The sequence below is a fragment of the Leucopleurus acutus genome (genome assembly GCF_964270905.1).
Source record: "Leucopleurus acutus genome assembly, chromosome: 7".
Lineage (NCBI taxonomy): Eukaryota > Metazoa > Chordata > Mammalia > Artiodactyla > Delphinidae > Leucopleurus > Leucopleurus acutus.
The window spans coordinates 37334667-37386769 of record NC_139150.1 but is presented as its reverse complement, the minus strand read 5'-3'; the positions used below and the strand labels follow the sequence as shown (position 1 = coordinate 37386769).

The following is a 52103-nucleotide window of genomic DNA, read 5'->3' as shown; positions in this document are numbered from 1 at the left end:
GAGAGGCTGTCTCCTGGGCTACAGTCTTCAGCTTGGCTCAAATAAAACTCTCCTCTATTCTATTCTTGTTATAGATTGGTTATTGATCATTTATGGCAAAAAAAGAAATAATGTTTTAACATAGCATATACTATGTACTACTCTAAGCATATAAATGTTTTCATTTAACCCTCAAAACAACCCTATGTGGTAAGTAATAATATTATCCCCATTTTACAGATGAGATAACTGAGGCACTGAAAGATAAAGTAGTTTGAGATTTCACAGGTAGGAAGTGGCAGAGCTAGGATTTGAATAAGGTAGTTTGATGCTAGAATCCATGTCCTCAACCACAATGCCTGAAGATAATTCTGACCTTGTTAATCAAGACAAAAGGGGATCACTAAGCTTTCACTGAATAAAGTATGAGTTGTCTGGTGGGAGCAATTTTGGGGCTCTAAATTCACAGAGACTGCTGTTAGGTATGTGGGGGATGGGAGTTCTTTGTTCTGTGATGCAGTGATGACCTCAGGGTAAACTGCCACTAGGCTGAGGAAAAATGGAATGGCTGCCAGAGGGCCTGCTTGGGGCTGAGGGGGACATGGGGCTTCTCTGGGGCCAGTTGACCCATGCCCTGGCCTGCAGACAGTGTGGCAGCAGCTGCCTTCTGAGTCCAGGGAACCTGGTAACACTATTCTTGTTCGTGGTTTGGCAGATCCAGAGGTGGTGGCAGCTTGGGAGATGGCGACAGCTTCAGCCCTGGTACTCTGGGGACAAGATGCAAGGCAAGGTGGGTGACATAGGTGTGCAGCTGGGTAAATGACTCACCACATGAGTTCAGGTAAGGAATCATTGACATCAATGTGGGCTCAAAAGAGTGACTATAAGCCTTAAATGTGAGGCTGGGTGAGTGACAATTAACACTAGATTTCAAGCCAGCTGAATGATCATTGACCCTAGATGTGGGTGGGGTTATGTAAGGGAATGCCGATCTCCAAATGTAGTTGGGTAATGGCCATTAACACCAGATGGGTAAGTGACTATTGTCCACAGATGTGGGCCCCAGTGAGTAACTGTTCACTCACTATAGAACAAAGACTGAGGGCTTAACGGTACATCTTGTGTCTCTGAAAAAGCCTTCATGCCTGATTGTATCTTTCTCCACTCCCCAGAAAGATTGTATCTTTCTCCATTCCCCAGGGCCTACCACTTCTGTACCGCGTGGCTTTCCTTGATCGCCTGTGGAAGCAGAAGTCAGGGGAGGAAGAAGAAGAGGAGGTATCTCTGGATCCACTGAAGCCATGTTCTCTTCCCAAAGAAGCTCCTATTGGAGAACAAGCCACCACAGCCCCATCCCAGCCATCCTGTGATTCTGAGGGCCTCCACAAGTCCATAGGGACACTAGAGCAAGTACTCACGCAGACCCCAAACCCTTCCAGATCCTTCCCCACCTTTCAGATCTTGACCAACCTGCCTGTGAGGCACAAGACAGCATCAGGGAGCCACCTACAGCAGAGAGAAAGCCAGCTCTTCTGGGGTCTCCCCTCTCTGCACAGTGAGTCCTTGGAGGCCATCTTCCTGAGCTCAGGTGGCCTCTCTCCCCTGAAGTTGTCTGTCAGTCCTTCTGTCTTCTTTAACAAGTTTGCCTTCCTGCCTAGAACCCCAGTATTGCTGCTTCCCCAGTATTGCTCCCCAACCCCACTTCCTACACATGAAGTCCATACTACAGAAGATCTGGAAGGAACGGCCTCTGACCCTCAGCAACTTCCCTCCCCATCTTCCCCTCCTGTCCCATCACTTCCCCTCCAACTTAAATTCTTTCCCATGGACCATAAGAGAGTCCTATCTGACACTGAGGCAAACACACAGTGGCTTACACAGCAGAGAGAGGTCCCTTGGGTCTCTGAGGATCAAGCCCTGCACCCACAGCCTAACCTCCAAAGAACCAGGCCCTCCAAACTCTTCCATTCATCTGAGGTCTGGTGGAAGGTGCCATGGGATCCTGGCCTCCAACAACACATTCCAGACTCACTCTGTGCCTCCCTAGCAGAAAATCCTGCTAGCCTTCTGGGAGCCCTAACTAGGTCTGAGGCCCCATGGAGGACCACGGGGCAAAATGAGGACCCTAAAACCCCTGAGCCAGCAGTGCCAACTCCCAGCCTAACCCCAACTTCTCTGCCAGAATGCCAAGGAGCCAGCCCTATAGGAGGCCTCTCTGGACCTGAAGCCCTCTGGGAAACCACAAGGCGAAGAGAGAATCCTCAGATCTCTGAGCCTCCGACTTCAGTCCCTTGCCAATCTGTAGCCCCCATGACAGAGCCCCAAGGAACCAGCACCCTGGAAGTTCCACCTGTATATGAGACTCAGTGGGGAACCACAGGACATAAAGAGAGTACTCAAGCCTTTCAGCCCCCAACGCCAGCCCCCTGCCCTCCCCCACATCCCCTGCCAGAACTCCAGGGAGGCAGTCCCCTGGGAGATCCATCTGGATATGAGCCCCAGTGGAGATGCAGAGAAAATTCAACAAACCTTTGGGCCTTTGAGCCCTCAGCCTTGGACGTCGACCCAGGACTCCATGGAACCATGCCTGCATGTGTCCCATCAGGATCTGAGACTCCGTGGAAGGGCACGCAGAGTAGAGAAAATCTTTGGGTCTCTGCAGACCCAGTTTCATCTCCCAGCCTTCCCTCAGCCTCTCTGCTGGAGTCCCTAGGAACGGGTGCCCAGGCAGTCTTGTCTGAGTCCAAAGCTTTGTGGGAGGCCATGAGGCAGACAGACAACCTCTGGACCTCAGAATCTCCAGGCCCTGGCCACAGCCCATCTCTAGCTCCTATTCTAGAACCCCACAGAATCAATCCTGTGGGAGGGCTCACTGGGTCAGAAACTGCATGGAAGGACACTGATCATTCCCAGAATTCCTGGGCTTTTGAATCGCTATCTCTGGCCTTCAGCCCACCCACAGTTCTTGTACTGGATTCCCTCAGAGTTAGCCCTACGGGGGTCCTGTTTGATTCTGAAGCTACATGTGGGGACATAGAAAGGAGAAAGAACTCCTGGGCCTCTGAGCTCCTGGCTTGCAGCTTACCCCAAGACCCACGTGGAGCCAACCCCTTGGGAGTCCAATCTGACTCTGAGCCTACTGCGGGGGACATGGAGCAGAAAGAAACCTGTTGTGTTCCTGTGTCCCCATTGTGGGGTCCCAGCCCATGCCCAAACTCTATGTCAAAGTCTCACACAAGTGAGCCTATTGGAGACCAATGCAACTGTAAACCTGAGGGGGAAACAGTGGAGCAGAGAGGGAACTGCTGCACCACTGAACTCCCAGCCCCAACCCCCAGGTCACTTTCTGCTCCTCTACCAGATCCACACATTGACCTTGAGTTTGTGTGGAGGAATGTGCAACAAAGAGGGATCCCCCAGGACCCCAGCCTTCCAGCAGTGGATCCCCTACAGCCAATACCCTGGCCTCCCACCCAAGCTGAACCTCTGAAGATTGAGTCCAACCAGCCTGGCCTACCCAAGGGAGAGCTGTTCCCAGGGGCTAAGGCAGAGACTCCATCCTCCCAGGGTGAGGCTGTCCCAAAGATGCCCACCCACTCTGGGATCCAGGCCTGGCACTGGAGTAAAGAGTTGGAACTCAGGCTGAAGAAACTACAGCAGAGCCCTGCTTCCAGATCTCTTGGCCCAAGTCAATCATTTGGCAGCTCCCCCGCCCTGAGCTCCACAACTCAAGCCACCCGGAGACTCTCTTCTTGCCCACCACAGCAGATTCATCCCCTCAGTCTGTGCCCCAACTCTTCAAGCTGTCATCCCCCTAAACCTCAGAGCACAGTAACTCAGCCTATCCAGGTCCCCCACTGTTATCACTCCCACTCCTCTATCCAACCTCAGCTATGGAAGTCTGGCAGGGCAGAACAAGAGCCTCAGAAAGAGCAAAGAATGAATGTGAAGATGTCATCCCAGGGGTCATGTGTTCACTGCCCGGGCCTGGAAGAGCCCTCATACCCTGAGGTTCCAGCCTCAGGCAAGAGACAGGACAAGGCTTCAGCCCTGTCTTCAGCCAAAAAGAGAGAGCACCCCAGGAAACCCAAAGGAGACCACGGAGAAGGGGATGCAAAATTGGGCTCAACCACAGTTACAGGGAAAAGCCACCTAGCCCAGGCCAGACTAGCAGAGGTCCCTGTAAGCAGACTTTTGCAAAGATCTCAGCACAGGGACCAGAGCTCTCGACACACTGCTCCCTCCCTGCAGCCTCACTCCAAGGCTTCAGGTTCCCAAGGTCAGAGAGGGGCAAGGCTGGGAGCTGGTGACATCCTGGCCCCTCGGCACTGTAAGCACTGCCCTTGGGCCCAGAAGCATCTTTCCTCCCCCACACCTCAGGCTCCCCTTACCAGGGGTCTCCAAAGGATGTTAGCCAAATTTCTGGGTACCCATGGACCCCTGCCCACCAAATCCAGTCAGCAGAGAAAAGGCTGGTAGTACTGGCACCCAATATAAGTACCCCAAGACCTGAAGCCAAACCAGTTGGGGGGTGGAGACACAAAGGAAATCCTAATAAACTAGCTGAACTAGACAAACCCCACTCATGTCTTTTTTGGAGTCTGGGGTACTGGAAATGACGGTTCCCTATTCTGCTACAGCTGTATCTCCTCAGGATCAGGTCCCAGAAGTAGAGAGCTCAGGATTCTATAGGCTTAACTTTCTTTTCAAGCTGTTCACAGATGATCAACCTGGAGTCTACAACCCGGAGTCCTCACTCTACAGGGTGAAGCTGTTAAGGCCAGGGGAGCACAGACCAATGCTGCCCTTGAGAAAAACTTCACAGCAAGTCAACAGAAGAAAAATATATCCATTCACACGAGCACAATTGGTCTGGGTCTAGGCAGCTGCTCTTGGTCCTGGGTATGGTCCCCTTCTTCACATACTTGATACACAAGTTCCCCACATATATTTCTAGCCAATTCTTGTCAGCCCTCTGCTCTTTTCTCTCTCTAGTTTAGCTCATGCATCTCCAAGGCCACAAAAACAAGTCCCTTTTTATATGTTTAGCGATCGCTGAATTTCTTCTATAATTGCCTGTTCATATCGTATAACCATTTTTCTACTGCACTGTTTGCTGGGTATTTTATTACTTTTCTACTGCTGCCATAACAAATTATCACAAAACAACATAAATTAATTTTATTAGAAGTCTCACAGGGCTAAAATCAAGAGGTTGGCAGGGCCGCATTCCTTTCTGTAGGCACTGGGTAGGATTCGTTCCTGGTCTTTCCCAGCTTCTAGAAGCTGCCCACATTCCTTGGCTATTGGCCCTCCTCCTCCATCTTCAAAGCTAGCAAAGGCAAGTCAAGTTCTTCTCACATCACTTTTTCCTCCCTCTCCCACTTTTCAGGACACTTTTAATTACATTGGACCCACCTCAATAATCCAAGATACTCTTCCTATCTTAAAGTAAGTTAGCTAGCAACCTTACTTCCATCTGCAACTTTAATTCCCTTTTGCCATGTAGCACAATATATTCACAGGTGCCAAGGATTAGGACGTGGGCATTGGTCAGGGGGTTTGGGAATGGCATTATCCTGTCTGTCACAGATATTAACTCAACCTGTTAATATGCTGCAAATAGTTTCTCCCAATCTGTAGCTTATTTTCTAATTTTAAAGCGATTTTACCATGCCGAAGTTTAAATCTACCAACATGTTCCCTTATGGATTCTAAGACACTTTCTTCTAGCACCCTCATGGACATTCGTTTATTTATTTTTGGCCATGCCGTGCAGCATGTGGGATTTTAGTTCCCCAACCAGGGACTGAACCCGTGTCCCCTGCAGTGGAAGGGCAGAGCACTAACCACTGGACCACCAGGGAATTCCCATAGATGTTATGTTTAGATTGTTAATCTAATTTTTGAGTACAGTATGAGGAGAGAATCTAACTCCCCCAACCCCCAAAAAAGATATCCAATTTTACCAATACCATTAAAAACATAGTGTCTTGAACCCATTCCATTAAGTGCGATATTTCAAAACATGGGTCATTTTTTAACCATCTCTAGGCTTCAGGATCCACCTATCTTACCACCTACTAGTATTGTCTCATATACAACCTGTCTAAAACTTACTCATTTTCCCTTTAACCCTGTCCTCCAATGTGCGAATTCCTATTGAAGGGGTGTACAACATCCACCCCAGTACTGAAGCCAGAAGCCTGCTCCTGACTCCTCCTTTAACCTCATGCCCCAATCTAAAAAAGAAAAAAAAAAATGATTATCTCTGGTTATTGGGAATACTATATAATTTTTGGCTGCATTACAGATCTTAGTTCCCCAATCAGGGATTGAACCCGAGCCCATGGCAGTGAAAGCACCAAGTCCTAACCACTGGGCCACCAGGAAATTCCCAAAAATAAAAGTTTTTGAAAAAGTGAATTGTTGGGCTTCCCTGGTGGCGCAGTGGTTGAGAGTCCGCCTGCCGATGCAGGGGACACGGGTTCGTGCCCCGGTCCGGGAAGATCCCACATGCCGTGGAGCGGCTGGGCCCGTGAGCCATGGCCGCTGAGCCTGCGCGTCTGGAGCCTGTGCTCCGCAACGGGAGAGGCCACAACAGTGAGAGGCCCGTGTACCGAAGAAAAACAAAAAAAAAAAAACGTGAATTGTTGGAAACTCCCTGGCAGTCCAGCAGATAGGATTCAGTGCTTTCACTGCGGGGACCTGGGTTCAATCCCTGGTCGGAGAACTAAGATCCCACAAGCCACACTGTGAGACAAAAAAAAAAAAAAAAGTGAACTGTCAATGAAAAAAAAGTGAATCATCTATACACAACAATGCACATGTAGTTGACAATACTGTACTGTACACTTGGAAATTTTTGCATGAATTTTATGTTATTTTGCCATAACAAAAAAAAAAAGAAAAAAAAAGTTCTCTAGCCCTGAAATCTGACGGTTACTTTCCTGCCTAAACCCCCAGAGGACCCACAAGATCATTAGAATAAAGTTCACACCTGGCATTTGAGGTTCTTCACAATGTGGTTTGGCCTCTCAGAATTCACTCCCTTGCTAGTCAACCTGACGCTTCTTAAGCATGCTCTGACCCAATGTCAAGCCTCCCATCTTCCTTTAACCCCCACCTCAGACTGCCTCCACAGCCTTCTCAGATTCTCCTATCTTAGTACGGTTTCCCCTTCTTTGCAGCCCCATAACAATTTATGTCTTGTTGATAGCACTGCTTTCCTGATATTATGGCTATCAAGCCCTTCAAAGACAGTGAGGTTCTGTGAGGTCAAGTTCACACTCCCAAACCAGTGCTCTTCCCAATCATAACATTCGCTCTACTCTGTATAGTTGGTTGAGAAAACAGTCAGAAGGTACATGCTTCCCTCTGCCTCCTCTCACTAATGTTACTATTCTGTTCCAAAGTTTTATTTAGCCCTAACTTGTCTATAGGGTCTGAGCCCAACTTACCTCCTGCTGGCCAGGAGTGGAACTGAAGGTACTTTCCTTCTTCCCACCTATCCACCCCCAGAAAAATAGTCTCATAGTTTCAAAGACAATGCAATTCTGAATTTCCACTTGACATAGGGCCATTTAATGAGCCTATGCAACTCTGAATAGCTTTATGAAACATCCAAGTCCTATATTCTTAAGTCTTTTTAAGCCCTCAGTAGGTTGTAGGGCCGGGCAAGATTAACAAACCATTTAACATTTGGTCAGTTCGGTCAAACTAATGACTGGCATCCTGGGCACCATGTAACCACTACTCTCAGGGCTACTTGCAGGATCAGTGTCTTGGACCCCAATATATTTCAAGATTTTAGATTTATAGTTCCATCTTTGCTTTCGCCTCTGTGGTGAACTGTTGGTCCTCCATGATCTAATTTGATGCCATATTTTTGGTTAGAAACCCATCTTCTAATCACAGCACTTATCCTGTGGGAAGATGGCTATAGTAAGATCACATTCCAATTTCTTTCTGGGAACCCTGTGGGGAGAAAGATGAACTGCCTATACAATTTGCCTCTTGGTTTAAGTATGCAGGCTTCTACAGGTGCATTTTGACAATAAACAGTCCCTCACACTGCTTTCTACAATTTACGAAGCACTGTCAATCATTTTATCAGACTAAGAAATCTCGAGGCCCCAGAAGAGCTCCGTGCCTTGTGTGACGCTACACTGCTATAAGCACAAGGGTGAGAAGCAAAACCAGGCCTCTCACAAGTCTGCTCTTATTTTTTTCCTAAAGAATCTATAAAGCTCCAACCACCTTCCCTATAGACACACTTCGTGTTATAAGTGAGTGCAAAGCAATCATTCCAACACAAATTTCTATCACATATCAACCAGTACCTCTACCTATTTTGTGGGATCTTGCCTTCTGTTCTGTTCCCATAACTTGATGCAGAGGTATCAAATGTCTTTACCACAAAAGACCTTGTCTTTGGTCTTACTGAGGTTAGGTTGCCACAGGGATGAGATAGAGTGACAATGTCCAGAGTAGGAAGACTGAAAGCTAAGCCGTCAGGATACCTAAAATGGTAGGAAAACCAAAGGAGGACCAAAGACAGGATCCAGTGGAGGAAGTGTCACAAGGGACAGTCAATGCAAATCACAAAGGTGCAAGAATATCTATTTCACAGCACATGAGTTCAAGATGCCCTAGTTTAATCACCCCTAGTTTAATCAGACTATCTTGAGTCCTTGTAGTTTACCTACCTATGTAGATCAAACCAGAGGCTGGTATAAGTACTAGAATGACTAATTTGACTCAGTGGATTATTTTCTCTGCACCATACTCCTTCTTCGATAAGGCATCGAGGTACCGATCCCAGAAGCACGAAGTGATTACGTTAGTACTTGCTGAACGAAGAGGATACTCTATACCTGGACAAAACTATGCAAGCAATCATCTGAAAAACGAGGAGGAGGGGAGGATGTTTCGTTTAGAAAGAAACACATCCAATACTAGAATTTTATATTAGAAAAAAAGCTATGTTTTCATAATACAAATTACATAAAGGTGGACATAACTGTAAGTGATCCTCAACCAGAACATGAATATATGAAATTTTTAGATGCATCAAGAGAACATCCATCTCCAGACAGAAACTGTATCTTTCTACAACTTTTAGATTTTTGGAGGACGCCCCAATTCAGCCTTGGTCAGGAAAAGGGGACTCTGCAGGCCTAATCTCACCATCCACATCAAATACAGGTAGAGGATCCCACATTCACCACATCTGGAGCTCCATCAGGCTGCTCTCCCTCCACTGCAGTCCTATCCAGTGATACTGCAGACACTGGGCGAGGCAGCAGTATACCAATGTTTATCAGTAGGGGAAGAGGGTGCAATCTTAATTCTAGAATTTCACATTTGGAAGAGTGCCTTGGCACTCTTGGAGTAGCCCAAGGCCCTTCCCAGGAAAAGAAGCAGGCACAGGGGCCAGGACTCAGGCTCCATTTTGACCCAATGTTTATTGTCCTTTTACAACATGTCATTTTGGTTTAGAAACTGCTTGTGATTAGTTTTCCAACATTAACTCAAAAGCATGTAAAATAAGAACCAACCTACTCTCTATATAAACACTCAGCAACTGTAGCCCTTCACCCTCCTACCCAGGTTGGGTAGGGGGAAGAAGGGAGGGCTTGGGCAGCATTGAGTGAAGTGCAGATGCTTTACCGTGGGGAATGGCGATAATGCCTTTGTTCACACCCATAGAGGTCCCCTGCACTGCCCCAAACTACAACAGAAACAGCATGGGCCCAAGGCCCAATTTCTTGATGGTAATTCATTCTCCGCCTCCCAAATGGAAAATCACTTTTATTTTATCGCTTTTGTTTTGTATTTTTTTGCAACAGCAAGCCCCGGTCCAGAATCTGGCTGCGGCTGAACTGTTCAGACCGAGGAGCGGAGCAGGCCGTGGGCGCACCCTGGTCCCTCCTGGGCAAGCGCCCCCACCCTCAGGGAACAAGGTCCAGCCAGGCCAGCTCACTGCGCACTGGCCACCACCACTTAGCCATACAGGTCGTCGTCATTATCTTCTGTGTACACACTGCCACCTGTGCCAGCACCACTGCCCTGACTGGGGCCAGCTCCACCTTGGTTTCCTGAAGGGAATCTGCACGAGAGCAGAGGCAAAAAAGAGGGTTAGGGCAGGGCTTGTGTAGGATTTTCACAACTACCCATTCTAGCCTCCTTAGGGCTCCAACTACCTTGGCTGTAGAGTTATCCAAGACAAATTAAACACTGCCCACTGAAACCTAGTTACCTGAAGCTGCCAAAGCCCCGACTCTGTTGAAGGGTCTGAGCAAACATCTCATACTTCCTGATGTCATTATCACTGACAGAACGGCGAGCAAAGCGCATGGCTTCCTCAAAGTGATCTCGGCGGATCTCAGGCACTGGATCATCCTCTTCTACCTCCTGCAGGAAAGGTAAACACAGACCACCGGGGCTAGTTAAGGCTCAGCCTGCATTCCTTCCCTGGCCTTCCTGACCCCATTACTGCAGTAGCTTATGGCAGAGGCTTAGAGGATTGGGCCTCTCCAATAAGTTGGGCCTCTGCTGAACAGGTTGCCAGGCCAATCTTCCTAAAACCGAGTCACTGTCCTGCTTAAAAACCTGTCAATGCATTCTGGAGGTAAAACTGTAGGGACAGAATTCTAATCAGTGGTTACCAAGGGCTTAGGGTGGGAAAAAGAAGCTGATTAAAGTGGTATGAGAGGGACTCCCCTGGTGGTCCAGTGGTTGAGACTCCGCGCTTCCACTGCAGGGGTTTGACCCCTGGTTGGAGAACTAAGACTCCGTGTGCTGCAAGGCACGGCCAAAAAATTAAAAAAAAAAATTTAAAAAGTGGCACGAGGGAACTTTGGGGATGATGGAAATTTGTCTATCTCAACTGTAGTTATAGAACTTATATATTTTGTCAAAAAGCACAGAAATAGTACACCTAAAAAGGGCGAATTTTACAATATGTAAATTATACCTCAAAAACATAAACTTTTAAAAAGAAAATGTCAAAGTGCTTATCACATCTAGATTACACCTTACCTACTGGCCTCACTTCCAGCAACATATGATGTCTTCAATTCTACCCAGGTTTTCCCAGTTCCTGTAATCCTACTTCTCAAGCTGGTTATTTGGGCGCCTTATTTCCTTTACCCAAATTCTCTCTCTTCACAGCCCAGGCTCACACCCTATCTCTTCTACTGAGAAGCCACTCAATTGCTATGATTTATGAGACTGCCCTCGGATCAGTGTATCAGTAGTTTATAAGCTTTTTTTTTTTTTTTTTTTTTTTTTGTGGTACGCGGGCCTCTCACTGTTGTGGCCTCTCCCGTTGCGGAATACAGGCTCCGGACGCACAGGCTCAGTGGCCATGGCTCACGGGCCTAGCCGCTCCGCGGCACGTGGGATCTTCCCGGACCGGGGCACGAACCCGTGTCCCCTGCATCGGCAGGCGGACTCTCAACCACTGCGCCACCAGGGAAGCCCTAGTTTATAAGCTTTGATGAGAGGAAGGAGAGATGTCACAGGCCCCCTCTAAAAGGTAAAGAAAGCCATTTATTTCTTTATTCGCGAAGTCAGTCTCTAACACTGTGCCATGATACAATGGGAAACAAGCAAGATGATATAGAGTCCCTATCTTTATTGAGCTTACACACACACTCCACCAAACTGTGCATTTAATTCAAGGGGTCCATGGAACACCAAGGATAGGTCCACAGACACTAGGTTCTTAGGCCTGCTCTATGTGTTTCTCTGCTGATCTCTTCTCAGCCTTTATAATTCCTGATTGAAGAGGTTATATGCTCAGCATTTTCTCTTTGATGCCCTGCTAAACATCTCAGTCAGGTGATCTTTCCAAAATCTTATACTCTTAACTCTAGGGCATTGTGGAGACTGTCCCCTGGCTTCCCACAACTGGCACATCTGGGGAAAGGATGCAGACCCACCATGGCTGATGGGTTGGTCTGCCTCTCCCGTTCTCGCCTGATCTCACTCTCGATCGATTCACGGATGGCCAGCTTGCAAGCACGTTGGCAAATCTCTGTCAAGTCAGCTCCAGAGAAGCCATTAGTCATCTTAGCCAGGAACTCCAAATCCACATCCTAAAAGAAGCAACATATCTATCTTAGCATTCAGTCTCTCCTCCCCTGTGATACATGGATCTTTGACCATCCAAACACTCCCAATTCCAGTTTGTCCCATCTTCTGCCACCCCATTTTATTCCTTATTCTAGATTACCCTAATACCCCCAAATCTTCCATATTCCCTTTTCAACCATAACCCCAGGAATCCCCAACGGAATCTTGTCCAGGAACCAAACACCACTCCACACAGCCTGCAGATTCACAGAAGTCACCACGACCCCAAGACCTTGCACCTGCCTTGGCAACTGGGGACTTGCGCAGGTTGGCCTTGAGAATGGCAACACGGGACTTCTCATCAGGAAGTGGGATGTAGATGAGCTGATCAAGGCGGCCAGGTCGCAGAATGGCAGGATCAATGATGTCAGGCCGGTTGGTAGCGCCAATGATAAACACATTTTTTTTTGTGGACATGCCATCCATTTCTGTCAGGATCTGGTTGATGACTCGGTCAGCAGCCCCACCACCATCTCCAATGTTGCCACCACGGGCCTTGGCAATCGAATCCAGCTCATCAAAGAACAGTACACAGGGGGCAGCTTGGCGGGCCTGTGTGAGGGGACAGATGGACTCAAGCATTAGCACAATCGGATCCCTCAGATCGGAGAAGGAACGGAAGATAAAGTGACCTTCACTGCCCTAGCTGAGCTGCCAGAATGAGATGGTGTTTACTCTCCCAAAGAACAGCCTCCACCCTTAACTTGTCCCCAAGCAAGTGAATTGATAGCCCAGCCACCTATAGCTCACCTTGTCAAAGATTTCTCTGACGTTGGCCTCAGACTCCCCAAACCACATGGTGAGCAGCTCAGGACCCTTGATGGAGATGAAGTTGGCCTGGCACTCATTAGCAATGGCTTTGGCCAGCAAGGTTTTCCCACAACCAGGAGGTCCATAGAACAGTACTCCCTTGGAAGGTGTCATACCAAACTTGAGGAATTTGTCTGGGTGCTCCACAGGATACTAGGAGGAAAAGCAAAGAGGGTTCAGGGATACCTCCATAGTTTGAAAGAAACCTAACCAAACAGAAGCATCCTCCCACACCATCCCATGGTGAAGACCCAGGTTCCCTAAAAGCAGGCTCCTTAGTGCCTCCAACCAGAGAATAGCAGGTTCCCGAATTATGCTCACAATTTCTGCAATGAATGTGACAACACCCCAATATCACCCAGCTCAATTACAACGTACTGACGCAGTGACTCACCCTGGACCAAGCACCCTACCTGGACCAGCTCCTGAAGCTCACGTTTGACATCCTCCAGGCCCCCAATGTCCTCCCAGGTCACCTGTGGTACCTCTACCACAGTTTCCCGCAGTGCTGACGGGTTGCTCTGGCTCAGGGCCCACTAAAAAGGGAAGAAAAACTGGGGATGAGACTTGCCAGGGGAGATCAGAGTGCATGTGTGTGTACCTGAGATATGGGAGAGGCCCTTACTCGGAAGTCATCCATAGTAACTGCCAGGGAGTTCATGACCTCAGCATCGATGGTCTCGTCCTCTAGGTCAATGAGGTCCATCTTCTTGCGGATGGCTTGCAGAGCAGCCTCCGAGCACAGGGCTGCTAAGTCAGCGCCCACATGCCCATGAGTTTCATTGGCTACCTGCAGAGAGAAGATCTTCTTACTATGCTGTCTCTGAGACCTAGCTGCCTTAGGAAGCTCAGAGACAACAGAATCCTGGTCCCTTCCCCTGACTTCTATCTCTGGGTCCTTCCATTTCCCTGAACACATACTAGTGGCCCTTTCATCGGCTGGGTTTTAAGTATTCAAGCCTGGACTCGGGGCCTGGAAATAAAGCTGCCCCCCAAATTCTGGTTCACTCTAATTCAGTGTCAACCGAGAAACATGCCAACCCTAGTTTCCTGGATTCAATCTGAGATCACTTCCCTTCCACTGCACAAGAATCAAAATCAATTGCCTCACATCTGAAGCTTATGTCCCTAGTCAGTTCCCTTCAACTGCCTGGAAACAGATATCCTAACTTCTGGCCAGCCCTCATCATCACTCCACCTGCTCAAGGTCCACATCATCTGCCAGCTTCATGTTCTTGGTGTGGATCTGAAGAATTTCCAAGCGTCCTGTAGCATCAGGGATTCCAATATCCACCTCCCTGTCAAAGCGACCTGTGAGACAGTGCGTAAACATAGACAGGAATCATTTCTGGTGCAGAGGGAAGAAAGGGCAGGCCTAAGGTGACCACCCATCCCAGTTTGCCCAGGAATGTCCTGGAGTTAGCATTGAAGGCCCCATATTCTGGGAAATCCCTTGGTCTCAGGCAAACCAGGATGGGTGGTCACCCTAGACATGACATGGAATAAGGGAAAGGAACCCTGGGCCCTAACACTGCAAAGAGCTTCAAGAAATCCTCAGGAATAGGTGACTTAGATGAAGGACAGATGTGGGATCAATGGGATTAAGGCCAGTAGAGCCACAATCTCCCCAAGAGCAAGGACAGCAAAAAAAGAAATTTGGGGTCCTTACCAAATCGTCGTAGGGCTGGGTCAATGCTGTTGGGTCTATTGGTTGCTGCCATAACAATGACATGGGCTCTCTGCTTTAGGCCATCCATGAGGGTCAACAACTGTGATACGATACGCCGCTCCACCTCCCCATGGGTCTGTCGGGACAGAATGTCTGGTCAGAAGTGAAGTCAGGACCTTTCAACACCCCACTATCCCCTCGGGTAAGTTCCTACTTTTTCTCTTTTGGGAGCAATGGCATCCAACTCATCAATGAAAATAATAGCAGGAGCATTCTTCTCAGCCTCTTCAAAGGCTTTACGAAGGTTGCTCTCAGACTCACCAGCCAACTTGCTCATGATCTCAGGACCTGAAAGCATATAGAATGGATACAATGACAAAACTATATCCTTTCCCAATCTCAAAAGAAATCAGCTATCTTGTTCGCCCAGTCCAGAGACAGGTCCTAGGTGAGAATATGGTAATAACCTCTACTTACTTTCTCACAGCCCCTACCAACCATTATCCCAGGGTAGCCACCAAGCCAGGATAAAAAGTCAAGGAGCTCAATACACTTATCGAACAGTTGAGCTGGAAGTATGAAATGATCACAGCAGATGCTATGAGACCTCTGGCCAGAGCAGAAGCAGCACACCAGTTGGACCTCTACCAGCTAAATTTCATTCTCAAAGAGATAGCTGATCTCAGCCAGTCTTCCCCCAAACCCTCTCAAATAAGTAAGCATAGACATTTTGAGTTCTCATTCTAACTTACTCCTCTTAAATGTCTTCAGTCTGTCCACAATCTTTCTCAAGGTGGGGACAGATCAGGCGGCACCAGAGTAGAATACCATCCCCTTGTTGCTTATCTGTCTGCAATGTACTTTAGAATAAAGTTACTGAAGTATACACAAGCATAGGTATACAAATGAACATGTCCATGAGTTCTCCAGCTCATGAGACTGGGTCACGCTCAGCTCAGAGTTGAGTCCAGCCAAACACAAAGTGAACCAAGGCTCCTACCATTGATCAAAAAGAAGAAGGCACCAGTCTCATTCGCCACAGCTCGAGCAATCAGGGTCTTTCCAGTCCCTGGAGGTCCATAGAGCAGGATTCCCCGAGGAGGCTGAGGACCAGTACAGAAGGTGTGATTAGGTTCAGACTCCCGCCTTCTCCCAACCCCAGCCACCCTAAAATGGCTTGACAAGGGCTCCATCTAGAGAGGGTGAGAATCAGAGCTCAACTCTGACACCAGTAAGAGTGAGCCCTCAAGCAGCAGCTGCTAGGAAGACAGTTTACTTCAGACCATACTCACTCCTCTTAGCAGCAGAGAAAATACTGCTAGAAAGCTGACAATACTTATGAATGCATAGGAGACAAAGAGCAGAGAAACCACACCAAGAGACTCTTAGTGTGACTGAGTCTGAAGTCTGAAGGGACTAGGAAAAGCAAGAGGCCATTAGGCCCAGGGCCTGAATTTAGACAGACAAGAACCAAGGACTAGCTTAGACATTTAAGAGTGTCGGCCAGAGGCTCACTCACTCCAGTTATCCCAACCCTCCAGGATTTATTATCATGTTGGAATGCCTTCCCTTACCAACTACCACAAGTATTACTCTTTGAAGTTGTCTTTCATCTTCAGGGTGTCCCATGATATGGGAATGATTGGGATGTTACATTTCAGACCAGCAGTTCGCAAATATTTTGGACTCAGGGTCCTTCACACTCTGCAAATTTCCTTAACTTCTACTTCTACTGGGCAGCACTGTTCTACACAGGTTGGCAAACTATGGTGAGATTTTATTTACAGGGTCCATTAGTTGAAAATGATTTTTACCTCTCAAAGGGTTGTAATTAAGAAAAAAAAAAAGCAACAGAGAACTTAACTGGCCCACTCTGTTGTAGATCATTAGTAGCATGAATGAATTTAGAGCCCTCTATAAACTCAAATACAGTACTTCCTCTCTAATCCAAGGCAATGATAAAACACATGTATGAAGATGTCCTAGAATTAGACAGCAAGTAGCTGTTAATCACCACCCTAGACTATATCCTACAGAGCCCAGGATGCTCACCTTCACACCAATTGCCTTAAAGAGAGCAGGATGTCTCAGGGGCAGCTCCACCATCTCCTTTATCTGAGCTAGCTGCTTCCGGCAGCCACCAATGTCATCATAGCCCACTTCATTCAAAGACTCTTCCTCATCCTGAATATGGAAGAGACAAAGAAAAGGAGAAGGCAGGAATACTACTATCAGCAAAAGGTGAGTTTCTCCAAATCTGATGTAGAGAAATCTGCTGTATGAGAAGATTCTCCTCTAAGGGGATCATGCCTCAAAGGAAAACTCTAAAAATCCCAAAGAAAAGATTTCTTTTGTTTTGTTTTTATTTTTATTTATTTGGCCGTGCTGTGCAGCTTGTGGGATCTTAAGTTCCCTGACCAGGGATCGAACCTGCACCCTCAGCAGTGAGAGTGCAGAGTCCTAACCACTGGACCGCCAGGGAATTCCCAATTTTTGCTTTTGTTTTATTTACTTACTTACTTATTTATTTATGCCAAGGCAAAGATTTCTAGCATAGCCTTTCCCTATCACACTGTTCTTAGTCTTACTGGGATGGGCTTCCCTAAGACCTGAAGCTAGAAACTGTGGGAAATGCACAGGGGTCTAGATGCCAGCATCAGCACCACTTCCTCAAAAATTATTCCAACCACTTAGACCTTTTAGGTTCAATCTAGGTTTTTAAAAATTATTGGTATCAGATACTTCCAAGAAACACCTAGGCCCAGAAATGAATACCTAGGTTTTCCACCTCTGGGAAGAAGCTTAGCTATCAAGTCTGGATATTCTTTGGAACTACCACACAACTGTCCCACTAAGTAATCACGAAGTAGGGTACCGGGATCAGGAAGAGAACTCACCTCTCGTTTGATAGGCTCCCCTTCACAGTGAATCACTGTGTCTGGAGCAACAATACAGTAAGGACTGGGATCTGTCTCCACTACTTTGAACTCTACGGCACGCATTCCACCCCGGACAAGGAAAATGTCTCCTGTGAGAGCAATCAGCACAAGAGCAGTTAGAGGTATCTATTACCAGACCAAGTGAGAATTCCTCATCAAAACCTAGAATCTAGAATGCCAAGTTCACGAGATATTGCCCTTTCTCCTTCCCATCCACATCTTATTAAGCATTAGGCAAAAATAGAAAGTAAACTGTGAAGAGTCCCTCTGCCACTCAAGATAGTGAACAAAACCTGACGTGTCAGAAAGAAGCCCATAAGGTTTTTGACTTCTGGGGTATAGATAACCCAGGCTTTCACGACAACCACCAACGGTAGAACTGTGCTAAATATTAAGTACACCTTTGGACAGCCAAAATGGCCCACCTCTTCCTTCAGAGATAAAAGAGAAGACAGCTTACTCTACTGGAGCAAGGAGTGGGAATGGGGAAATGGAGGAGTGGAAGGAAGTGGGGAAGGAGAGAGTACACATGAGCATGTGTACAGAATGTGTGTGTATAGACACACATATGAGAATGAGACAAAGATTCCAAGGTTTACTCTTGGGTATCCCTACAAACAATCACCCTTAAGTTCAGTCCCTAGAATTATTTCTCACCTTTCCGGATGGGTCGATAAGCTTCCAGGAAGTACGGCTTAAGGTAAACCTCAAAGAGATTGCCAGTGATGCCTTCCACCGTGTCATCGATGGGTAGTACATGGATACGTTTGCCGTACTTCACATCAGGGCATGGCTGGATGCTGAGGATGACAAGCAGACTCCACGTTACCAACCAAACTGCAGCCACAAGCACTGGGTGTCCAAAAGGGCCTGGCATAGAGAGCCGATGGCAAGCAAAAGAGAAAAGGCAGGGAATGGCTTTAGGTGAAGAGAGGCAGGAGGGTAGGGTGGGAGTGAGGGCAAAGAAACAGCCAAGCAGAACAGGTCACACGCAGGGTGGGGTAGTAGGGGGAGCCTCTAGAAGAAGATGCTGGGGTGGCCCACTCCCAATCAGTGAGCCAAAAGGAAGACCCACACATCTGGAACCCTCACAAAGACACAAGAGGGAAGGTCTTCAGTGAGAGATATCCAACGATGACCCATTCTGGTCAGTATTGGTAACCCAATGTTACAAAGGGAGACCTTAGTCTGACAAGTGTCAGGGTCAGAGAAATAGAAGTGAAAAAATAATCTCAGTCAGGTGGTCAGAGCACCTTGAGAAAGTGACTAAGCACCTCCAGGAAGAAGGCTACATGAAACCTAGAATCCATGGAAAAGAAGCAGAAGTCTGAGATGCTCCTGGCCAAGTGACAGATGGTTGGGTAGCAGTGGCTAGAGATGACTCCAAGATGGGGAAGCCTCTTGCCTAAAGTTAAGTCTAAAATCACTCAGACTGGTGCTATCCTAGGTGTGGCTCAAACTATGCCTCTCTCCTAGATTAACTTGGATCTTTATACAAACCTGCTACGAGTCCACCTCGTAGCCCATACTCCCATCTCATTCCAGCCCCAACAAAAGCCATTAATGCAACCCAGCTGCAAGGTTACTTGGCAGATACACTCAAATGGCATCCTAAACCAGGGTCTAAGGTGTGATAAGTTATACCTCTGGTAGAAAAATATAAAGGTACCAAGAAAGTCATAGAAATGCCAACTTGTCCCAAGGGTCATGCAAAGGCAGGCTTTGAAGTCCCAGAGGCAGAACCAAAACCTAAAGACAACCTAGAAACATAAGTCTTCCCATGGCCTGCAAGCTCCCAATATCTGCAGCTGCCAAGGCCTTGGTGGGGGTACTGCCTGTAATGCAGGCTGTCTCTGGCCTCCCATCCCTGAGGGGCCAAGAACCCCACACACACCTGATGACATCCCCCAGGTGTACGCGAAGGTTATTCCGAACAACTCTATTCATTCGAATCTTCTCATCAGAACATGTGTCATCAGAAAGCACAATGCACACAGCTTCCCGCCTCTTCTTTCCTTTCAGCAACACTGTGTCACCTCGGAACAACTGCAGCTCATCCATCTTGGGCTGAGGAAAGAAGGTTAAGGCCTTTGGGTCACTGGGCCAGGGGGTAAGCAGCAGCCCTGGAGGTTGGGATTCCCAGTAAACCCCACTCTATCTGTGGTCACTGCAAGAAAAATGAGAAAAGAAACCTGGGAAAAGCCCTCAGGTTAAGTGCAATAAGCAAAGATTGGACTGTGGACCCAACTTACCTGGGACAAGGATACCACACTGTTGTCCTCATTGATGGCTTCATCAACAATTAACCGATTGGGACGGTTCTTCTGTTTAAGGATGGCTGTTGATAAATCATCACCTTTTGAACTAGAAAGAGAAAATGAAGTCAGTTCCAAAACATATTCCAGCAAGGGCCCCACCAGTCTCTATTAGCAACTCTTGGTATTCTGAGTACTGGTATCCTAGCTGTAAGGCCCCAGGTGATCTTGCCCCAGGGTCAGGAAACTAAGAAAACAAAATAAAAGTGGAGACTGAGCAGTATTTAGCAAAATGAAAATAGTCTCAGACAGTATAGAATAGTGATTAAGAGAAGGGGCTCTGTAGTCAGACCTGTTGGGTCTGAATCCCAACCCTGCCACTTAACTGTGATCTTGGGCATGTTATTTAACCTCTCTGGAGGTTGATGTCCTCTTCTGTAAAATGGGGACTATAGTAGCACCCATCTCAGAGGATTACTGTCTTAAGCAAGATAATGTATACAAGTTCAACACAACGCCTGACATATGGTATCAACGGCCAGAATGATCAGCACTGCAAAACATAGCACAAGCTCTTTCCTTGCTAACCTTCTTGCAGAAGGAAGCAAGCAAGACAGTCTCCCATAGGGCTCAGGGAGGCCCCAAGCCCCACAGAGCAATCCTGGAACAATGAAGAATCATTAGAATTACCCTTCTTACTGGCTAAACCTGCTGAACGCCAGAGCATTCTATGTACCACAGGAATGCAAAGTATAAAGACAATCATATTTGGAAAAAAAAACACACAAAACACTAACACATCTGGAACCTTCATCAGAAAGAAGCTCAAGCTCAAAAGGAATCTCAGAAACCTCTGCAAAGACACACAACTCCATGGGGTTGGTTCAAAAAGTTAAAACCAAGAAATGCTGAGACATGGGGCAAAGCCAAATCCCTCTCACCCAAATCAAGGTTGCCTGAGTCTGAACTGAGTTTAAACTATCTAAATAGTTTCTACCATTTCCTAGAAGCTAAGATCATTCATCTGACACCAATTTCTCACTTAGCTCATCTCCAGCCTTCACTAACTAGACACAGTGGGCTCTCCCTCTGAAGAGCTACCTCCTCTTAGTAAGGCTCAGGAAAACATGAGCATTAACCAAAATAAGAGGGCCAGACAATGGAAGAAGCCAAGAAATAAATAAAAAGGAGGCTTTTCCACGGGTTATTTCTTCACTCAACAAATTCACGTGTGTGTGTGTGTGTGTGTGTGCGCGTGCGTGTGTGTATACATATACATAAAAAATACGTCAGGCATCGTTCTAAGCATCTATCAGTCAACAAAAGAAGACAAAAGAGTATTCCTATTGGAAATACCTTCACAACTTGCAAGAAAAAAGATGCCTATGCTCTAGAATACGAGCTAGGGAGTTACGGGATTTTTTACATCTTTTGGTCCTGATACACTCAAAAGAAATACAAATCCCATTCATCTAAAAAGGTTGAAAGTTTTCTGCTGAGCCTCTCACATAGGCTTTAAACTAGTTTATTCATTCCCTTTAAACTAGTTTCCAAGAGTGGAGTTTCCTTAGGTTTAAACTTGCCTCCCCCAACCCCAAGGTGGTGATCACAATGCTGCATACTCTTCCAATGCTTATCAACACCCTAGAAAGCAAGCATGGTCAATATGAGAGTTGAGGGCAATTTAAATCCATCCATTCTCCGTCTCCCCTATGCATTAAAATACCCTTCAAGGGCTGCCCATCTTCCCGTTTGATGTATAGGACCAGGGCTAAAGACAAACAAAATGCCAGATGCCTCTAGTCATCAGTTTGTATTTTAACCCCAAAGCTGCATCCTAGTAAAACCTCCAATCTGCCTACCATTCCTGACCCCAGCACTGGAGATGAGTGGGATGCTTTTCCCTTAAAGTAAGGACCTTTAATTCCACATCTATCTACTGACATCAAAGGAAGTAATCTCTAAATGAGGGAATTCAGTTTGATCATGGGCCAAGAGCTGTCCCGGAGGCTCTCTGGGGACATCCCACTGGTCTTATGCATGAGTCAGGCCCTTTCCAGAACCCCAATGGGCCACAGGGGACTTGGACAGAGTTCAGGTAAGTCATCAAGATGACCTAGAGATCAGAAACTGTCTATGATGCCAGGTTCCAAGAATTTTGGACTTTTAGTCTTGGAAACTAAAGACTAAGAGACTACTTTAATTCTTTATTAAGCAGTCCTTTTAAATAGGCACCTGAATAATACTTCATCTCAATTCAGAAACTTGAGAAAAAGGAACACATCTCAAAAAAAACTAAACTCTCAAGTCAGGAAGGTGATTTGCATAGAAGGGTTTCCATAGGATGAGGGTGTCTTCCCCCGGACCCCCCCCACCAGTATCTAAAGCTCTTAATTCTAAAATAGGTAGAGGTGGCCAGGTTTTATCTGATGCTTTCCTGAGTAGAGGGCCCAGGATTGCTCAACATAACTGCTTAGAGAAAGGAACGTGTCTTTGACTAGTTAAGGCATCTCTAACTCTCACACCTCAAAGGCTGAAATCTAGAAAGCTCACAAAATACGAACTGAAGTTTGAATTTTAGCAAGAACCTACTGAACCTCATTTCACAACATCAAGGAAAACTAACTAAAGCCTTCTCGTATGAATAACAACAGGCCTAAAGTATGAAGGCGGCCAGATGCGAAAGGCTGGGCCCGCCTCTCCCCAACAGCTTCTCACCACTCAGGTCGTAGACGATGCCAACCACAAGCCAGGCCGAGCCGGCTCTAAAAGTGGCCGTCGTGAGCTTCCCTGAGCTCGCCAGGCCTTCCCCTGCTCCGGCCTCCGCCTCGGTCTCCGGGCTCCTAAGGCCTTCACGTGGCCCAAAGTCCACGCCCACCGGGCGCAGTTAGGGCGTTGGGCCCGCAGGGCCTGCACTCTCTGGGGACCAAAGGCCTAGAGCGGGTGGCAGGCCGGATCGCAGGTGGGCGCCCCCAGGTCCCGGGGCGCCGCGCCAGCAGTGTGGGCCCGCAGACCTCACTAGGCCGGGACGGCCGCCCAGAGGAGCCAGTCATGCCGGCCCGGGCCTGCATGACACAGCACGATCTGGCCCAGGCCCCGACCCAGGCCCAACGCAAGCCCCGCCTAGGGGGCGCGCGGGGGCGCAGCCGGGCCCAGATGGGTGCGCGGCTCCTCATTAGCCCCCTTCCTCTCCTCTCCTCTCCCTTCTTCCCTGTCTCCACCTCCTAGACGCGCCCACAGCCAGGCCCGGCCGGGCCTACCCAGCGAAGCGGGTCAGCCGGTGCGCGCACCCGCGGCGGGCGGACGGGCGCGCGCACACACTCACTCAGCTCCGGAGGCCATGGCGCGCGCCTCTCCCGGCCGGCGGCTGTGGCGGCCCGTGGGTAACGGCTACAAGGGGTGGCAGGCGACCGACTGTGCCGGGTCTTGGGTCTCCCGGGCTGAGGACGAGTGGAGCGACAAACCCGCAGACGGCCTCCCTCTCGCTTCCTCCCAGCGGCACCGGGGCGGTGGGCGGGCGGGCGGGAGACGCTGACGCCTGATCCGCGAGGGGGCAGCGGCAGCAACCACCCAAACGACGGCTGCAGACGCTTCGCTAAGACTGAGCCGAGAAGAGCCGAATCATCGGAAGGAGAGGTGCTCTCACCTCAGCCAATCAGCGCCTGCCCTGGGGACTCCCTCCCGCCTCTCCGCGCCTCTCCCCAGCAACCCGCGGACCGGAGCCAATCAGGAAATTCGCTTGCTGCCCGGCTCCCGCCTCAGGGATGCAACACGCCTAGTAACGCCACGGCAATTGGCCGCAACGCTACGCTTCCTCGACGGATTGGGATTCTCGACCAATCAACGAAAGGAAGAGGGCCAGATCGACTGGCGAAAGGAGAGGCTTTATCCCTGGGAGGCAGGCTCTCCCACTTGGCTCCAGTTCATTGGCTCCTGAGCTTATCCTGCTGTTAAAACCTGGCACAATGGATTGAACCCTTGTATTAGTCTAGTCCTGTTGTAGTGATAACCTACACACCCATCTTCTCCCAAAACCTGAGTCTCCACCCTAACCCCTCTCCTTGCTCCTTCAATACGCTGGCTCCAGCCATCTGTATTCTGGACTCTGACTAGCATCCCAGCTCTTAATCCACTCTACTTTATTGTCATTGCACCCTTTGGTAATCCTAATCCCATAGGCTTTACAGTTCCTCAGGGCTTAGAGATATATGCTTCCTCTTACCAACAGGTATTAATATTTATGGCTAAACGAGGGAGGACAGTCAAGTCCAGAGAGGAGTCACTAGGCAACTACAGAACACACAGCAGATTCAACAGAACCCAAAGCAGCAAGAAAATTGTAGGCTGAGACTTGAAGTCCTCGGGCCCAAAATGCCAGCTAGCCCTGACTATATTCAATAGGCAGCTTTGGGGGACTGTTAACTGAATTCACCCTTCACCCCCTATCCACACAGTCACATTTGACTGAGACAGTGGAAATCCAAATCTGGAATGAGGGAGGGGGTGGGGAGTCATTCTGAGAGACTCAGGTCTGCTTGTCTCTCTGCTCTAAGAATCAGATACTTGCCCTTCTCCTGAGGACACCACCTTCTAGACCTAACTCCACTCATTCTGTCACCTCACAAAGGATCCTGGGCTTTGGGGTTTTACTTTTAGGCAACAAGAAGGACTAAAAGCACTGCCACCTGAGTAAGGATTCCTGTAGCCCTTTCTCCTGAGGCTCATAAGGTAGATCATGTTGGGAGAAGGTATCATAGACAACCAGCACTCAACTGAATCAGACAGCTTTGTCTTCCCACTCAAGTGTATGTAGTAGGCAGACAAGAGATAGGCATGAAATTTTACTCAACACATGAAAAGGCAAACAGGAAAAAAGGTGCTATGAGCAAAGTCAATGCCTTGTTGGTGGAATGGGGGCTTCTTCTGGAACAGAACAGCAATAACCAGGCCAAATTTTGGAGAACTACCACCAGCCTCTCCAATGCCAGACTTATATTGGAATGGTCAGCTCCAGCCATGTTCCCCAAGGACGGTATAGCAGAAAGCCCTCCCCACAGATGGCCCACTGAGGCCCCAGCGCAGGTTCTTTGAAACGTGGCAGCTACAGGTCACAAGTCTCCAGCAGAGACGTCCGAAATTCCTCAAGAAGGGTTTCATGGTCAGGGGGATGGATCCAGCCCAAACAGGTTTCTAGGTACAGGGGGAGAGACCTGAAAACAAAAAGGGTGATGTCTAAGGGAGGACAGGCAGAAGACTGCACAGCCATTCCCTCCCTTTCATTCACCACCACTCCCAACAGGCCCAAGGACTCCAGGACGCCAGCTGCCTCTTAACCTCACCATGCAGCATTCTCCTGTGGCAACTCAGTTTGGGCCTCCAGCCTCCGCCAGAGAGCAGTGGCCTCATCCCTCCGATCCAGCCTCCTCAAAGTCTGAAGCAGGTGAAAGGAAGCGTCTTGATTACCTGTAGCCCCACCCCAGAGTAGAGAGTCTTAGAACTTGACACAGACTTAAGCACCATTTTATAAAAGGGAAAACTAAGGCCTAGAACAGGGAAGTGTCTTGCCTACATGGTACCAGGGGTACATCACTGCCAACCATGCCTAGCCCTGGGCACTGCCTGCCCAGGACAAAGGGCCCAGCTGACCCTGCTCCTGCCCAACACATTCTCAGCACAGTTATGGTCTCTGTGTCTGAAGACACTGGGAAGCCTAGAGAACTCCTGAGAGGCCTTCATACACACTTGTATATGTCTTGCATATGTCTGCACACCTGGATATAGCCCTATATATATACAGGCACAACCCCATTCACCCCTCCTATCAAGGAACATCACTCTTACACTAATCCCCAAGTACCTCCCCCACGGCCCTCTCTGTCCTTATGCATCTGTGCATAGCTGATGTCTTGCACATGTACATACCTGGGCACACCTGCACACTGAGAAGGAAGTCCTGTAGGGCTTTGGTATCCTGGCCACTGGCCACCCATTCCAGTCCACGACTAATCAGGGCGGCTGCGCGAAGCTGTTGTAGTGCCACATCTGATGTACACCCCTGCTCACAGCTGGAAGCAGGCCCTGGAGACCACTCCCAAAGTCAAGACATGTGTTCCCAGCCACACTGTCACCAACACCTCAAGTCCCCTCTCTATCTCTTGTTTGGAATCCCTTTCTCTTAAATCTCCTAGTGGGCTAGGACACATGGAAAGGAAGCCGCCACCACCACCACAGAGGAAAACTGAGAGTCTAGATCACCTTGTTCTTTATCCGTGGGTGTGGCCTGGAAGAGCAGCTCAAGGCACCTGAAGTGGGACACAGAGCAGGGGTAAAGAAGAGTCAACCTCAGAAACTCTAGGGGTGAGTAGATAAGAATGGAGCTCAACAACTCAGGTCCCAATTAGAAAATTATCCCTCCACATTTCCTGGAGGGTCCTGGTTGGCTTCCTGGGCTCACCGGCTAAATTCACTAATTGCCTCCTTTTGGGCCCCCAGTTGCACCCGAGCGTGGCCCTGAAGCAAATAGGTGGCAGAGACCCAGGGTGAGCAGTGTGGTAACTCTTTGGTTCCTCTTCTGGCATCTTCCCACAGCCGGGGCCTCTTGGGACGCAGGGATGACATGCGGCTAAGCAGCTCCTCACACACGGTCAAAGCATCCTGGGCTCGGCCTGCCTGAATCAGCGCTGCTGCTGCCTCCAAGAACACCTCAGGCACACAGGGCCCTCGGGGGCATGGGGGTGGGGAGAACTGGGGTGGGAGGAGAATGCAGTGTCTTGAAGAGACATGAGCCACCACCCCCAACCTCTTCACCAGGCTCTGGTATCATGCAGAGACCACCCATTGCTTGCTGCCCAAATCCCCCCTTGCTCTGGGAACCTTCCCAGTCTGGTGCCCCAGACTGGACAGAAAGAACAGCAGAGGAAAAGTCAGAAAAAAGGAGTCCTGCTCTACTCCAAAGGAGACTCCAACCCTCCCACCCCATTGCAGAGAAACACGACATACCCACCTTTGGCTCCGAGCCATCCAGCAACAGGGCCAGCAGGTCCAGGTAATGTTCTGCAGCATTCTCTGCCCTGAAGAGTCATAACCCATGAGCCTCACCTTAGGCCATAGCAGGGCACTCCAAGGGCTTTTAGCTAAGGGCACTGGGGTGTGGGGAGGGCGAGGTTTGGGGACTCCAACACTGGGGCTCAATATGGATCTCTACTACTTACAGACTGGATTTGGGAGAAGACTTTAGAATTTTCAAGATACACGAGGTTAGTGTCTGGGTAAAGAATCCTCAGTTCAGGTCCAGCAGCAAGGCAGGAAGCTGAGAGTGGGGAACCATGTCCTGCCCCTGACTTGTCCATTCCCCCCAACTCGTAAGAACAGAAGCAGAGTCCCAGCACAGGGGAGGCATCAGAAGTGGGAAGAGGAGCTCAGGTGAGCAAGGTGAACCTCACCTTCCCGTCTGTAGGCATCGGCTTGCCAGCAGGTACTTGGCCTGGCTCTGTGTGCCACAGTGAAGGGGTGAGGCTGGGTCAGGTCGTGGGAGTAGTAACTCTACCTCAATGAGAAGCTGTGGGGCTTCAGGGATGTGAGCGACACTCAAAGCCTAGAGAGAACAAAAAGAAGAACGTATATCTATAATCCCTGAGAACCATACTTCCTTCTACTTATACCTTGACTAGTTACCCCAACACAAGCATCTCAGCAGTCCCCGTATCTTCGCCCGACACAGTTCCTTACCTCAACCAGCAGCTCCAGACACTCAATCTCTGCTGCCGTGTTCTCCAGTTGCCGATACAGCCTGGAGGCCTCCAGAAGCGGGGGACCCCAGGTTGATTCCCCTTTCAGGGCTGCAACCAAGTACAGCAGAGCTCTCTGTGGACTGCCCTAGAGTGGTGAGAGGACACAAGCCTCAGCTACCCTCACAAAGCAGAAAGCTGCTCCTAACACCCCTGGGTTCCCCAACCCACCCTAAGACTGTCTTTACCATCTTACGAAGACAGGTCCCCAGGGCTGTGTACACCTGGACCAACACAGGCCGTGGGCACAGACCTGAGGCCGCTTCATGCAGGCTGCTCAGTGCCCTGGGCAGGTTCCCTGTGATCAGCTCCTGGAGGCCTGTGGGCAACCAGGGTGTGAGCTTAGAGAGGCCAATAGGGCAGGGGGCATGATGGGGAAGAAGAGCACAGAGAAGCTCTACTGAGCTGAAGGGTAGAGGATAGAGAAGACATGAGCCCAGAGGACCCCTTAAGACAGGGAGTGGGGAGGAAGGGACAAGTCAGATTGCTAGCTGGCCTTGGCGATAAGCAAATGCTGTCAGAAGGACACCCCTCAAGTTCTGGGCATCCTGCAGGGTCAACGGAGCATCTGACTCCTCAGCTGGGGGCCTCCAAGTTTTCAGGAGCAGCAGCAGATCCTCAGAGGCTCTGCTCTGGGGAAAGAAGGATGATCAGAGGTTCCAAGCCTGTAACTACCCCTTCACCTATCTCAGTTCACCCTGGCTGGACTTTGAACTTAAGGATCCTCCTGATTCTTGTTCCCTCAATTCTAAGAGATCGATAGCTGTGGGGCAAGGATAAAGGGAGGAAGAAAAACCTGGGGCAGAGATGATCTATTTTAATGAGTCTCCTCACTCAGGATAAGCCCACAAGGACACAGGGCAACGACCATGTTTGGGTTACTGATGAAAAGACTGAGACTGGGAGGTGACTTCAGCAAGGTCATGAGAGCTCTAATTCTACCCAAGATAATCAAGCTCCCAAGAGAATCCCTCCAATGAGGAACAAACCAGAGCAAGGTCACCTAAGAGTCCCTGAGAGAACCTGGGTCTTCTGAACACCAACCCAGCAGCCTTTCCAACACATAATGATGATACTGTAGCTAGGAAGGGTGTGAGGAGGAAAGAGACCCTTAGATCCAGATCACTACCTGAATTACCTGGCTAACATTCAGGGTCTGCAGCAGCAAGGTCAGGTCCCCAAGACGGTCAGTGCTCAGCCAAAGGGCAGCCTGCAGGCCAGCAAGGTGGTGAAGGGCAGGGAGCAGCTCCGGCAGAAGGGAGGAAACATGGAGGACGGAGTCCCACAGCCCCCTGAGCCCATGTTCCAGCCTGGCCTTCAGCTGCTCCTGGGTCTCCAGCACTGTAGAGTATACATACACATACAGCTGAGGTGGGACCTCATCTCTGGCTTTTCTTCTCTGCAGGAGCCCAAAGGTCACAAAGGTGCTCCTGGTCCAAGGAGCACATGGAGGATCAGAGAAGGGCATCTCCGTGGAGGTGACAGATTATGTTGCTCCTCCTATCCCCCTTGCAAGAACTTAAGCCCAGCCTGAGGCTGGCAGGGGCATGGAAGGCAATCTCTGGCCCTCACCTCTCTCTAGGCCCTGATGGATATCCTGTACCAGGTCCTCAGTGAAACCCTGGGCCAGGCTTGCCCTCAGGGTAATGAAATTGCAGATGACAGTCAGTTCCAGGCGGAGAACAGAAACAGCCGCAGGGAGCCCTGGAGCAACAAATGCTGGTCTCACAGACCACTCTCAGGTGAAAGAGATCACCCCACCCCAACCAAAATGGCCTCAATAAAGAATCCACCCTTTGGAGACTTCCCTGGTGGCGCAGTGGTTAAGAATCTGCCTGCCAATGTAGGGGACACGGGTTCGAGCCCTGGTCCGGGAGGATCCCACATGCCGCGGAGCAACTAGGCCTGTATGCCACAGCTGCTGAGCCTGCGCTCTAGAGCCTGCGAGCCACAACTACTGAGCCCGCGTGCCACAACCACTGAAGCCCACGCACCTAGAGCCCGTGCTCCACAACAAGAGAAGCCACCGCAATGAGGGGCCCGCGCACCACAACGAAGAGTGGCCCCCACTCGCTGCAACTGGAGAGGGGGCGCTACTTACCCTGCAGACTATGGAGGAGTCCCCGGAGCCCTTCCAGTGCATCTTGAGCCAACTGCTGTCGCCTCGGAGACAGACCTGAGTCCTGAGCAACCTAACAAATGTGGGGGGGGGGGGTACAGTCCTTCCCTCTCCCCTTGCAGCTGTGGCAAGGGATGTCATTCACCAGCCATTTCTGGCTCTTTAGGGGAGGTCACGCTCCTAAAGGGTGCGTGAATCCACTGCATACCCCTTTCCTGGTATTTTGAGCTTGCAAAGCGAGGGTCCCAGCAACCGCGTTACCTTGGCCTGTTGAACTAGTTGGTCATTCTTTTCCCTCCACAGGTCCAGGCAGCTGGCGTGTGAGGCTGAAGAGCCCGGAGGGGTCCTGTGAGCCATGGCGGCCAAGCCTGGGCCCAGACACGTGAAGAGTGCCGCTGAAGGGTAAGCCTGGCCCCTCCGACGCCCCACTGAGAGCGGAGAGGTCCATGCACTTCCGCACCCCGCCAAGGTTCTTTTGCTCCCCTCGGGGTTCCAGCCGGGGCGGCCTACCCTTTCCGGGAGAAACGGACACCCCGCTGGCTGCCTGGCGGGGCTTCTACCTCCGCCTCTTCCACCCGCGCCTCAGATTGGCCCGGCCGGCAAAATGCTCGGCTGCGGTTGGCCGTCGTCAAGGGTTACTCCCCGCGGGAAACTGGAAGAAGAAACGAGTCGGGGCCAGACCAGAGGGGAAGGCAGAGGCGGGCCAGAGGCCGGGGGGCGTGTCTGAGTGGGTAGGTCACACGGTTCGCAGTTCCGTTGCTCAGCCCTCGCGGAGGCCAAAGCCTTAAGTCAACCTCAAAAACCCGGAACCCGCGGCTCAGCTCTTCCCTTGCCGCCACACATCCAGGTCGGCCGGGGATCTCCCCCGCCGCGGAGGGCTGGCCCGCGCGATGCACGCTGGGAGTTGTAGTACCGCCGGGAGCCGCCTCAAAAGGTCCAGCCCCAGAAGTGTCTTCAAAAAGAACCTGACCTGAGACCGAAACCCTCGGTAATCGGCCCATCCTATCTCTGCTCACCATGGAGCACCAACACGCTCACCACAGTCTGCTCAACCACATGCAGTCCGACTAGCTGGCAGCGCAGCCCTGTGCCTGTGCAGCCTGCCCTGCTCAAATATACCTGCCCAGTCCTTTCAACATATGGAGTAGAATTGGAGATCCGTATGCAAAGAAGAAACAAGCTGCGACACTTGCCATCTATAAAGTCAACTCAAAATGGATAAATTGGACTTCATTAAAATTAAAAACTCTTGTGCTACAAAGACACCGTCAAGAAAATTCAAAGATGTAAGTTAAACTGTTATGCTGGACACCTTAAACTTATCCAGTGATGTATGTCAATTATATCTCAATAAACTGGGAAAAAAAGAAAATTCAAAGATGTCAATTATACCTCAATAAAAAAAAGAAAAGAAAACTCAAAGAAAAGTCACAAAGTGGGAGAAATTATTTGCAAATCATATACATCATCTCTTCCTGTCCTGGGCACCCTCAAACCTCAAACCCCAGTCCTGACCCTTCTCAGAACCTCTTCCCCACTTCTTTGATGGATGTTTCCATAAGGATTTCATGCCAGCACTTCAACATGACACAGCGGTAGTGAGGTGGATGGAGGGCACAGGAGATGTGTGAGGAGCATTAGATTCAAAAAATTTTGGCTTCAAGTCAGGAATAATCAATGGGACAAGGTGTGTTAGATGGATGAGTAGGTCTGATAAAAGGCAGCATAGGTTGGGAAACCAGGGAAGCCTCCACAGACGTGAAGGGCAAAGGGTGTTCTGAAGTGAAAGGACACAGTTGAGGAGGAGGAGATACAGCACTATTGGGGCTTTAGACAGTGAAAGTCTGTGTGCTCCATGATGCCTGGGCCTGTCTTTTCAGCCATCTCTGTTATCAGCCAAAGCAAAAGAATTTAATAAAATATGTTCCATGGCAAAGGAAAATGGCAGGTGGAATAACAGTAGTGATTTGGGAGGAGTTGGGAGAAGTGAATTCAGACAACTCCAACCACCTCCCAGAGTTCTCAGATGTGGCCAGGTCTCCATAAGAGTGCTGATCCCATCTGTGCCTGGATGAGGGGAGACTGACCCTCCACATATCCCCTACAGGACAGTGGGGGCTCCCCTACACCTCAGACACACATATTTACATCATTATTTCATTCCACTTCGGAGGCAGCCCCTCAGTCTCTCAGATGTATCCAAAGCAGGAGTTACGGATTAGGCTCCACTATGATTTTGAATTATAAAATAATGAAGTCCCAGATGCCAGTAGATCCTGGCTGCATGGTGGTAAGAGGTGTGACTGAGCCTCTCTTGCAGATGATCCAGCACCCGTATAGACCAGGCTAGATTGTTCTCCAGCCTTCTGCTGGGCCAGAACTAACTGCCTGAACCAGGAGCTCACAGCACCATCCACTCGCATCACCAAAGCTATGCCCAGGCAAAGTCCCACGCTGCTCACAATGAAGCCCACGGCCTCAAAAATGAACCTGCAAAGAAAGGTGGAGAATCTCAAAGGACACAGACAGGAGGTCTAGAGCCTTTTCCCTGCTGAGGCAAAACCTTGTCCACTCTGAATGTTCATTGTTTGCTCCAAGCTTCACCCTCCCCCACACCAATACTTCTCAAGCAAATCCACTCACTTGGGGGCAAACACCTTCCAGACCATGAGATGCCTGCGGAGGATGGAGGCTGCCAAGGCACAGGCCAAAATCTAAGGGAAGAGAGGAGAGGTCAAGTTATTAAGGAAGGGGAGGAGGAAGCAGGTCGTATAGAGAATTGCTGCAGGTCCCTGTGAAGAATGGAAGGGGAAGGAAAGTAGTGTGTGTCAGTGGAAAAAAACCCTGGGTTAGGAGTTAGGAGACCTAATTCTTTTCCTGGCCCAGCCACGACTTGCAGTGTGACCTTGGGCAAGCACTATTCATCTGTGCTGCTGACACTCAGGCTCTGCCTCCCAGGGTGGAGGGAATGTCAGAGTCACACCTTCTGCCTCTGAAGGAAAGGAAGATCAATGATCACAGATTGGGAAAGAATCCTGGCCATCACCTCAGATTTTCCAGGCTGTCCACTAATGGAGTAATCCCCAGATGAAACCATCAGGTCCAGATCTAGCTTGTAGAGAGGAAACAATCCAAGACTAGGATGAAGGAGACCCAGGTTCAAGTCTTAATACTGCCATTTGAGGCCACTGGCCTTTGGGCAATCACTTCACTTATCTATACCTCAGTCAAGGCTCTCTCCTAGGGTTTTGGCAAAGTGTGAAAGAATGTGATGTACAGCATGAGAAAAGATCACTAACTCCATGATCTCTCCCCTGCACCCACCTGAATACCAAGGACAAAGAGGTACTTGAGGCCCAGCTGCAGCAGCGCTGCATTGAAGTGGTGAGGCGCGTCCCGGAGCCGCATCTCCATCAGTGGCTCCTCCTCCTCCTCAGGCCTGACTCTGGCCTCAGCTTCATTCCCTGGGGGCTGCCGCCTCTTCCGGGGCCCTTGACGCTCACAGAGAAAGGGCCAGAGCAGGAGCAATGGGCAACCTACTGCCTCAGAGGAAGGCAGGGCTAGAATCAATGGAGGACCCAGGGACCAGGCCACCCTGGCCCCCAACTACCCTAGTTGGCTCAGCCTCCAATTAGCAAAGGCCAAGGGGTGCCAAAGATCTAACAAAATCACATTTCCCCACTCAAATCCTGGGGTTTCCTTTCCTTCCACGAAGCCAGAGTAAACAATGGAAGCAAGGGAGGAATGAGGAGTTACCTGCAAAGAGGATATGGGAGGCAAAGGTGTTGGTTCCCACCAGCAAAGCAGACAGCCAGGTAAAGTCATGGCCCTCTGGGACTCCCACGAAGGCAGCATGCCAATGGATAGCTGGAAAGACGGGCTGGTGACCCGTGGAATAGAAGGTCTGTGTTGCCATGAAGGCCCAAGCAGAAACTGCCTGCCAAGGCACAGTAAAAGGACCTGGAGGAAGAGATATGCCTCTTTACAGTCACATCCCACTCCCTAACCCACAGCCCACTGCCCCAAGATCATATACACCTACGACCTCAGTGCTGTCTCTTACACACGAGCATGCCCATCACCCCAAGCTTCTAACAGTCAACACTCTGTTATTCTAATTCCCTCCGTGGCACAAAGCCCCACTGCTCTAATCTGTGGTCAGCCTCTTTCTCTCATATACACACAGCTCACTATGAGTGGTGAATATGCTCAATTCACCACTCTCATCACTGGAGAATCAGGAAATGCGCTCACGAGGATGTAACATTTCCATTAAGAATTGAGTCTTGGAGTACTGTTTGTCTCCCTCCTCCATGAACCCTGCTGGCCCTGAAAGCCAATGGGAGGGATCAATTAGCTTGGCTACAGCAGATGAGAGACAGGACATCAGGAAGACCCTCTCAACTGTTGGGGCGTGAGACCCTGTATCAAGGTGAAGAACCTGAGGAGCAACACCTCCCTGAAAATAAGAGGGGCTGAATTCACATCACTACTGTCCTTGGATGAATCAGGGCTGAGATATGTATTTACCAGGGGTGGTGATGGGTATCCCAGCAGCAAGCAGATGCAGGAGAAGGAAGCTCTGCAGAAACAGAAGCAGGAACACAAGGCTAATGCGCTCTGCATGCAATAGCAGAAGTGGAAAGGCCAAGAGGGTGAGGGCCGTGACCATAGCAGCCGAGTAGACACTCCCCAACTGATAGGCGGCCACCGTCAGGGGGCCCTGAGATTTGGTCCTCTCTAGCCGGCCCCGGAACTCCTCCTGCATGTGTCGGTAGATTTGAGGAACCACATAATCCAGGTCAGCCTGAGAAGTGGGGGGGCCTGAGAAGGGAGTGAGGACAGTCCTGGTCCGTGGAGCACCCGCTGCAGCTTTCACCAGCACCGTCACAGGCCTCCAGAGCAGCAGCATGAGCCCTGAAGCAGCCAACCCGGCCACAGCCCTAGGTAACATAACTGATGCCCCAGCGACCAGGGCCCGGAGACGTGGGGGTGTTTCATCCACCCCTGATGCCAAGGCCCAGTAGGCGGCAGTGCCTAGTCCCATCAGTGGCAGCCCCCAGCGCACAAAGAGCACAGGGGGCTCAGGACTCTTGAGATTACCATAGCGGCGAAGCCACAGGCGCACGGCAGCTAACAGGGCCGCCAGCGCCCCCACACAAGCTCCATACCACACATTCTTGGCTCGACCACCCACCATGGATGCCAGGGGACTCAGCCAGGGAGAGGAGCTGCAAGCAGGCGTCTCTTCAGGGCAGCGATGAAAAAGCCCAGCTAGCCTTATACATAAAAGCAACCCAACTCCAAGCCCCAGGGCATGCGTGCCATTGTGACGTGGGGGGCCTGCTGGGGTCAGAAAGCCAAGGCGAGGTATTGTGAGTAGCTTAGGTGGCAGCAGCTTGCCCTCCCAGTGAAGCTGGGCAACCAGGAGCAAGATAAGTGAGATCAAAAGGAAGGGGGCGGCCCTGGCCTCGGCTATAACAAAGCTATCAGAGAAGAATCCAGCAAAGCGAATGAGCAGGAGTAACAGGACAGGCCCAGGCATGGGAAGCAGGGCTGCCAGGGGCCTCTTAGCTCCCCAGCTAGCCCAGGCTTTCCACAGAAAAGGCAGAAGTGAGCCCACTGCAGCCATGGCCCCTAGAACCACTGAATCCAGCTTCAGCCCAGTAGTTGCCAGGAGCCCAGCACACACTAAGGCTCCAGTCAAACCCCAGGCCATGGGTATTAGGAAAGGGCGGAAATAGAAGCCTGGGGATGCTGCCCACTGGGATACCAGTAGGCAAAGAAAGCAGGTAGCAGCCAAGAGAGCAGCACCCCCTGCCATGCGGACCAGAGAAAAACGAGCCCAAGACTCAATGCACATGGCCCGAACTCCCCGCAGGAACTGCTGCAGCTCAGTAATCACAGTCTGTAGTGCTGCCTCAGCCCCCTGGGGGCTCTGCAGAAGCCGCTGGTAGTCAGCAGAAGCTTTGGAGAAGAGGTTCTGCAGTCGATGAAGCTCCTTAACTTGGAGGTCCTGAGCAGCAGTTGAGTAGGTGTGAAGAAATCGGGACACCTGGCAGAAAAGATCAGAGACGTGAACTGGGACACAGACAAGGACAAGTATTACCATGTGGGGTACCTAGAAATCAGGGACCCAAACTCCGTCCAGGACAGGGAGAGAGGGCGTACTTGGCTATGGAATGTGATATTAAGACTGAACAAAGGACAACAGAGTGGGTCATTATGCTTCTCCCATGCTCAACCTAACTCTGTCACCTGAAGCCCAGCCCATTACCTACCTGCTGGGCATTGAGATGGAGAGCTGAGGCTTGGGCCAGAGTAGAAGAGTGAGGCTGGGAGTCTTCGACCTCCGAGAACACCTCAGCTATCACCTCCCCGATGTTCCCAAATGGGATGGGCAGGCCCAACAGCAGGGCCAGCGTAGGCACAAGGCTGATTTGAGGAATTACCTCTGGCTCCTAGAGAACAAGGACAGGGGTCAACGGGTTCAACAAAAAGCTGAGGTCAGTTGTTTAGGATGGAAGACATAGGGGCCTAGGTAGGAAATAAGAATGGGGGATGCCCAGGGTTATGAATTTGGGGGCTTAAAATGGAGGGATCCACGAGGATGCTACGATTATGATGCGGACTGAATAGCGGGAAACCACACAAAGCACAGCTCAGGCCTCACCTCTGGTGGGGCGCTGGGGAAGAGGGCTGTGGGACTATACAGAAAAAGTGCAGCTGAGGTCTCCAGCTCACTGTCCCCTCCATGGTTCCCACTCGTGGTCATCCCATGGTCCCCAGTCACTACCAGCAGCGTGTCATTCTCCAGACGCTCCACGAGTCCCCTGGGGGCCAAGAAATGTGTCAGAAGGTAGGGATAATGATTGTTCTCAGGGACTTCCCTGGTGACGCAGTGGTTAAGAATCCACCTGCCCATGCAGGGGACACGGGTTCGAGCCCTGGTCCAGGAAGATCCCACGTGCCGCAGAGCAACTAAGCCCGTGCGCCACAACTGCTGAGCCTGTGCTCTAGGGCCCGCAAGCCACAACTACTGAAGCCCACGTGCCTAGAACCTGTGCTCTGCAACAAGAGAAGCCACCGCAAGGAGAAGCCCGCGCACCGCAATGAAGAGTAGCCCCTGCTCGCCGCAATTAGAGAAAGCCCGTGCGCAGCAACAAAGACCCAACGCAGCCAGAAATAAATAAATAAATTAATTAATTAAAAAAAGATTTTTCTCAGGGGCCCATTCACCCCCAGCCAATTAACTTCCACTAGTAGGGCCTAGACCTCTGGCAAAAAAACACTTCCTCGGTCATAACCCTACTGCCCAAAATCACATGCTAAGTTACTCAAAACGGATGAGGCCCCTAGCTTCAGAAAAAGGCCTAGAGAAGACAGAATTTAGCCAAGTAAGAGTTCCAAATAAAGATTTTTTTTCTCTTGGGACCATATATTATGAGATTCTCAGACACAAACCCACTCCCCCAGCCAATATCCCACACTCACTGGATCACCTGGTCCATTTGGCTAAGTTTCTTGGCCATTTCAGGATGATGAGGGCCATGCTTGTGGCCACAGTGATCCACACCCAGGAAGTGAGTAATCAGCACATCCCATTCACCACTGTCCACTGTGAAGGAGAGAACCTGAGCACAGGGGACTAAGGCCCACTCCTCAACCCCAGCCAGGCTCTGATGCTCCTATGTCCAGGGGCACAAGCCCAGGCCACTGCATCCATGGGAGGTTCAGAATTTGTGGACTGACGTAGCCCTCCCCAGCTCCCAGTCTTAGGCCTGCCTCTGGCCCCGTGCTCACTGATTGGGTAGAGGTGTTCCAGGATACCATTGTCCACTGTGTGTAGGTCTCTAACATCGAAGGACGGGAAAAAGAAAGCTTGGGAGAAAGCTCCAGGAAAAAGATCGTTCCAGGTTTCATCTCCCATGAAGACCACACGCCTTCCTGCAGGGACATGAGTGGGTCACAGCCTGAGCAGGAGTCAGGAGACGGGGAAGAGGAAAGGCCTTTTAAAGATCTATCAGAAATCCCAACCATGCACTATAAGGCACAGCAGTTCCATCCAAACAACTCTTTATCCTTCAAGGCCTAAAATTTTCTGCCAGGAAGCTTTCCCTGGTAACCATACTCCACCCAGACCTTTTACTACTTATTCCTATAAAAAGCTCTGCTAATTCTCAGCCCCTGGCTACCTCTGCTGCTCTATTTTTCCTGGGTACATATTGCTTTTTCTCAGTCAGTGAGTGGACGGGGCCTGGACCCTCTGCTCTCTTCTCCACGCTTTTGAAAATACCAGACCCACATCTTCTTTTCGTCTCTCCCCTGCCCCTTTACTGAGAGCTCGCCCAAAGTAAAACCAATACCCCATGCAGATTACAAACGCCAGAAGGACAGAGCCCGGACCTGAGCTCCCTGCATACAGAGTCAGGGTCTCTTTCTCCTTCCTGTCCTCCTAGTCAAGCACGCAGCTGGGCACCCAAAGTTCTGGCTCTCTGACGTCTAAAGAAATTTGCCAAGGTACTCCTGGCCACCAAAGAGGCCTGACTAACCTGTACTCGTAAGCTGCTTAACGAGATTGTCTTCCGCTACGGCGTAGCTGGCAAAATTACTGCCAGCGTCAATAAAGGTAGGCAGTGAGCCGGTGGTGAGGGCCTTGAGGCGCTGCATGGTGGTGGTCGGGGGGTCAACCTTGGACTGGTAGAGCCTGGCATGGTGGGGCTGAATTTCCAGGATCCTCTGCAAGAAGCCCAGTTTGCCCAGGAAGGGCAGGGAGATGGGAGGCTCCCCAGAAACATGTGAGAGCTGGGGCTGGGCAAAGTCAAATCGCAGAGCGTCTATGAGCACCAACACAAGTCGGGAGAATCGGGAAGCCATCCAGCAGGCCCCGGGCTCCCCTCGGCTCCCCCATGGCAGGGACCCAGGGCCTGGGGGCTCTTGGCAGCTGCTATGGTTGGTGAGCTCCAAACGGGTGAGCAGGAAGCCACTGGTGAAGAGAGCAATGCCGGCGTAGAAGAGGAAGCCCACCCAGGCCAGGAAGAGCAGCACTGAGATCTTCCGCATCCTGGTGGTGGCGGGGGAGGGAATTCATAACTGTGAGGCAAAGAACCAGCAGATAGTCTAGTCTCTCAACACAAAGCCCAGCTAGAATCACTTCCTCTTGGAAGCCTTCCTGAAGATAAACAGTCCCATAGCCAACCCAATGCAATGTTCCTCTCCACCAGTTATACCAGAGTTTCTGAAGGCGAGGTGCGCAGGCTATGGGTATCAACCTGAAGCAGCTGTTTTAAAATGGTGATTTCCAGGCGCCACCCCAAATGCCCTGAATCAGGATCTTCGGGGGTGGAGCACAGGAATTTGTACGCCAGGAGATCCTAATGATGGAAAACACAGCCCACGAGGGAAACTTATTCCAAGTGGTAGACTGCTTTCTGACAGCCCGTTTCTCCTCTCTCCTCGCCAATTTCAACACCCCTGGAGTGGCCAGGGCTCGCAGCCGCAGGGGAATCCCGGCCAGGCTGATGGCGCCGCCTGGTGGGGACCCAGGGGACGAAGGGAAGGAGTCCTACTCCGCTTCCGGACAGCCAGGATCGCCAGGAGACCAGAAGCGCGACCTCCCCGGCGCAGCAGGGCAGAGGTGCGAGGTCTTGAGGCAGTTGGGCCTCGCTAGGACCCAGACGTCCGGATGGCTCTGCCTCCTCAGGTGGCTACCCGGCCTCCGGCTGGGCACCCTGACCTGGGTACGGGGCCCGCTAGACTGCGAGCTCTTAGTGGGGTGGAAGGGCCCCTAACTTCAGGCAAAAGCGAGCGCAAGGGGATTGGGGGAGACCCTGGCTCACCTTGAATGGCGCCCGGAAGTGCAGCGTCGGCGCCTGTGTCCTGGCACCACAGAGGTGCGTGCGCCGGCTAGAGCGACCCTCGGGAGTCCCTATCGCCATCTGCTGGCGCCTCCGAGGAAGTTCGGCAAGGAACGCAAGGCTGGCCAGAGACGGGAGTTTGATGGGAGAGTATAGTAATTTAGAATTGGGGGCAAGGCCCTAAACTAGAAGAGTTCAGGGAGCCACTGTCCATTCTTGGTTAAGACTAAGATCTAAGCCTCTGGAACCAAACTTAGCTTGAATCCTAGCCCTGCCACTCACTGTCATTATTGGGCATTACCTCATCTGTAAAATAGGGATAATATTTATTTCCCCCTTTTTGCCAAGCTGACTCCAACTGATAGATTTTATTATTCATCCTTTCCAAGGATGAATCTTACAACTCAGTAATAAGACAATCCAATTCAAAAATGGGCAAAGAGGCACAACATTGTAAATCAACTATATTTCAATTAAAAAAAATTTTTTTTAATGGGCAAAGGATCTGAATAGACATTTCTCCAAAGAAGGCTTTTTTAAAGTTTTGGCTGCGTTGGTCTTTGTTGCTGTGTGCGGGCTTTCTCTAGTTGCGGCGAGCGGGGGCCACTCTTCGTTGCGGTGTGGAGGCTTCTCTTTGCAGTGGCTTCTCTTGTTGTGGAGCACGGGCTCTAGGCATGCAGGCTTCAGTAGTTGCAGCATGCGGGCTCAGTAGTTGTGGCACAAGGGCTTAGTTGCTTTGCAGCATGTGGGATCTTCCTGGACCAGAGCTCGAACCCGTGTCCCTTGCATTGGTAGGCGGATTCTTAACCACTGTGCCACCAGGGAAATCCCGAAGAAAATATATGAACTATTAACACATGAGAAGATGCTCAACATTATTAGCCATCAGGGAAATGCTAGAGATACCACTTTAAACACAGGAGGATGGCTATAATAAAAAAGATAAATAACAAGTATTGATGTGGGTGTGAAAAATGTGAACCCTCATAAACTGCTGTTGGAATTGAAAAAGGGTGCAGCAGCTTTTGAAAAGAAGTCTGGCAATTCTTCCAAAGGTTAAACATAGAGCTACCATATGACCAGCAATTCCACTTGTAGGTATATACCCAAGAGAAAAACCTGTGGCCACACAAAAACTTGCACATGAAGGTTCATAGTAGCATTATCATAATAGCCAAAAGGTGGAAACAACCCAAATGGCCTTCACTGATAAATGGATGAACAAAATATGGTATATCTATACAACAGAATATTGTTTGGCCAATAAAAAAAGGGATGACGTACTACAAGTGGTTACATGCAACTACATGAATGAAACCTAAAAACATGCTCACTAGGGGACTACCGTAGTGGTTCAGTGGCTGAGATTCCACGCTCCTGATGCATGGGGCCCAGGTTCGATCCCTGGTCAGGGAACTAGATCCCACATGCCGCAACTAAAGATCCTGCATGCTGCAATGAAAATCCTGCACGCGGCAACGAAGAGCCCGGGTGCCACAACTGAGACCTGGTACAGCCAAATAAATAAATATTTTTAAAAAAACATGCTAAGGGAAAGAAGCCAATCACAAAATAGCATGTATTATTCCATTTACATGAATATGTAAATCTAAAGATACAGAAAGTAAATTAGTGGTTGTCTAGGGTTGAGGGGAGAGAGGAGTGACTACTAATGGGTACAGGGGTTTTGTGGCGGAGTGGGGTTGGGGAGCAGTGATGAAAATGTTCTAAATTGTGATGGTTGCCCAATTCTGTGAATATACTAGAAATTATTGAATTTACACTTTAAGCAGGTGAATCACATTGTATGTGAATTATATCTCAGAAAAGCTACCATTTAAAACAAAAAAACCTCTCCAATGGTTTCTCATCTCAGAGTAAAGCCTAAATTCTTGTAGTGGTTCTACATGGCCCTACAAATCTACACACTGACTCCCCACTTCCTTCTTTGATTCATCTAGCTGCCACTTGTTTCCTTAACTCAGTTCTATCCACTGTAGTTGCTTTGCTCTTCACATTACAAGGCAGCCATGCTGCCGTTCCCTCCTCATCTCCATATCTAAGCTTAAATGTACCATCAGTGAGGCTTCCTGTAACCCTCTACTTAATGTTACAGCCCGTCCTCTCAAGTTCCCCATCTCCCTTCCTTTTTTTTTTTTTTTTTTTTGCAGTACGCAGGCCTCTCACTGTTGTGGCCTCTCCCATTGCGGAGCACAGGCTCCGGATGCGCAGGCTCAGCAGCCATGGCTCACGGGCCCAGCTGCTCCACGGCATGTGGGATCTTCCCAGACCGGGGCACGAACCTGTGTCCCCTGCATCGGCAGGCGGACTCTCAACCACTGCGCCACCAGGGAAGCCCTCCCTTCCTTTCTTTACTTCCCTCTCTAGTACAACTCATCAGCATCTGAAATACTATACATCTTATTAATGATTTGTCCCTTCCAAATAGAATGTAAGCTCATTGAGAGTAGGGAATTTTGTTTTCTTTATTACTATATCCTCGGTGCTTGGCATATAGTTGGGATTCAATAAAATCATTAAATGGATAAATGAGTAAATTCTAATTCAGAAATATGTTGAAATATCCCTCCACCTTCATCCCCAAAGCCCCTTACCTATGTTCAGGCCTCACCACCCTCTCCAGGACCACTGAAGTAGCCTTCTTACTGTCCTTCCAGCCTCCCATCTCTCCTTCAAATCCCCTGACCACATCGCAGCAGAACAGCTCCATCTGAAACTCTGATGTGATTACCTTAATCTTCTTAAAATTCTTCATGGGAAGGGAAAAAACCCTTCATGCTCCCTGCTCTCCAGATAAAGGCCGAACTCTTTCAAGACCCTATCTCCCTGAGATTTGGCCCCTGCCACATAGTCACACCCCCTAACACCCCACCCATCAGCCACAAAGAACAACTGTGAATACTCCAACTTCTCTGGAGCCGTGGGCCTTTGCATATTCTAGTCCCCAACCGTAGCCTGATGAAAGCATTGATTTTTCCAGCCTGAGCCCAATGTCCGAGTTAGTAACCTTGCTGCCCACAAAGTGACATGATCCTCCCCCAAGGATCCCTCAGCCAGAACTTTCCTCCACCTCAGCACTTATCACTTTGTAGCTCTGTTTCCTGTGAAAACAGGGACCATAGGATTTGGGTTCTTCTGTAGCACTGAGCTTGGCACATGGTAGACATCATTGAATGTTTTGGGTTTTTTTTAATTTTTTTTTTTACACAGCAGGTTCTTATTAGTTATCCATTTTTTACATATTAGTGTATACATGTCAATCCCAATCTTCCAATTCATCACACCACCACCTGCCCCCTGCCACTTTCCCCCCTTGGTGTCCATACGTTTGTTCTCTACATCTGTCTCTATTTCTGCCCTGCAAACTGGTTCATTTGTACCATTTTTCTAAGTTCCACATATATGTGTTAATATACTGTATTTGTTTTTCTTTCTGACTTACTCTGTATGACAGTCTCTAGGCCCATCCACGTCTCTACAAATGACCCAATTTCATTCCTTCTTATGGCTGAGCATTGAATGTTTTTGAATGAACGAATGAGTGTCCTCAGTCCCTGAGGACCCTTTGAGCACAACTCTACCAGGACGGTCCTCTTTCCCATTAAAAAAAACACCAACACCTGCTCAAATTCACAGCCCTACACTTAGCAAGAGGGGGGACTACACTCCCCAGCTGGCAGTTCAGTAGACATGCGGTTTAATCCTTCCACTGTATCCCACAGCTTCTCCTGAAGACAGGCAAGATGATTTCACTTTACATGACATTTAATCTTGCTCATGGAGGAATCAGTTCCCAAGACCTGACAGGACTGGAGGTGGCAGTGGTCATCCAAGGAGAACACCGGTGACTCTCCCAACTTCATTCCCCAATCAAAGAGGACAGTTTTGGTTTGCCACTGGTGAGTTTATTACATGATTAAAGTTCAAATAAAAAAATAATAACCAAAATCTTGGCAGGGAGGCTAGAGCCAGAATCTGGGAGCGCTGCTTCCCTGTCCCCAGCCTCCCTGACCAAGCCCAGCTCCATTAACTCAGCTTGACTCGATCAAGTTCCTCATCAAGACTTGCATCTGTGCTCTGGACATCTCTGCTGCTCCTGCTGGAGACTGAGTCCTGGGCTCCTGGCACCGGGGCTTTGGTGAGGGCCCCATACACAGCCATGGCCTGAGGAGAGGGACAGAGAGAGAGCCATGATGACACAGGGCAGAAGGCATAGCCCAACCCACCAACGGCTCAAAGGAAGAAGGTAGAGCCAGGGCCAGTAAGCTTGTTTTTCCTTTCTCTCTCTCAAGCCTCAGTCTTAAAAGCTTTGGAGTCGGTTCTAGGAATGTTACAAACTACCAGAGCAGGGTCACCCTCAAAATACTAATACAGGCATCTGCCAAAAAAAAAAAAAAAAGAAAAAAAAAAAGAAAGATGTCTCAAGAGGTTCCCTATTGCTAGGGATGACTGGGGGTGTCTCGTTCAGGGGATGAAGAGAGGTGTAGGTCTCAGGGCACTCTAGAGGACTCGATGGGGAAAGTGATGGTGGTGGTGGTAGCGTCTCAGTCTCTGGCATTGGTGCTCTATGCTGGGTCTTCAGGGCGCTCTAACCTGAGCCACCATACTGGTGACGTCGCCAGGGTTGGAGGGCAGCAGGATAGTGTTGGAGTCCTTGGCCAGTTTAGAGAATGCGCTGACATACTGCTCAGCCACAGTCAGTGAAGCTGCTGCATCTCCATTCTGTGGCCACAGGGAAGATAAAAATCAGAGATCACAGACTTGCATGGGGGGTGGGGGGGGGAGGAAAGGAAGTGGAGAGAAATCAGGTTCCTAGAAAGAGGATATGCAGATCACAATACAAGAGATCATGTAATGTGGCTCAATGGAACCAAAAAGGCAGGAATTTCTCCCAAGGGTAGATAAGAGAACCTCTTCTACTGCCAATTCCTGATCCCCAATCCCACCTAGGGGGTCTCTCACATGTTGTGTCAGAGCTGCAGCCAGGATGCGAATAGCTTCAGCTTTAGCCTTGGCCTTGGCCAGAACTGCACTGGCCTCTCCTGGAAGAAAAGAGACAGAGCTTAACCTATGAGGTCAGGGTACCCCAAAAGCTCCTGTCCCAGTACCAAGCCTCAAAGACCCATACCCTGTTCATCACTCAGCCTCTACCCTCTGCTGACCTGCTGCCTGATTTATTTGTTCAGCCTTTTCTGCCTCAGAGGCCAGGATCTGTGCCTGCTTCTTCCCCTCTGCCACGTTGATGGCCGACTCTCGAGTCCCCTCAGACTCTAGAACTGTGGCCCGTTTCCGCCGCTCTGCCTCCACCTAGAAGCCCCCAGCAAGCCCCATCAACAAGAAACCAGAGTAAAAGTAAACTCTTACACAGACCTGCAATTGTACCCATCACAACAGGGAAGGGAGTCCAGGTCCCTATGCAACTGGAGCATCCTGAAGTACTCCACCTCATCCCTCTCTGGTCCCCACCTGCATCTGCATGGACTCTTTCACCCGGGGTGGCACATGGATATCCTTGATCTCGTAACGGAGGCAGCGGATGCCCCAGCAGTCAGCAGCCTGGTTGATAGCATCCACGATGTTAGCATTCAGGGACTCCCGCTCCTGGAGGAAGAGAGGTGTAAGCTCCATGGTCTCAACCCAACCTTCAGGGTGCTAAACCGAGAAGGTCCCGGAACTGATCCCCAGAAAGGACTGAGAGTGCCAGGTATGTGTCTTCAAACCCTAACTCTGGCTCAGATCCCCTTACCCGGAAGACTTTGTCCAGAGAGAGTTTGCCGAGCTCTGATCTCATGGTTGTCTGAGCTAGCTGGGTGACAGCATACTCAGGGTCCTCCACACCATAGCTTGCCTGAAAGGGGCATGGATAGTGTCAGTAGCTTGCATGCAGGATTTTAGTGAGGAGAGCAACTCAGGAGCTGAATAAAGCAGAGGACAGATACCTTGTAAGGGTCCATGATGCGCAGGTAAAGGACTCCATCGATTTGCAGAGTTACATTGTCTGTAGGTGCAGGAGCAGGAGAGAAAGGAGGTCAGGCCTCCAGGTCCCAATCAGCTCTTTCTCCTGCAACCACATCCTAATGGCCTCAGAGCACCCATGTCACCCCACACCCCTCACCAAGAGTCACGGCAGACTGCTCAGGCACGTTGATGACAATTTCCTTGAGACTCTGCACATATCGGATCCGGTCTAACACAGGGATGAGGATATTCAAGCCCTGGGAAGAGGAGTTACAGGTCTTCAGAAGGATGGGGGGCTGTAGGGTTGAGATCGAAGCTAGGCCTGGAGTGGGTAGGGAATCAACATAGATTCTGTCCAGAAAAACAGAAGGCTTGGGGTGTCACCGGTACGTAAGAATGTAAGGATAGGAATGTGAGGCTGGATCTCTGAATGGAAGGGACAGTCAAGGAGATAGGAGCCAGGAGAGTAGCCTTTTCCATGCAGACAGGTGGAGCTGAGAGGATTAATAGAAGAGGTTCCTAATGTGGGGCCTGTGGGATGCTAGCGCAATGGGAAAAGGTGGTAAGATGGGTATGACCGTCAGCAGTCTGGGCCCTGCCAGGTCTGGCCTAGGGTGTCATAAGCCAAAGGTGAAGGCAGGCCCCAACGAGGTCTCACCCCATTCCCCCATGTCGTGAGGGAACTGGGATTCAGGCTGGCCCGGGGTGGGCAGAAGAGGTTCTCACAGGCTCCAAGATGCGGTGGAATCGGCCCATTCGCTCCACCACCCAAGCCTCCTGCTGCGGCACAAACAGCACCACGGTGTTTCGGGGCAATCCAGAGGAGGCGCGGCGCGCAGCGCGGCCAGAAGCCTGCACGGAGCCCTAAAGGGAAGACGAGGATCAGCAGAGACCCAGTCGGCCGGGCACCCCGCCCCTCTCGGTGCCTGTCCCGGAGGCATGTCCCTAAACCGCGACCCTAAAGGGTTCTCGGAAAGGAACTCAGGCGAGTACCATAACCTCCGATTCCAGTTCTCTCCCCACACTTAGAATCTGGCCCCTTCCCAGTTGAAAACCCAAGTGATCTCTGGCCCGACCCTTAGAAAAGGATGCCTTGCACTCACCCTCAGCAAAAGGGCCCCAGACGCCCGCACCGAGCGCGCCAGCATTTCCCACTGCCACAGCGGCCTCCGGAACCAACGAGACGCGGAGCAGAGCGGTCGCTCTAGATGCCCGGACCTGAGCTTTTCCTCCCGTATTTCCACTCCCCCGGATGTACTTCCGGCCTTCCCTTCCCTCTTCTACATTCAGCCAATCAGCGTTACTCGGCAGAAGCGTGCATCAAGTTGCTCGCTGGGAGACGCAGACTTTCTAGAGAGGGCTCAAGGCTGGAGCTTTTTCTTGTTCTCGCTGTTCAAGCCCAAGATCCCGAACACGGTGACCAAATGGAGGCTACTTTTCGCGTGCAGGTGTCCCAGAAAAGCTTCCCACAGAATTCTTTATCCCCACTGGAGACTCAGTTTACCCTTCTGAGCGTATAATCGCCATCTTTCACCATGGCGACGAGCGATTGGAGCTGACTCATTGCCGTGGTTGCCATAGTGACATTCTCTGGTAGTCCTGCTGTGCTGTACCCAGCCTCCCACTGGGGACCGACCCCATTCCCGTTACCATGGTGACTGGGCCTAACATTGCCCGGTGATTGGACTGAGGTTTCCCCCTCCCCTCTTTTCCCAAGGCATCATAGCTTTTTCTTCCTCTACCCCGTCAGGGTCTATCAGGCCAGGTTCCCTCGCATACAGAGTCCGGCACACAGCCCCAACATTCAGCCTTCTCTGGAGCATGTCACCCTGCACACATCTCCGATGCTCTGTCACATGCATTAGGAGACTTGCACAGTCACCCTCATTTTACATATCAGAGCACTGAAGCTCAGAGGAGCTAAAATCATCAACAGAACCAGTGTAAGAATCCAGATCCGCCTTCAGAGTTTAGCTTTTACAGCAGAACCTTCCCCACCACACCACCCCATTATGTGAAAGGGGCAAGACCAGACCCTAAGAATCATGGGGCCTCCCCTAAGACTTCCCTGCCTCAGGCCTTTTTCCTGGGGAAAGGGCAGAGTCCCGGCTCTAGTTAGGCTCTCCATCCCCATCCCCATGCTCTCCCGAACAGAAAAAGTAAGGCTTAGTTCAAGTTTCAAACAAGAATTTATTCTTTCTTTCTTTCTTTTTTTTTTAAAAAAAGTACCAGGTACAATTTTTTCCTGTTTTTTTTTTTCAAGTTTTAGCAAATGCTTGTTCCTCTCAGCCCAGCCCCGGGTATCAGGGCTAAGGCTAGGTCAGAGTCTAGAGTGGGGAATGGGGTAGTTGATAACTACATGACTGAGTTTGAGGGGTGCCCCTCACCCCAACTGAGGTAGGTGGGTCAGAGTCTGGCCAGGTGAGAGGAGGCGCCCCAGTCCTTGGCCCTGACTCTGTCCCCTGAACACCTTCCTCAGTCAGGACCCCAAAGCAAGGAGACACAGGCAGAAGGAGAGGGACAACCAGAGTCTGAAGTCCTAGATGAGGTGTGGTTGACACCTGTGTGTGTGTGCCTGCACGCATGCTCTCTCTCTCACACACATACACGTACACAGACACAGACACACACACACACACACACACACACACACACAAGTTGGCCTTCAGAGAGAGGTGAGAGGGTCGGGGAAGTGAAAGGAATAAGGAAGGACCGGGGAAGCTGAGTCTTTGGCTGGTGACTCAGTCCTTCCGGAATACTTCTCTGCTCTCAGCTGAGGGAGAGCAGTTCTCCTACAGCCCCCATATCAGCCTCTTCAACTCCTGAGGTTGGAGCAATATCTGAGAGTGGGAAAGGAGGAGGGGCAATGCCAATTATCAGGTTTGGGACGTTACCAAGGCAATCCAATTTGAATAAATTATAAATTAAAATAAATAAAATAATAAGTGGCCCCTGCCCAGGACAGGGAGGCAACGCTGGCATGACTTGCCTGGGAACTTAGGACAACCTCAGGGTAGCTCCAGTTCCTCCCCACTACCGCAGTTGGCCTGGGAAATCCAAGGGAGGGGGCAGGCACGTGGAGTACCCAGAGTAGGGCAGAGTGTGGTAAGATCAGAAGCTTTAAACACCCAAATAATCAGTTTGGGCATGAGCGTGGTGAGGGCTTTAATTCAAGCCTGAAGGGTCTCTCGCACCTCTCCACGTGTTTGCTCTGTCCAGGATGGAGCAGGATGGGCAGGTCCTTGGCCCACATGGGTTCAGGGCACTGACAATCAGGGCAAAGGTGAATAACGTGGATTGTGAGGGGCCTCAGTCACAGCCTGCAGTTCGTAGGGGAGCCCTGTGTCCAGTTCCAGGCTCCGGCGGGAAAAAAGCAGGCGGATGTCTCCATGCAGGCTTAAGCGGCCTGAGCGGGAGCTCCGGAACCTGGGGGAGGACAGGGTGATCAAAGTGAGACCCCAGACTGTAGACAAGCAAGGAGAGATGCTATTCAGGGAGGACATGCCTGGGTTGTGGAAAGGCTATCCAGGGCCCTGTCCTCACCTGAGGTGCAACAAGTAGCAGAGGAGGCAGCGGGTGGGGCTAGCATTTCCCTCCTCACCCACAGGCACCAAAAAGAGGCGATGACGCAGGAAGGTCATATGGGCAGCAGGCATGTCCGAGAAGTCAAAGGTCACGAGGAACATCTTCACCACAGTCTGGTTGGGGTTAAATAAGGTCTGGGGACAGGAAGGGCAAGGTTGGTAGGGTCTAGGGGATGTTTTCCTGTCCCCACTCCCACTCCCCCTCAGGGAAAACTCACCACTTGGATGGTGCCCACCTTGGGCACGCTGTAACCCTTCCTCCCCAGGGGGTTCAGGTCCACGACGCCCTGGGAAGGCCATGGAGCCATCAGACAAAGTAGGGTCTGGGAGATCCCTGAACACTCATCCATCTCCACAATCTCTCATTCTGGGACCTGGCCCCTGCCGTACACTAGAGTTCTCCCCACCTGGCTCTGACTCTTAGGCGAAAACATCTAAAGAATACTTCCAGAGCAGTTCTCCTGGGTTCCCTAACTCTGCTGGTCTCTGCCCAGGGTGCCCTTCCCAATAAAGTCTTTGGCTTTGTCAGTTAAAAAAGAAAAAAAAGAATACCCCCTGCCCCCAACCCCTCATGCCCCTTATGAGCTAACTTTGGGTTTAGGTCAGGTCATACCAGGAAGGGAGCCGGGGCATTTTGCTCAGAAACATCAAAGAAGGTGACAGTGACAGGCAGCGTGACATGCTGAGGGCAGTAGGATCCACTAGCTCCAATCTCTGCTGTGAAGCCCTCAATGTGGCCAGATGGTGCAAAGCGTCCTCGCAGCAATGATTCCTGGGGATGGGGTGGGAAAACATATTGTGAGACAGATGCTAGCTGTTTTCCTTACCCATCCAAGCCACACACACCACCATCCCTTCCCGCAAGATCCACCAATCAAGGAACCCAAGGGGAACTACCTCAAAGTTGCCCAACAGGGTACGGCTGATGGCGGGGGTAGGAACAGGGGAGGCACTGGGGGTGCTCAGCAGGCCTGGCCTCTTCCGGAGGCTTCGAAGGGAGCTCCTGGTAGGGGAGGGGACACACAAGTGGGTTGGCTTGAGGTATTCTGCTACGCTTGCTACTGTCCTTGGGCCCCACCATTTGCTACTACCTAGGGCTCCTTCCCTGAGGTCCCCCACCCTGGGGTTGGAAAAAGAATTACAGACATCTGCCCCATTTTCAGGGAAGGGTAGAGGGAGAAGCTGGTCACTTACAGCTTCAGGCGACAGGCACCTTTCAGCCTCCGCCCCATGGGACTGCAGTCTGTTGGGTCCTATGGAGAGGAAAGATTAGGGACAGAGATTGGGTGGAGGCCAGGTATGTTTGGAGCAGGGGCTCATCACAAGCTCTCATAGGAACATCCTCCCAAGCCCATCACCTTTCCTCACACAGATGTCCACTTAAGAGCAGACCACTTCCTCTCCTGGCTTACCAGCACAGGCTCCTTGGGCCCAGGCAGCAGGTGGCTCCAGAAGGGTGTGGCTTTGGCATCAGAACTGTTGGCAGCAGGAGGGTGGCCCAGGGTTCCCCGGCGCCTCCGAGGGGCTGGCCCCTCATCCTCAGAGCTGACATCCGGGGCTTCTCCAGCTGGAAGCAGCCTTCGCTTGGTGGGACAGGGGCCTGGAGGTCCAGGGCCAGGGGGTGTGTGCTCGGGGCTGTGCCCATTGGCAGTGCCAGGGGACTCCCTAGGCCAGGGGCTGCCCCCATTGCCCACCCCAGCCACTAGGCTCTTACCCCCTATTTGTGCAAGACTGTGCAAATCAGTGTCAAGTGTGTGCAGCTGGCCCGGAGGGGCTGGCCCTGGGGACTCCCCCAGGGACCCCTGTCCCCCAGGATGTGGGGAAGCCCAGTCTCTGGTGTGCAAAGTACTGCAGGAAGCATTTGATGGGGACCAGGGGGGACTCGGGGCCCCTGAAGTCCAAGGTGAGGTGGAGCTACCTCCCTGTTCCACAACACAGAGGCCATGATGGCAGAAATGTTGGCTGGCCACGCCCAGTCCCAGCCCCAGTCCCTCTGGGCCCAATAGCCCCAGAGTAGGTGGTTCTTCAGGGGGTAGTCCCTCTCTGGCCCCCAGCCCAGGGCCTCTCTTCAGCTCCCGGGGACCCTCAGTGGGTGGGGCTGGCCGTTTCAGGGCCCTGTGAGGCTCGGAGGCACCAGCTGGAGGGGAAAAGATGGATACCTGGTAGACCCCGGGGGATGTTGCCCCCCCCGCCGGGCTGTAGCCCATGAGCAGGCCACCCTGGAGGGCCCCCTGCCTGACTGCAGGCTGTGAAGGGCCAGCCTCTGGCTCTGAGGATGGAGACGGCTCCGCCTGCACGTGGCGCATGAAGCCCCCCCTTGGGTCAGGGGGGACCCCCCCCAGAGCCTTTATGCTGGGCCTGGGCTGGGGGGCCTGGGGACATCTGTGCAAGAGAAGAGAAGAAAAGATGGTCAGGGCAATCAGTGAATCATCTCCCTCCCAGGTGAATTTCAGATCCTCCCCTGGACTGAAGAGGTGAGCTTGTGAGGTTCCTGGGGGCGAAGGTGTCCCAATCTAATACCTTCAGATGGACTAATGGAATATAAAGGCCACTCGCAGAACTTCTGAGAAGGTGACACATTTAGCTCAGGTTTCTAACTGTACCTGCTCCCCCTCCCTCTCCTTGGCACTCACCCCGATAAAGAGGCCTTAAGCCTAGCTGTGTGTTCCCTCTTCCTGACTGATGCCTTGCTCTCCTAGCTTGCAGTCTGGTCCATGCCTGCTGCACTGGCGAGGTGACTGCCACCATTCCGTGCAGCTCCTAGGCTCAGCTAGACCCTGAGGAGAGAAAAACAGACATAAGCCAGGATCTCTGGAGCCAGCAGTAAGGCTGCTCTCCAACTGTCAGCTAACAGAGTATACGCCAGGACATCCTCCTCCAGTATGAGGAGCCCTTCAGAAACAGAAGGGGCAGTCTTGGGATCCAGGGCCCAGAGGGCAGAACTGGGCTACACAAGGAGTCACAGAGAGGCAGGTCTTAGCTCA

The 52103-nt window shown here is 50.7% G+C and overlaps 6 protein-coding genes across 10 annotated transcripts; 1 reads left to right on the top strand and 5 right to left on the bottom strand.

Annotated features, from left to right (window-relative positions):
• Nucleotides 1-538: 538 nt before the first annotated feature.
• On the top strand, nt 539-2185 carry SPATA31G1 (SPATA31 subfamily G member 1; the record flags this gene model as incomplete). Its single annotated transcript, XM_082842335.1, has 3 exons — nt 539-664; nt 1180-1968; nt 2162-2185. 3 exons carry the CDS (start codon nt 539-541, stop codon nt 2183-2185), a joined length of 939 nt encoding a protein of 312 aa, XP_082698461.1.
• A 6830-nt stretch (nt 2186-9015) lies between these two features.
• VCP (valosin containing protein) lies at nt 9016-23412 on the bottom strand. The gene is made up of 17 exons (XM_082842266.1): nt 23119-23412; nt 19791-19902; nt 19433-19605; nt 18196-18338; nt 17497-17627; nt 16652-16783; nt 15600-15702; nt 14814-14947; nt 14600-14735; nt 14129-14241; nt 13556-13720; nt 13344-13466; nt 12871-13083; nt 12364-12672; nt 11928-12083; nt 10241-10395; nt 9016-10090 (listed from the first exon to the last, which is right to left on the bottom strand). The coding sequence occupies exons 1-17, from the start codon at nt 23133-23135 to the stop codon at nt 9985-9987; spliced, it is 2421 nt and encodes an 806-aa protein (XP_082698392.1). The 5' UTR covers nt 23136-23412; the 3' UTR covers nt 9016-9984.
• Nucleotides 23413-24633: 1221 nt separating this feature from the next.
• Nucleotides 24634-30150, bottom strand: FANCG (FA complementation group G). The gene is made up of 14 exons (XM_082842452.1): nt 29961-30150; nt 29682-29772; nt 29153-29284; nt 28719-28921; nt 28077-28212; nt 27769-27899; nt 27522-27668; nt 27236-27387; nt 26797-26863; nt 26248-26537; nt 26049-26095; nt 25716-25871; nt 25133-25256; nt 24634-25003 (listed from the first exon to the last, which is right to left on the bottom strand). The coding sequence occupies exons 1-14, from the start codon at nt 30054-30056 to the stop codon at nt 24895-24897; spliced, it is 1881 nt and encodes a 626-aa protein (XP_082698578.1). The 5' UTR covers nt 30057-30150; the 3' UTR covers nt 24634-24894.
• A 545-nt stretch (nt 30151-30695) lies between these two features.
• Nucleotides 30696-39580, bottom strand: PIGO (phosphatidylinositol glycan anchor biosynthesis class O). Of its 3 annotated transcripts, none has more exons than XM_082843305.1 (11): nt 39539-39580; nt 38252-38763; nt 37503-37646; nt 37194-37317; nt 36373-36532; nt 35981-36160; nt 34230-35754; nt 33456-33659; nt 33024-33238; nt 32343-32413; nt 30696-32189 (listed from the first exon to the last, which is right to left on the bottom strand). In XM_082843305.1, exons 2-11 carry the CDS (start codon nt 38760-38762, stop codon nt 31928-31930), a joined length of 3396 nt encoding a protein of 1131 aa, XP_082699431.1. In that variant the 5' UTR covers nt 38763; nt 39539-39580; the 3' UTR covers nt 30696-31927. The 3 variants fall into 3 exon arrangements, with proteins under 3 accessions (XP_082699431.1, XP_082699432.1, XP_082699433.1); XM_082843306.1 differs by having other exon boundaries at nt 38252-38792; nt 39539-39563; XM_082843307.1 differs by lacking the exon at nt 39539-39580 and having other exon boundaries at nt 37530-37646; nt 38252-39337.
• Nucleotides 39581-43471: 3891 nt separating this feature from the next.
• STOML2 (stomatin like 2) lies at nt 43472-46734 on the bottom strand. 3 transcript variants are annotated; one of them, XM_082842050.1, is made up of 10 exons: nt 46639-46734; nt 46262-46399; nt 45693-45792; nt 45517-45575; nt 45324-45425; nt 45044-45178; nt 44740-44884; nt 44540-44619; nt 44171-44299; nt 43472-43741 (listed from the first exon to the last, which is right to left on the bottom strand). In XM_082842050.1, the coding sequence occupies exons 1-10, from the start codon at nt 46681-46683 to the stop codon at nt 43604-43606; spliced, it is 1071 nt and encodes a 356-aa protein (XP_082698176.1). In that variant the 5' UTR covers nt 46684-46734; the 3' UTR covers nt 43472-43603. The 3 variants fall into 3 exon arrangements, with proteins under 3 accessions (XP_082698176.1, XP_082698175.1, XP_082698177.1); XM_082842049.1 differs by lacking the exon at nt 44171-44299 and having other exon boundaries at nt 46639-46709; XM_082842051.1 differs by lacking the exons at nt 46262-46399; nt 46639-46734 and adding an exon at nt 46194-46231.
• Nucleotides 46735-48403: 1669 nt separating this feature from the next.
• ATOSB (atos homolog B) lies at nt 48404-51425 on the bottom strand (the record flags this gene model as incomplete). Its single annotated transcript, XM_082842020.1, has 7 exons — nt 48404-48961; nt 49079-49254; nt 49338-49406; nt 49733-49891; nt 50017-50122; nt 50314-50372; nt 50532-51425. The coding sequence occupies 7 exons, from the start codon at nt 51423-51425 to the stop codon at nt 48808-48810; spliced, it is 1617 nt and encodes a 538-aa protein (XP_082698146.1). The 3' UTR covers nt 48404-48807.
• Between the last annotated feature and the right edge of the window lie 678 nt (nt 51426-52103).

Excerpts from the sequence above, each read along its gene's own strand:
- VCP (XM_082842266.1), bottom strand. Across the intron at positions 17,628-18,195 it reads TTATCGACCCATCCGGAAAG|GAGACATTTTCCTTGTCCGG; the intron begins GTGAGAAATAAT and ends TTGCTCTCACAG. Across the intron at positions 14,736-14,813 it reads TTGCTCCCAAAAGAGAAAAA|ACCCATGGGGAGGTGGAGCG; the intron begins GTAGGAACTTAC and ends CTGTCCCGACAG.
- PIGO (XM_082843305.1), bottom strand. The coding sequence starts at position 38,762 with ATGCGGAAGATCTCAGTGCTGCTCTTCCTGGCCTGGGTGGGCTTCCTC. Across the intron at positions 35,755-35,980 it reads TCCATCTCAATGCCCAGCAG|GTGTCCCGATTTCTTCACAC; the intron begins GTAGGTAATGGG and ends CTTTTCTGCCAG. Across the intron at positions 33,239-33,455 it reads CTCCCATATCCTCTTTGCAG|TAGGTTGCCCATTGCTCCTG; the intron begins GTAACTCCTCAT and ends CCTCTGAGGCAG.
- FANCG (XM_082842452.1), bottom strand. The coding sequence starts at position 30,056 with ATGGCTCACAGGACCCCTCCGGGCTCTTCAGCCTCACACGCCAGCTGC. Across the intron at positions 29,773-29,960 it reads AACTAGTTCAACAGGCCAAG|GTTGCTCAGGACTCAGGTCT; the intron begins GTAACGCGGTTG and ends CACATTTGTTAG. Across the intron at positions 28,922-29,152 it reads CCATCAGGGCCTAGAGAGAG|TGCTGGAGACCCAGGAGCAG; the intron begins GTGAGGGCCAGA and ends TATACTCTACAG.
- STOML2 (XM_082842050.1), bottom strand. The coding sequence starts at position 46,683 with ATGCTGGCGCGCTCGGTGCGGGCGTCTGGGGCCCTTTTGCTGAGG. Across the intron at positions 45,179-45,323 it reads CTCTGGACAAAGTCTTCCGG|GAGCGGGAGTCCCTGAATGC; the intron begins GTAAGGGGATCT and ends CTCTTCCTCCAG. Across the intron at positions 43,742-44,170 it reads TCACCAGTATGGTGGCTCAG|GCCATGGCTGTGTATGGGGC; the intron begins GTTAGAGCGCCC and ends CCCTCTCCTCAG.